Source organism: Populus euphratica, unplaced genomic scaffold (assembly GCF_000495115.2).
Source record: "Populus euphratica unplaced genomic scaffold, PopEup_1.0 scaffold30.1, whole genome shotgun sequence".
In the NCBI taxonomy this organism is placed as follows: domain Eukaryota; kingdom Viridiplantae; phylum Streptophyta; class Magnoliopsida; order Malpighiales; family Salicaceae; genus Populus; species Populus euphratica.
The window spans coordinates 1,143,610-1,213,077 of NW_011499869.1; the positions used below are offsets into that span (position 1 = coordinate 1,143,610).

The 69,468-nt window shown below is 34.0% G+C and overlaps 9 protein-coding genes and 1 long non-coding RNA gene across 16 annotated transcripts in view; 7 read left to right on the top strand and 3 right to left on the bottom strand.

Moving 5' to 3' along the window:
- The window catches only part of PLP9 (PATATIN-like protein 9), a 1,708-nt gene extending 275 nt beyond the window's left edge, over positions 1–1,433 (top strand). Inside the window, exons 1-2 of the mRNA XM_011027864.1 lie at positions 1–948; positions 1,046–1,433. The exon at positions 1–948 is cut by the window's left edge and continues 275 nt beyond it. Of these exons, the coding sequence (XP_011026166.1) occupies positions 19–948; positions 1,046–1,261 (1,146 nt within the window). The 5' untranslated portion in view covers positions 1–18 and the 3' untranslated portion in view covers positions 1,262–1,433. The remainder of the gene's footprint in view (positions 949–1,045) is intronic.
- A 14,015-nt stretch (positions 1,434–15,448) lies between these two features.
- LOC105126855 (ARM REPEAT PROTEIN INTERACTING WITH ABF2-like) lies at positions 15,449–22,152 on the top strand. The gene is made up of 19 exons (XM_011027867.1): positions 15,449–15,857; positions 15,987–16,144; positions 16,708–16,880; positions 16,978–17,098; positions 17,182–17,256; positions 17,350–17,444; positions 17,557–17,632; positions 17,745–17,852; positions 18,371–18,499; positions 18,611–18,679; positions 18,850–18,909; positions 19,050–19,173; positions 19,281–19,420; positions 19,966–20,029; positions 20,157–20,236; positions 20,602–20,666; positions 20,747–20,864; positions 20,957–21,081; positions 21,435–22,152. Exons 1-19 carry the CDS (start codon positions 15,608–15,610, stop codon positions 21,517–21,519), a joined length of 2,115 nt encoding a protein of 704 aa, XP_011026169.1. The 5' UTR covers positions 15,449–15,607; the 3' UTR covers positions 21,520–22,152.
- Positions 22,153–22,399: 247 nt separating this feature from the next.
- On the top strand, positions 22,400–25,631 carry LOC105126857 (uncharacterized). Of its 2 annotated transcripts, XR_842504.1 has the most exons (4): positions 22,400–22,818; positions 22,886–23,027; positions 23,144–23,251; positions 24,547–25,631. It is a non-coding gene; the product is annotated as an uncharacterized LOC105126857 (long non-coding RNA). The 2 variants fall into 2 exon arrangements; XR_842503.1 differs by having other exon boundaries at positions 22,401–23,027.
- A 110-nt stretch (positions 25,632–25,741) lies between these two features.
- On the bottom strand, positions 25,742–28,371 carry LOC105126856 (cyclin-P3-1). Of its 2 annotated transcripts, none has more exons than XM_011027870.1 (3): positions 27,969–28,371; positions 26,637–27,039; positions 25,742–26,351 (listed from the first exon to the last, which is right to left on the bottom strand). In XM_011027870.1, the coding sequence occupies exons 2-3, from the start codon at positions 27,035–27,037 to the stop codon at positions 26,093–26,095; spliced, it is 660 nt and encodes a 219-aa protein (XP_011026172.1). In that variant the 5' UTR covers positions 27,038–27,039; positions 27,969–28,371; the 3' UTR covers positions 25,742–26,092. The 2 variants fall into 2 exon arrangements, with proteins under 2 accessions (XP_011026172.1, XP_011026170.1); XM_011027868.1 differs by having other exon boundaries at positions 25,764–26,351; positions 26,637–27,049; positions 27,969–28,366.
- A 5,043-nt stretch (positions 28,372–33,414) lies between these two features.
- Positions 33,415–36,312, top strand: LOC105126858 (RAN GTPase-activating protein 1). Of its 3 annotated transcripts, none has more exons than XM_011027872.1 (3): positions 33,415–33,543; positions 33,917–35,571; positions 35,946–36,312. In XM_011027872.1, the coding sequence occupies exon 2, from the start codon at positions 33,930–33,932 to the stop codon at positions 35,559–35,561; it is 1,632 nt and encodes a 543-aa protein (XP_011026174.1). In that variant the 5' UTR covers positions 33,415–33,543; positions 33,917–33,929; the 3' UTR covers positions 35,562–35,571; positions 35,946–36,312. The 3 variants fall into 3 exon arrangements, with proteins under 3 accessions (XP_011026174.1, XP_011026175.1, XP_011026173.1); XM_011027873.1 differs by having other exon boundaries at positions 35,956–36,312; XM_011027871.1 differs by lacking the exon at positions 35,946–36,312 and having other exon boundaries at positions 33,917–35,860.
- Positions 36,313–36,641: 329 nt separating this feature from the next.
- LOC105126859 (chloroplast stem-loop binding protein of 41 kDa a, chloroplastic) lies at positions 36,642–39,466 on the bottom strand. Its single transcript, XM_011027874.1, has 6 exons — positions 39,013–39,466; positions 38,788–38,909; positions 38,078–38,180; positions 37,858–37,996; positions 37,324–37,601; positions 36,642–36,980 (listed from the first exon to the last, which is right to left on the bottom strand). The coding sequence occupies exons 1-6, from the start codon at positions 39,400–39,402 to the stop codon at positions 36,798–36,800; spliced, it is 1,215 nt and encodes a 404-aa protein (XP_011026176.1). The 5' UTR covers positions 39,403–39,466; the 3' UTR covers positions 36,642–36,797.
- A 979-nt stretch (positions 39,467–40,445) lies between these two features.
- LOC105126861 (uncharacterized) lies at positions 40,446–42,370 on the top strand. The gene is made up of 6 exons (XM_011027878.1): positions 40,446–40,600; positions 40,693–40,860; positions 40,951–41,073; positions 41,246–41,473; positions 41,566–41,730; positions 41,827–42,370. The coding sequence occupies exons 1-6, from the start codon at positions 40,553–40,555 to the stop codon at positions 42,127–42,129; spliced, it is 1,035 nt and encodes a 344-aa protein (XP_011026180.1). The 5' UTR covers positions 40,446–40,552; the 3' UTR covers positions 42,130–42,370.
- On the bottom strand, positions 42,371–45,673 carry LOC105126860 (uncharacterized). Of its 3 annotated transcripts, XR_842505.1 has the most exons (6): positions 45,538–45,673; positions 44,420–44,833; positions 44,237–44,320; positions 44,055–44,126; positions 42,553–43,027; positions 42,371–42,447 (listed from the first exon to the last, which is right to left on the bottom strand). XR_842505.1 is itself a non-coding variant. In XM_011027877.1 (5 exons), exons 1-5 carry the CDS (start codon positions 45,586–45,588, stop codon positions 42,845–42,847), a joined length of 735 nt encoding a protein of 244 aa, XP_011026179.1. In that variant the 5' UTR covers positions 45,589–45,673; the 3' UTR covers positions 42,438–42,844. The 3 variants fall into 3 exon arrangements, 2 of the variants coding, with proteins under 2 accessions (XP_011026179.1, XP_011026177.1); XM_011027877.1 differs by having other exon boundaries at positions 42,438–43,027; positions 44,420–44,764; XM_011027875.1 differs by having other exon boundaries at positions 42,438–43,027.
- A 2,168-nt stretch (positions 45,674–47,841) lies between these two features.
- Positions 47,842–54,502, top strand: LOC105126973 (uncharacterized). The gene is given in 13 exon segments (XM_011028033.1): positions 47,842–48,577; positions 48,815–49,282; positions 49,285–49,370; positions 49,485–49,559; positions 50,262–50,376; positions 50,864–51,003; positions 51,443–51,826; positions 51,828–52,091; positions 52,212–52,379; positions 52,716–52,943; positions 53,625–53,740; positions 54,076–54,316; positions 54,318–54,502. Coding segments are annotated over 13 exon segments (3,060 nt in total). The 3' UTR covers positions 54,357–54,502.
- Positions 54,503–65,118: 10,616 nt separating this feature from the next.
- LOC105126862 (protein FANTASTIC FOUR 2) lies at positions 65,119–66,502 on the top strand. Its single transcript, XM_011027879.1, has one exon. The coding sequence runs from the start codon at positions 65,402–65,404 to the stop codon at positions 66,299–66,301; it is 900 nt and encodes a 299-aa protein (XP_011026181.1). The 5' UTR covers positions 65,119–65,401; the 3' UTR covers positions 66,302–66,502.
- The last annotated feature ends 2,966 nt before the right edge of the window (positions 66,503–69,468 follow it).

The following is a 69,468-nucleotide window of genomic DNA, read 5'->3' on the forward strand; positions in this document are numbered from 1 at the left end:
CGAGAGAGTGCTATTGAAATGGACCTTAGTAAGGCAACGTTAGAGATCTTCTCAAAACTGGAGCAGAAATGGCTCTCGCACTGTGAAACCACCAAGAAAACACGAGTGCTGAGCATTGACGGTGGAGGCACGAATGGCATTGTGGCTAGTTCTGCTCTGATCCACCTTGAGCACCAGATCCGCTTCAAAACCGGAGATCCTCAAGCTCGAATCGCCGATTTCTTTGATATCATTGCTGGCACGGGAATCGGAGCTCTCCTCGCTGCCATGCTATCCGCCGACGATGGTTCCGGCCGCCCACTCTTTACTGCCAGAGACGCCGTCTCATTTGTTGCTGAGAAAAACTCCGGCCTCTTCAAGGTGAAGTGCAGTGGCTTCCTCAGCCGCCGCAGGAGGTGCTCTGCTAGGAGCATGGAGAAAGTATTGAAAGAAGCGTTGAGGAGAGATGACGGTGTGGTTTTGACCTTGAAGGACACGTGCAAGCCCCTCCTTGTTCCCTGCTTTGACCTTAAGAGCTCTGCCCCTTTTGTTTTCTCCCGAGCCGACGCGACCGAATCACCCAGTTTTAACTTCGAGCTCTGGAAAGTATGCCTTGCCACTTCAGCAACTCCAAGCCTCTTCAAGCCGTTTAATTTAACGTCAGTTGACGGCAAAACTTCGTGCTCCGCTATTGACGGAGGTCTAGTGATGAACAATCCAACAGCAGCGGCAGTTACGCACGTGCTCCACAACAAGCGTGATTTCCCTTCTGTTAATGGCGTAGAAGATCTGTTGGTTCTGTCGTTGGGAAACGGAAGTGGATCGCTGAGTGGGAGGAAGCTCCGTCGTAACGGAGAATGTTCCACATCGTCTGTTGTTGACATTGTGCTTGACGGAGTTTCAGAGACTGTTGACCAAATGTTGGGTAACGCATTCTGGTGGAACCGCACCGATTACGTCAGAATTCAGGTATTTGCTTCTTTTGTTTCAATTTCAAGTTCTAGTGATTTCCAGTTTTTATTATGATTCATGCACGATCTTTGTTAACGGCGTTAGATGTGTGCAGGCAAACGGATTGGCCAGCGCGGGGCCGACGGTGGAGGAGGAGGTGCTTAAGGAGAGAGGACTTGAAACGTTACCGTTTGGGGGGAAGCGGTTACTAACGGAGACCAATGCTGAAAGAATTGAGAGCTTTGTGCAACGACTTGTTGCTTCCGGGAAGAGTAGCTTGCCTCCTAGCCCTAGCAAGAATTCCGCTGTTCCTCTTGCTGACGGCAGTTAGATAGTTTTTAAACTCCTCGTGTTTTTGTTTTTTTTAACCATGTTAACCATTAACCAGTCTTGGTTCACTCGACTAGTTAGTTAAATGTCTCTTCTGCCCAATTTAAGATCAGACAATCTTGTTTGATTTCTGTCTCTTTCTGGTAGTTCGAATCAACTGGGAGTTCCTTTGACTAAGGACAAATTAATTAATTGATTTATTACAGAAGATAAATACCATAATTATGAACCACCGCGTCGAAATGAAATTGCAATTGACCTTCCCTTTTATGTTTCAATTGCCAGCGAAAACTTTTGTGGTGAGGCCTCGTAAAATTTGGAGATATTGATGGCTCTAGAGTTTGTTGGCCTGCTTTATTTTTCTTTCTAAATTAGATTTTTTATTTTAATTTTAATATTAGTAATCATTGAAATATATTTAAAAAAATCACACAAAAATAAAATAATCTCCCTCGTAAACACACCCGTAAACAAAAACATAAAAGAGAAAGAAAATATGGATTGTCATGTGTCAGTGAACAGCTAGAAAAAAAAACCAAGTGGTCCGAACAATTTTTTACTTTGTTTTGCTAAGAATCTACAGTCAAGAAAACAATTTCGAAATTGTCGGTAGAGGTTTCTCTTTTTTCAAGTGTAAATCATTTTACTTTTCGTTTTTCAGACAACCGGGAGCGTTTATGCAAGTTATCGAGCAGCCAATAACTTGGGTAATTGTTAGAAATATTTTTCGAGCATTCGTTCAGCACTGAGAAAATTTGGGCTGTCCCAGCAACCCTAGATATATTTCTTACTATTGAATCAAATTCCATTGTTACATGTTGGAAAGACACCATATATTGTCAGAGCAAATGTAACTTTGCAAATCCCAATCCCAATCACCGAAAGCAAGTAATTTTTTTAAGAAAAGAACAGGATTTTTCTAGTTTGTTCATCGCTTTGCAGTCTTGTCTATAGTGTATATTCCGCTGCTCTTTGTTTGTTTTACCCTCTGTCATCCAATTTCGGTAGGTAAGGTGGTGGGTGAGAAGTAAAGAACATTGCTCTTTCGCCAGTGCTGGGCACGAGACAGACACTACTCGCTATTTGCTTGGTTTGATTAAAAAAAACCCAAGCATGCACTATTTTTACTCTCTGAATCTTTTTTTGTCCTTCTCGTCATAGCCTTGTATACATATATGATACTGCACTGCATGCAGTTAATATTAATATATGGGATGGTTGGTAGAAATTAGAATAGTACTTAATTTCCCCACCACGTCATATGTGAATACGGCATGATAATGCCATTAGACAAGACAATGTTCAGGTCTAATTAATAAAGTGTTGTTTTCAGTTGCTGGAAAGGGTCCAGAACTTAACCAACCTGTGATGCGGATTCGATCCTGGCACGAGTTGCTAGCTAGCATCCTATGGTAGCGCCAATTACCTTGGCTTTCATGGAAAGGGAGAGTGACAAGGTTAGAAGGTTGAACCATTTTAAGCAATTATCTTACTCAATTTGCTTTCATAAGGTAGAACTAACCGGTTGGTAATAAATTCTTCACAGCCATGGCTTTTCTTTCGAAAACTATAAAGGTGCAGGAAAGGTGTTTGATGTGGTTGCCCTCTAGTGCTGAGGATTTTCACTCTCTGAAAAATGAAAACCCCCTTCCATACCGCCTGTAGTCGTGTATAGTGTGCAAGGTGTGCTTGAACTGTTGAGTGGGTCTCAAAATTCTAGTAGCTAGAGAAAAATGTTTAAGGGCATTAAATTAACAAAAAAAGTAAATAAATTTCACCCGTGCCATGCATATAAAACCTAATTCAATAAATCAAGTTATTAACTCTACAGACCTTAAACCTTAAACCTAATTTAGATTGGGATTTATTTTGAATTAAGTGTTTTTAACTAAAACAATGCTATTTTATTTCTCAAGAAAGTTAAATGAATAAAATGATGTTGTTTTATATATATAGATATAAAAATAGCTTCACCCGATAACCCACAACCTAAATAATGTATCAAGTCAAATTTGGAGTTCGAAGCATGTGTTTCTATTTATGCTTTTAGCGTGTTTGGAGTATAATTACTGTTATTTTTTAAAGTATTTTTCATTTAAAAAAATATATTAATAATTTTTTTATTTTTAAAAAATTATTTTTGAGATTAATACATTAAAATAATTTAAAAATATAAAAAATATATTATTTTAAAATAAAAAAATATTTTTAAAACACTGATGTTGTAGCAGTATTTGAACTTTGAAGGCATCGCAAATTAAATTATTGAGTAGAACAAAAGGTACGTCATAAACCGGGCACTCCCATTTTGTTTCGGAAACTTTTAGCTGTTGTGATTCAAGGACACCCCCAGATTGGCCATGAAAACTAGTAACATTTATGGAAATTTTAATTAACCCATCGAAGCCGATCATTTCCTTGGAATGCACATTTATTTTTTAAGACGAAATTATGGCTGCGAACGAGTCGAGTTTACTCTACTTAAATTCCGATATATATCTGCGCATTTCATCTTATATCAAGAAGACTAAATATTATTTTAATATATATTGTAAAAAATAATTATTATCACACTCATAAATTATAAATTCTATGAAAACTTAGTAACTAAATGCAATTATTATCTTGGGAAGTTAATTAGTCACTGAGATGATAACTTTTCTCCCTATATAGTCTTCCTAGACTTCAATTCCAGTGCCAATGATACTAACTTTTAAATCAAGCAACGAGAGAAAATTTAACACCATTTCTTGAGAGTAATTTTATCGTTATGAGATGATTAAAGTCTAATTGGAAGCCAGGAAACAGAAGATCTTACCACCATCCGCTCGGCAGAAAACATGTATCACATTCACTTCGTAGAACCACGTAGAGTACTAGCAATTGATATATGAAAAACACACCATCCATAATTTAGAAACATGATGCTCAAAGGGCTCAGTGATGAAAGAAATCAAGACATAATTAAGCTCCGCTCACTGCGAGCCATACTCACGAAGTCGTTTAACTCTACATGCTATGGTGAATCTCATCTACGATTTATGAGAGTCGGTTCATGATAACCTAAATCTATACAATAATTTTCGAGTAATTTACCTTAATTGTAATTTAATATTTTTTTAAGTAATTGTAATTTTAAAAAGCATTTGAAGACAAAAGTTATTGCGCACCTGAACAGTATCTAAGTACAAAACTTGTAGGAACCGAGGATTAATGAAAAAGATGAGAGAGAGAAGAAGAAATAACTGAGGAGCATTGAAAGTGAGGCGCCCCTGGTGATCGGCGAACGGTTCTATCATTGAAAACGACCTCGTAATCTCAGTATTTTTTCACTTCGACCCACAAGTTATCTAGGGAGCAGTGACGGTGGTGCAAATGAATGTTCAGGCAGGCATGGAGCCGCTGGTCAATTAGAATTAAGCAATTAAAACTCGAAAGAATCGTCACTATTCCAGCAACCAGGCATGAGACTCCTTTGATTAAACTTTTAGTAGATATCATTCTTTAATGAAGTAACATCCCAGTCGGTGCCTATATCATTCTTTCCTGGAGTATCATTCTTCGATTAAACTTTTACTAGCTTTTCATCGAACCTCTCGATAGAAAAAACAGATCATAGTATTTGCTGTGCTTGTCTTGTGTTGCTCTCCATGGTCTGTAAAGCATGGGGGGTCGGATCGGAAGTGAGCGTTGGAGAATATAAAATGGCAGACCATGACATTGTGCCAGTCCCAAAAACAAAGTCACGAAGTCAAGGGATACTCGTGGTTTAGCTGCGATGTCCACGTCTGAAATGGACGGTTCTCTTCGTGTTCTCCAGGTCAAGAGCGAAGAGACTCCGAGAGGGTGTCCAAATCAAGCCGGTGTTTCGGATGCTTCACGTCCTAATTAACTGCGATTGGCAAGAAGTAAGAATAAAATAAAAGGAGAGACGCTTGCAAGGGTGATTCAATCACAAGGAAAGGCTTCGGCTGGTATCTATATTTGTTCGTTTTCTAGCTAGCTAGCACTAACGATGTTTTGATACGGAACCAGCTTTGATACTAAGTTTCCATATCATTCGAATTGAAACGTGACATCTCACTTGACCTAACCCAACTACCATGGTCTCTTGCTTGCCGATGCATAATCTAGTCCAGGCAAGACAGGAATATATTGCCTTTAAATCTGAACCAACTAAATCTAACCCACTCGCCAATTAATCTGCACATAAATGCAGTTATAAATTAGGTAGTTGGATGGAACAACAAGAATTCATTCTTAGCACCGTGGCTCTTGGGTGGAAGGCCTCGTAGGACCTGAATTTTCTGGTGCTGTGTACGAAGTAGGATGCTACTTTTATTTACCGTTGAATAGGGGTTATTTTTAAATGTACTTTTTATATAAGAATATATTAATGTAGTATTTTTTATTTCTTGAGACAATATAAAAATATTAAAAAATAAATAAAAACATCGTTTCTGCAGAAAAAAACAAACGGCCCTCTCACCTCGGATACGAGGATTGTCCTCTCTGCCGATTTACCATTTACAAGGAAAGAGGGCTCCGTGTAGGTACGTACTGAATGAAACGCGAACGTGGTAAAGGTTGTAGCAGTTGGCTCCTTTCTTCTTGGGCTTCGAGCAAATACAGACAAGCAAAGGACGGGAGGACAGCCTGTGATGAATCATTAAACTTTTTTTTTTTCCCGTCAGTAATCAGCTCTTCCCTTGCATTTTAAATTTTGGGTGCATGCAGTGTTCCAAAAATATCATACGGATATAGGTTGTTTTACATGTGTGTTAAGGACAGTACTGGTAAGAAAATGTTTGGTAAGGTTGTATAAATTATATCTTGAAAAAATTTAATTTTTTTTTGTTAAAAATTAATTATTTTATATATTTTGAATTGTTATAATACATTTATTTTAAAAATAATTTTAAAAAATAAAAAATATTATTTTAATATAAAAAATACTTTAAAAAATAACTATAATTACACTCCTAAATAAACCCTAAATCTAATTAGTCTAGCTTATATCTTAATTTTGGATGATTTTAATTAACCTCAGTTTTATGAGTTTTCTCTACTCTTTTTTCATTAAAATTATATGAAATAATATAGTTTTCATAAATTCACCCCCTGAAATTTAAGATGACTCCCCATCATGTATCCAATGCATGTAAAAGTTGCTTTTTTAGAATGTTTTGGAACCAGCATCGTAAACTACTGTTTATGTCGCACACTGTTAAGAACCCAGCACAAACTTTTTCAAATTATATGCTGTGTTGTGTTATGAAATTAAATATAATAAATTATTTAATAAAATCACTTAACTTAAAGTTAATTTTAAACATATAAATTTAATTATATAGTTTTTTTTTATAACTTGATCATTTTCTTTAAGAAATTATATGAATTGCTTGAGAATGAATCGTTTTTCAAAAACACATAAATATCCTGAAAATAAATAACAATAAAAACAATACGTGTGTTTTTTTTAATAGATCAAGCCACTAAATGATTTAATTAAGATTCGTACAAGCTGGAGCTGATCTTCTTAGAATAAAACAAGGAAACTTTACCATAATCATGTTATAATTTAGTTTTTTTTTAACTTGACCTTTAATTAAGGTTCGTACAAGCTGGGAGCTGATCGCCAGTGTCTAGCCATGATAACCACCAGGGGGCCAGCATCTTCCTTCAACTCTAGTGAAACGTCCACCACTAAAAGCAAAGAAAACACCAATTCCTTGTCGGTTTCCTCCTGAATTGCTAGAAAAAGCTGAAAAGACACTGGCACTTCTCTAGCTGCATTTCAAACCTAGCAAGAAAATCAACTCCAGCAAAATCTCCATGCAACACCACGACAAACACTAGAACTAGCTACCCTCTGAAGACGAAACTCAAGATATGATCTCAGCAAAAGGGTAAGATCTTTTCTGGATTGATATTGATTTTGGCTAGTCTTTTATATCAACGACAGAGATTTCACATACATGCTGATGGCCGGAAATTATTTTTCTTTCCGTATATTTTTTTTGTTTGTTATTTTATTGTTTTGATGGGTTGACAATAAAAATAAATTTTTAAAATAATAAAAATATTATTTTATATATTTTTTTAAAAATCAAAATATAAAGTAATCAGAAATTATACGAACAAATTGAGACTATAAAGGGGGGGTTTGTTGAAAATCTCTCTTTCATTTTTATAGGATGTCCTTTCCATTTAATTATTCTTCAAATAATTCAAAGTACCGAGTAACATATAGACATTTATTGCGCGGTTAATTGGTTTATAATTATCATCACAAGGACTTCTTACAGGTGTGCACATTTAATATGTATGTGTGAGTGTATTAAGTTTTGTCGTAGTAAATATATACTTACCGGGACACGTATATTTAAATGCTGATTTCACGGTCATTACTTCCATGCTCTGCTTTTATGTCTCGTCTTCGAGTGGTGTGCCAAGTGAGTAATTCTTTCCGTCGGTAGCATAGGGGGATTCATTTGCGTGTATTTAATGATGTTTTTAAGATTATTTTTTATTTAAAAATATTTTTTATTTTTAATATTAACATATCAAAAGAATAATTTTTTATTATTTTTTTCGAGCCAAGCACTTTTAAAAGGCATGCAAACACAATCTCAAGCAAAAAAAAAAAAAAAAACACCAAAGTTGCATTGAAATCACATGGATCATGTATAGCATGGAACTTATCCATTGCCTCGCCGTACGCTGCAATACGGGTCAAAGCAAAAAATATAGATGGGTAATGGTCACAAGTTTTTTTTTTTAAATAAATTTTAATTATAAATTGAACTATGTTTTTATTTAATATTAAAATTGAAAGACATTTAATCCACCTAGGTTTACCTGCAAAAAATATAGGTATAGGTTTGAAAATAAAATAAAAAACTTAATCCCTAATTGAATTGATATTGGATGAAAAATTGATAAAAATTAACATTTAAATTAAAAAATATTAAGTGGACTCAAGTTAACTTAATAAGCCCGTTATACTAGCCATGGATACTATCAAATTTAATAAATTTTTTATTAAAGATATTATTTTTTATTTAATTATATAACAATAATTCATGATAATTTTTTATATGAAATATTTTCAAAAAAAAATACATGTCTATTTTCTTTATCTGTATTGAAATTTGGCGATCCTTTTTCTTCCCTCTCATGAAAGCCATCAAAAAATAAAAATAAAAAATTATTGTATCAAGATAAAATTTTTAAAAACTAAAGGGAGCACCACTTTATAAACCGAAAAAGAGGAAAGATCAAAATAAAGTTTTCAAATTTTTTTTAAAGCCTAGCCTATTTTACCTGTTATTTTGCTTTCATTCTCTAACTTTTAATTCCAAGATGATACGCAATTGAATACTAATTTAAATTTAAAATAGCTCAATTTTAAATAAAAAAATTTAACTAAATTTTTTAACAAAAATCATTATTTTAATCACTGATTTATAGATTAGTGAACAATAAAAACACCACAGTAGTTTCCCAAGCTAATTAATTTCTTATAATTCTTAATATCAAAATCTGCCTCAATGGATTATAAACCAACCATGCCAGCACAAGATTGAAAAATCTTTCTTATAGTAAGAAATAATTTAGAAGTGTAGTTGAAATTATTTTTTTAAATATTTTTATTTGAAAATATGTTAAAATAATATTTTTTTATTTTTAAAAAATTATTTTTAATATCAGTATATTAAAATGATCTAAAAAAAACTTGAAGTAAAGAAAAAATAAAATAAAAATTTAATTTTTTTAAAAATATATTTAAAATACAAAAACACACAATATTAGCAGAACTCTACAGTGACATGATTGACGTCTCTCCCCTTTACTCTTGACAATGGTTACATGACCTAATTTATGATCTACGAGGCTGACTCAAAAACACGTACCATCAAAGATTTCATCTAATTCAAATTAATTTTTTTTTTAAATATTGCTTTAAAAAAAAAAAAAATTAATCTTGATATTCCAACCCGACAATAAAAACCCTCTTATAAATTATGAAATCGAACTGCAAGAAGGGAAAAACTATCTAACCTAACATGCTCTGTGCAGTCTGGGCACGTCATCTAGCTAAATTCGACGTGCTCCGCGAAACAAAGAATAAAAAACAGGTGAACCCAGTGAGATTTTAGAGCTTGGTTTGAATTTTCCGGCTCAGATTTTCTTTAGCCAGAAATGTCAAGCTTCATATAACTTGACAGCATATCTTATGAAATTACATCCATTCTATATTGCATCGTAAATGAGTACGTTCGGGAGACTCAATTGAGAATTTTACAATTTCTCAAGGACTTCATTATATATCTGTACGTACTTTGAAGGTTAATTTGAGGTTTGCCTGGTTCCGACGACAGCTAGCTAGATAGTCAACGGCTCTGCGATTTGTCTTGGGAGATCTCTCAATTTCTTCCATAAGAACTTGGACTGGCCTTCTGTTCTCTTTCACCCATGCACTAGCTGGCCGAGCCAATTTCGAGATGGAGATACACTTGACTGCTGACTCCTCAGGGTCAGCACCTTTACTAGATCTCCACTGTAAGCAACCAAACACAACAATTTTGCAAACGATTTGCATTTCTTGACTAGATCCCACCGCCCATTTCGCCATGTCTCCTGATCTCATACACACGTGTGGTTCTCTCCCTTCTTGGGTGTGATCCATGTCCACTGTATTTATTGTATTGCATGGACTGTGATGAGATCTTGTCTCCTTTTCATTTTCTTGATTATTTCATTACTCTCATTTCCTTTTGTCTTCTTCTTCCCGCAAACTAGAAGGATGATTGTGGACCTGTCTCCGAATCCTTCTCTTTACATTTGCTTCATTAATCCCCTCGCCGACAAGTTCAGTTGACTTCATCAGTCCCATCCTCCACAAGTTCATGAACCACATTAATTGAAGAACGTAACTAACGTCCGCGGTAGGATCAGCAAGCATGCAACACATTATAAGATATACATGAAAAACATATCAGCGAAATTAATTATGTGTATATGATGCATTAGAGTCAACCGAGACTGATAGTTACAAGAAATCTGACGAGGATACGCGAGATTTCTCCTCAGCAAACTATATGAATGGCCTAGCGGTGCTATTATAGACAAGTAGAACAAAGCGATGTCCAAACAAAAGTTTGGTCACGTCAATCCAGCATAAAAACTAAAAGATACTATAACATTTTATCTAATCATTAAATTGAGCTTTAATTTAAAAAAAGAATCTCGAGGATAAGTTCTTCAGTGGACCATCTTTAATGGCCTAGCTGCTTCACGGATTTTTCCAATTTAGTCTCAGAATATCTTGTTTTGCCAATTTTCCTTGATTCTCTTGTGTTGTTTTAGATTTTATGTTATTGTTCGTTTTGTTTTAGAATTATGATATCATTACCTAGTGTAGGTTATTTTTTTATAGCCTACAAAAACACTATAAACCTCTCTAGATGCATGCATCATTGAGTTTTATTTCATATATAATAATAAATCATGAGTTTTAGGGTAGGGATGAGCAAAAAAATAAAAAAACAAATAAACAAAAATAAATTAACAAAAAAATTAAAATTATACAAAAAAATTGATTAGAGTATTTAGAAAAATATCCAGTTTGGTTTGGTTTCCAATTTTGTATTGCTTGAACCGAGTAAACCGAACCAAATCGGTTCAATTCAAAAATAAAAAAGGGTTAGAAAACTTTTTAATCTCTAGTTTCTACAATAAAGCATCGGGACTCGATAATTAACCCTAGCAGAACAACCTTATCCTTGTTTTCACTTCTCACGGCCGCCCCCTCCCTGAGGCCTTAGTTCTCATTCATACAGTCGTTCACCCACCTCCTCCCTCAGGGCTCAGTCCTTGTTTGCATAGTTTCCCCTTCCCTCAAGTCTCAATAGTCAATCCCTGACCCCACCCTTTGACATATATTTTGTGATTTTGTTGTTGCCTCAATTATTGTTCAACTTTTTATTGATTTTATTTCATCATTGGATTTAGGGTATAGAAAAGTGGGTGTTGGACTTGTTATTATTTTGTTTTATAACAATTCATTAGTGATTTAGTATTGGAGTTTTTTTTTTTGAAAAGAAAAGGCATTATAATTCGATAGATCTAAGACCCTTTTTCTATTTGTGTATGTTTTTGCATGTTAATGTGCTTTTTTAGTTTTTCTAGCAGTTGGGATTGAAAAAAAAACTGAACTGAAAAGGCATATAGATTATTTTGGTTTTGAACATAAAAATTAAATTGAAATAAATCAAAACCGGTTATTTTAAATTGGTTTTGATTTTTTGATTTGGTTATTTTTTATAAATAAAAATCAAATCTAATAAAAAATAATCACTTTTAGTTTAGGACAAGGTGTACTTCTTTTTCACTCGTTAAATATGTTTACCATCTGTGTTTTTGCCTACATCAATATCTATATATGTTGACTACCCAATTTACATGAATGATGTGACTGTGAAAATTATTTGTAATTATAATGCAATTATACTACATTCCTCGTGCTACCAGGATAGTTAATGATCCGTGGACAATGAAGAGTTACAGTGCATATTTTAACGATGCCATGCATGGTAATTTATCTTTGATCGTAAACAGGGAAGGCAAACCATCTTAATTCGCTAAGATGAAGGGCAATGTCTGGTTGCCTTGGAAAGAAAGGAGTTTTTCAGGAATCTAACACATTACGAGAAAGGGTAATGTTGGGAAAACTATGAACAATCGGACACCAATTTACCCGGATCAATTCAGCGGAATACAATTCACAAGTCCCAATTCTTTCTCTCTTTGTACAGCAAAACAAAATCAAACAAAATAATTCAAATAATCATAAAATCAACACTAAAATTTTTAACGTGGAAAACCCAATGTGGAAAAAACCACGGAACCGTAGTCCACCTAAAATCTTCCACTATCAACAAATAATAGGTTCACAATCATTCTTCCTCGGATTCAACTAAGGGATACAATATATATATCATCAAGAATAACTTATTCTCAGATTACAACAAGATTAAAGGAGAATTATTTGAGAAAAACTCACAATACTGACAGCCCCGTTTTCTGTCACAACGGTCACCTTCCACACCACCAATTTTCGATCCGACCGTCAGAATGAAAATCAACGTGTCTAGAAGCTGCTGTCAAAATCTCAGCCCGATCCAACGGTGAACAAGCTGAAAATCGAAGGAAGAACGAAAGCTGCTCTGCTACCTCTTCTTCTCTTTTTCTCTCTTGATTTTCTTCTTCTCTTTTCTATTTTCCAATCCACCGCTATAGTACTCGAACCACTTAATTTTAAACACCAAGAGACAGCCATGTCATGAAAATTAATGTAGTGGTCTCACCATTACATGGTGTGGGACCACACACAACAGGTACTGTGTTTTAGTTTTGAATGGCTGCCAGATCTAATTCACTCGGATCTAACAATGTCTTTTTTATCTTTTGTATGACAATTAAAATATATAATTACTAATTATTCGTTGTTTGTTTAGCTATAACATTCGTTGCCATACATTGAGTTTGACATAAACATCACATTCAAGCTATTTAAAATATTTTTTATACATTTAATATTTTTTTAAAATAATATTAACACTCGGGGTCACATATTAATATTGTAGTTATTGATTCTGGATACCATGTTTGGATCCTCTGGTAACCTTGCCATCCAAACTTCAAAGCTCATTGCGTGCTACCCATTTGGCACGCACGCGGCTGGTCAACCATATGTCGGCAAAACATGCAAATCTTTGATGATGTGAGAATCATGTTCATACATGTATGGATCCGATTGGATAAAATTTGCGCATAACAACGAGGTTCTTTTTCATTGATTAAATATTCTTGTTAGATTATAAAATGAGGTTCTTTTTCATCAACTTGGCACCACCAGCCAGTTGGAACTTCACTGTTTATATCTACAGTGTTATATTTTAATTTATTTTAAATTCAGTTTATTTTTTAAACATATTTTTTCATGTCCCTTAACCGATAAAATCTTTATCGACTATATCATCATTTTATATAATTTAATTTTAAATTTATGTCAAATAAAAAGTTCAGTTATTAATTTTTATGTTAATTCCATTATTAAATTTTATTTATTAACTGGGTAAGTTATCCAATTTGATTGAGTTAGGATATCTTCCATACAATTTATTTTTACCCTAGTTTAAGAAAAATTAAAAATTAAAAAATTATTATTTTATTAATTTTATCCCGAAACTTTTTTTATTAGTCAATATAGCTGGTTTTTTAGAAACTATGTTAACCGGCTGATGTGGAAGAAACTTTAATTTTAAATTCGAACAAAATAAAAAATTAGATGCATATAATATTTGAAATAGTTGTCTACCGTATGAATATTTTTTATAACATATATTTTTTTATCCTACCCGTAATCTAGCGCCTAAATCTAAACTACGCAAATTAATACCGCTTGCTCTTTTCTCCGAGCTATCCCTGCCAGCATCCGTCTACTGCCACTAAGCTAGTTAGCTATCTTTTTCACTCACAGGATCTGATTAAGTATTAATTTATCATGTACGCGCGACGAAATTAGTCTGACTGTCAAGGGCAGTGTAGATTTTCTTTGATTTTGATCAGTGTATATTTAACTTTGTTTACCAGGAAACATACCGGAGACTTTCCCGATGCATGCCTAGGATAATAGCAACACGTAATGCAACAGTACAGTTTAACGTGGCTACTTTCATGGACACACACGCTAGCTTATATGTTGAAAAATCAAGGAAGGAAGGAAGGAAGGAGTGAAGGAGCTCGAGCTCGTGAATTTTGGCATGGCTGTGTGCGATAAGATCACACGCTCCTTTTTATTTATTGAGAGACAGAAAGCTGGCCACTGCAAGATTTGATTGACTTTTTGGTCATTTAATTGTGGTAGAGGGTGGGACGAGGGCAAGACTACGGGGGCAAGCAGTGAAAAGGGGCTGCAAATGCGCCAGTAAAGGAATCTGAGGCCATGTCTACAGGAAACGCCACGGGAACCTTCCTTGACCCATGTTTTTTTGTGTCGTTTAAGCTTTATAGCGTGATTAGGGTGTGATTGTAATTATATTTTAAAATATTTTTTATTTAGAAATATATTAAAAAATATATATTTTTTAAAAATTATTTTTAACATCAAAGTATTAAAATAATATAAAAATATAAAAATATTAATTTAAAATAAAAAATTTTCAAAACCATTTTTGAAATATAAAATAGGATCTCGCATGCCACAATATCTATATTTAAGAGGAAAGATAAGCAGCGGTTAATCTGAGAAATAATTTAATTCATCAAATAATAGTCATGAATTTGAGATTTTCATGGTTATTGAAAATTTATATAGTAAATATTATGACCAATAAAATTAATTAAAAATATATAAATTAATGCTAATAATAATAATAATAATAATAAGCAGCGGTGTGGGAGGTAGTTTACCAGTACAGCTAGCATAACGTGATCCCTGTAGCATAACACAATCTTTTTAATCCTTCCCTGATGTGATCTGTGATTTTTATGGGCTGTTTTACGTGGGACACCACTTTTTTGGATTTGTGGGCCTGGGCTGGGTTTTGTTGAATACTGCCTTTTCTTCTCGGTCTGGACTGCTGATAAAAATAAAAGATTTTTTTTTTAAAAAAAGAGAGGATTTCACTCGTTATAAAAATAAAAGAGTTTTTTATTTTTAAATCCACCTTCATATTTATTTAATAATTAAAAGGCTCTATGTTTTTAATTTTCAGACAATGATTAGAAAATGTGAATGCCACTATCAATTACACGCATTACCTTTTAAGTTTCCCGTTAAAAAACAAGAACCTTTAACCTTTTTTTATCAAATAAAAAATATATAAATTCAAAAAAATAATTATCTATATAACTTTCAGACAGAAAAACAAAAACTGACAGAAGAGCGGCATTTTCTTCTCTTTTCAACGTAATTGTTTTAATGGATCGAAAAGTTTATGGAATAGAAGTTAGGTCCACCAATCCAGAGCCCACTTACCGGCCACCTTGCTATAGCACAACGGCGCGCGAAATAAATATTTCAATTCTAAAAAGTCAAAGGGCGGGAACCGCAATTCAACCCTTGTCCATTTTCAACAATCTAAATCTTTGGCGGGCCTTCTCCGGATTACACTTCAGCAAATAAAATAAAATAAAATAAACAAACGGGATTATTTTTTAACCGATCCCCAGCCCCTTTTTTCATCTCTTCAACGAAATCACAGAACCCAAACTCGCATTGCCTTTCTATAACCCCCAAACCGCCCTCTCCTCCCCCAGTCACCGTCCAATTTTCTTTATGGATCGCCGGACGATCTCCACGAGAAAAGGCTCGAAGCGAAAGTTGGAGCAAGATTTCGAACTCGAAAATCAAGATCGCCACAAGATTCCGGCCACCGACACTGCCGCCGGCCACGAGAGTCACCAGAAACTAACGCGTCATATTCAAACGCAGGTTGATATCCTCAATTCTTCCTTCTCTTCTCTTGAAGCAGATCGCGCCGCGGCCAGGCGCGCCACTAGCGTCCTCTCTCAATTTGCCAAAACAGGTACTTCCTGTCCTTTCTCTCTCAGCTTTTCGATATTTTTTTATAAAAATAATTGTTTAATCTAGTGAATTACTATTTCTTTTTTCCTTTGTAATTTGAAACTTTCTTTCTTTCTTTGCCGTTTTTAAGAGGAACTCGTGGATACGATGGTGGATTGTGGCGCGGTGCCCGCGTTGGTGATGCACCTTCAAGCGCCACCGCCTACGAGAGGGGAAAATGGTCCAAAACTGTACGAGCATGAAGTCGAGAAAGGAAGTGCTCTGGCTCTTGGACTTCTTGCTGTAAAAGTAAGCAAATGTCAATTGTTAATTTGATTTATCATCCTAATCTAGCAATTTATTTTACTGTTAAACGTTTTCTTATTCTTGGTTTTGGATTGTTTAATGCCTCATGATCATATCAAGGATCTCCGAGCTTGCTGTTTAGCATTGATGCATTAATCAATACATGAAATATGACAGTATAATTTATTGTGCATGCTCTGCGCTCTTTTGTTGATTTGTTATAGTTTTTGTACTTCCGGGCAGAAAACTTGCAAATACGTTTTGAGTGTTAAAATTTGAAGTTTGGGTGCGTGTTTTCTTTGTTCTTTTCGTTGCTTTACATGTATATCATCAACTTTTTTCCATGACTGTATTTGTCTTGACAGGTCTGCGCTTATAATTAGGCCAACACCTCTTGTATATAGCAATTATAGCTAATCATATTTTCTTTTTTGTTTTTAATTTATATCAACTTTATTCTGCTAGACCATGATTACATATACAAGTCTTCTACAAGCTGTATGGAAATGTTATCCTTTCTTTACCTTGATCCTGATTTTATAATTTTCCTACGTGCTGTTCATTAGCCGGAGCATCAACAACTAATAGTAGATGCTGGAGCTCTGACCCATCTCGTGAAATTGTTGAAGAGACATAAGAGTGTTGATAACTCCCGAACAGTCAACGGTGTTGTTAGGAAAGCAGCTGATGCAATCACTAACCTTGCTCATGAGAATAGTGGCATCAAAACACGTGTCAGGTTTGCTTATGCACATCTTTTTCCTTTTTTTGTTTTTTTTTCCAAGTCTGGTTTCAGTTATCACCCACATCCATGACATCTTTGATTATGTGTTTAGGATTGAAGGTGCCATCCCCTATCTTGTTGAATTGCTTGAACATGCTGATGCTAAGGTACAGAGAGCAGCTGCAGGTGCCTTGCGGACCCTTGCATTTAAAAATGACGAGAACAAAAATCAGGTAGAGGGAATTATTGCATTCTCCATCCATATGGTATTATTTTGTTATAAGTTCAATAGCTGACATGAAGAGTGGATTTACAGATTGTAGAATGTAATGCTCTACCCACTCTTGTAATAATGCTTGGATCCGAGAATACTGCTATACATTATGAAGCGGTTAATTCTCAACTCAACTTCTTTAGTTGAATTTGCTTTCTGTGGACTGTATAGTTCTTTGTACTAGCTGACTGTGCAAGAGTTTGCTGTCAGGTTGGTGTGATTGGAAATTTGGTTCACTCGTCCCCACACATAAAGAAAGCAGTTCTTCTTGCTGGAGCTTTACAACCTGTAATTGGATTGCTAAGGTATTGCTGGCTTTCACATTGTTGCCTGTTCTTGATCAGTCACCCTTTTCACATTACAATTGTCTTCTGCAAGATGCTCATGGATATCCTTCTCAATTTATATATTGTACAGCTCTCCTTGTTCAGAAAGCCAAAGAGAAGCAGCTTTGTTATTGGGTCAATTTGCAGCAGCTGATTCAGATTGCAAGGTAGGCTGAATACCATTCATATTTTAAGGCCAAAAGCTTTTGCTCTTGTGTGTGTATTTGTGTGTTTGATACATATTCCTTTTAAGCATTAACTAGAAAAAGGTTTGTGCAGGTGCACATTGCTCAGAGAGGAGCTGTCAAGCCATTAATTGATATGCTTGAGTCCTCAGATATGCAGCTCAAAGAAATGGCAGCCTTTGCACTTGGGAGGTTGGCTCAGGTTATTATTTCTTTGATTCTATTGTGAAGCTATGCTTTATTTAAAGCATGCATACATGTATATCTTGGTGTCTGTTGAGCATGGTGTGTGTGCATGTCTGCATGTGTGTTTGTATTGACTGCAGAAAAAAACAGCTCTGAGCATCAAACTGGTGAATGCACTCATTTGTTCTGCTTTTAATTTCTGAAGAAAGGGATATCTGGACTTTTTTGACAATTCTATTCTTTTTGATTGCTTAAATCTATCTTGGCTTTGTGCAAACTACTCTGCACAAATAGGCATTTTGTTTTATAATCTGATCTTCAATGCATCTCTGTAGTCCCTAGGTGAAAGCAGGAAGTCTGGAAGTAAAAGTCTTAGCACCCTAATGAACTATAAGACAAACTTTTGCCTACATGGAATGATAACTAGTTGTATATGGTTAAGTATTGTACACTATGCACTATGGTTTGCAAGGTTATTTGCCTTTTGGGGCTTCTAAAAACATCTTCTCTATTACCTTCCCCCCTTAATCTCAGGAAACACACAACCAAGCTGGAATTGCACATAATGGTGGTATCGTTCCATTACTTAGGCTTCTTGATTCCAAAAGTGGACCTCTTCAACACAATGCTGCTTTTACCCTATATGGTCTTGTGGATAATGAGGTATGATAAGTTTGTTTCTTCATGGTTTAAAGAATATTCCTCAGCACTGTTAGTCCCTACTTCCTCAACCAACGCTGGAATCTACTGAAAATTACTTGGATTCTTCTGTAGGATAATGTTGCAGATCTTATCAAGGTTGGGGGTTTTCAGAAACTCCAATATGGAGAATTCATTGTCCAAGTATGTTTCATAGAGTTACATCTGATCTGCTTAGGTTAATTTTTTTTTGTGCTCAGATGGAATAACTTCTCACACTGATGGAGTTGGTAGATTATCACTATCTTCCCAGTCTTGTGCATTTCATTGCAGTATTCCTGTCCAGCTCATTGTTATAATGTGATACTTTTCAGCAAACAAAGGATTGTGTTGCGAAAACAATACGAAGGCTAGAGGAGAAGATTCATGGACGGGTAAGTTTTCATGCATATAATTGATATTTTGGGTCTTGAATTTTAAATTTGTCTATCTCGCCAGATATGTCAACTCAGAAACAAGCTCTGAATGCAATTTGTTATCAACAGTATACTGATTATTATGGTTTTCTGAACAGGTATTGAACCATCTCTTATATTTGATGCGGGTTGCTGAAAGGAATATTCAGAGACGAGTTGCTCTGGCTCTTGCTCATCTTTGTGCTCCTGATGACAGAAAAGTAGTTTTTCTTGAAAAAAATGGTAAAACTTCTTGATCTGCCAAAAATTGGGGTCTTTCTATGTGTAATGGTTATATTCATACAGTGCTGAGTTTCTTAATGGTTTGTTTCTAAATATGTGTCATACAGGTTTAGACTTGTTGTTGGGGCTTTTGGAGTCTGGAAGCGTGAAGCTGCAATGTGATGGCTCGGTAGCATTATACAGGCTGGCTACCCAAGCCAGCTCAGTATCTCTTGTGGATTCAGCTCCTCTATCTCCAACCCCGCAGGTGGAACTCCTTTTCATGCTGATTCCTTTCCACATGTATAATCTTAGTTTTTTGTCCTTCCCTAATTTTTTTTTAAGGAATAAGGCCATACAGGGCACGGATGTGTTTGAACTTTGAATTGGACAATTATTTTTAATCAAACGTTAGTGTCTAGAAAATGAACTCTGTGATTGTTGCTTGTTCAGTGTTTACTTTAGGATGTGACTCATGGTCTGCCATGTTTGAAATGTTTAACCAGCAGAATGTTCATTTCCAACAACAGATTGTGGTCGACCTTTCATTATTTTTCATTTTATAGATTGTTGTTTTGACTTGCAATGTCATTTCCTATTCTCTTCTCCTTGAGATGTCTTCTTCCACTTTATGTTACTCTTTTGATCCAATGATTTCAGAAACATTTTTTTAATCTTTGTGAGCAATTGTTGATTTTTTATCATTTAGTTTAAGAGTTATTAGCTCTGCTCTTTTAGTACATTGTTAAGCCCATATTTTGAGGTAATAAACAACAACAGAAAAATAATTTTTTACTTGTTATTTTTGCTTAGGTTTATTTGGGTGAGCAATACGTCAACAATCCTACATTGTCTGATGTTACATTCTTAGTCGAAGGTATGAAATTTTTTTCATGTGCAGTCTGTTTATGTGTGATAAGATGTCCTTTTATGTCATGATAAATCATGGTAGTATGTTTATGGATTTCTGCTAGCATTAATGAATGTAATTTTGCTGTTGTTAGGAAAGCGGTTCTATGCTCACCGAATTTGTCTCCTTGCTTCTTCGGATGCTTTCCGTGCGATGTTTGATGGGGGCTACAGGGTGAGTATCAGCTTATTTAAGAATTTTATCAGCTTATTTAAGAACTTTCTTTTGGCTTTTAATTACACAATAGCTTTGTTCCTCAATCATTTCGCCTTGTCCACCTAGGCATGCACTATTCACAGTAATTCAACGGTCAATATTATCTCTGAGAGTTCATAATTCATCTGGTTTCCTTACACAAGCATTCATTATTATTGAGGAGCTGCTCAATTTGTTAGGGACAGTCGTTAGGCTGATTAAACTGACCTATGCAATGTTTTCCACTTTTGCAATAAGTTATTATGAGCCGGCTGTAAAGAATTTTGTCGGAGAAGATGGTAATGGATGTTTGATTTACTTATATAAGGACACAACAATTGCAGGAAAGGAATGCAAAAGACGTGGAGATTCCGAATATTAGATGGGATGTTTTTGAATTAATGATGAGGTGAGTCCTGCACTTCCCTTTTTAAATTTTGAAGGAAGCGCTTGTTGGAATTCTGATAGCTTGGTTGTGCACACTTTTAGGTTCATATATACAGGATCAGTGGAAATCAATATAGATCTTGCTCAGGATCTCCTTAGAGCTGCTGACCAATATCTTTTGGATGGTCTCAAGCGTCTGTGTGAATGTAACATTGCACAGGTTAACTGATAAATTATGTCAATGTTTGCTTTGAATAAAAATTATTATCACATGAAAAGTGGTCTGACGAATTCTTATTGTCATCACACAAGGATATTTCTGTGGATAATGTCTCTCTCATGTACGAGTTGTCCGAGGGCTTCAATGCTATGTCATTAAGGGAATCATGCATTCTATTCATATTGGAGCAATTTGACAAATTATGTACCAAGCCATGGTATGTAGTCTTCTCAATGCATTTATCTACTCCATAAAATTCATTAGAAGATTCTATCATTTGGGAATTGGGACTTTGCATGGTGTCAAAGTCTGAGCCAGAAGTTGTGGTTGTTTTTATTGGCTGGGCAAGCAAATGGCAACAACTATTGTTAAAGCATATCCAAGAACAAAGGCTCTGTTTTCTGTTTACACTGCTTTAAAATGCATATTTTGATATTTGAAAGTATCTTTTGAGCATACATTTCAGTTTTCCCTTGATAATAATGCCATCATTTTCAAAAGGTTACGAGCCAATAATTCTCATTTAAATTGGGTTTTGAAGATTGCAAGTTTGATCTTGAAAATACGCAGGTCATCTCATTTGATCCAGCGTATTATGCCTGATATACGCCATTACTTTGAGAAAGCGCTTAGCAAGCCTACCAAACTAACTTGAGGCAACTGTAAATTGATTTGGCCCGGGTTTGATATTTCAACTAACCATTAAGATGGAAGGCAGAGCGTTCAGAAATCTTCAAGTTGTCGAGCTAATATGGGGGTATCCAGCTACAGTCTTCTTTGCACAAGCAGTTGGTGAAGTCCCCTGTTTATGCAAATGCCACTTTTGTTCTATATTTTTCTTCATTCATTCATCCATCTTGAAGCAATCGATGGTTTGGGTGCCCAATCATGCTGCAACACGTACATCATTTGTCGGACTAATTCAGTAGTGAAGCAGGATGCTTATGGATTACCCGATATGTGTTCATGGGAGCATGCATTTGCAATTATTTTCCTTGAAAGGAATCGTTTTTCACTCCTTACTGTTGAGAATTGAGATGGAGGAGTCATTTTCTTACTGAACTGCTGGGAATCGAAACGGCTACTTATTTGTACGGATTTTCCACCACTGTTACAAAAAAGACCAGGAAATTTTAGTTTGTAGGATGGTCTGATGGATCACCATTGTGTGTTTGTGCAGGAGAGATGGATGGTCGTGATTGATTTACTTATCACGTATACACCATTTGTCAAGGAAGTGATATGATTAAAGGAATTTAATCAAGACAATATTAGATTATAACTCCCTAATTAAATCCGAAGTAGAATTTATTGTTCCCTTTTTCAATAAAGCATTCCCATTTTAATAGTTTTTTTTTTGTGGGTTTTTTTAGACCATACAAGCTAATTTTGGTTTTAAATTAGGTTTTATAATTTTTATGGTTTGTTTTTTATAAAATTATCTATTGTTTAAAATAATTCAAATAATTTTAAAAATATAATTTACTTAATAGGCTGAATCATATTGCATTAATCTTTATATATTTTATTTTTTTTATTCTAGAAATTGAATATTTTCTTTATATTAAAAGAATTGATCTCATCCGCATGCTAGTGTCATCTTAAATTAATTACTCTCTCGAAGAAGAAAGGTTGTGGGCCTTCGAGCTGCCCTTGCACAGCTACCCCATGCTCATCACGGCCCGTTTCGTATTTTAGATTAAGAACCTGGACCTGTCATGAAAAGAAAAGGCCCAATCAATATTTCATCCCAGTAAAAGAAAAGAAAAGAAAAACCAAGGGGGAAGCCACCAAAAGGGAGGCTTGGGTGTAGAGGTCCTGGGAGTCTGGGACTGTGGTTACCAATCCAGCAGTGAGGTGTAAGAAACCATTGCTTCACTTTTATCATCATCTCCTCCAACTGCGGCAACACTTGCAACTTCAGTTTCTCTCTTCTCCGCCTCCTACCATCCAGGCAACTATTTCTTAAATTCTCCTCTTTTCTTCTTGCTTGCTTGCTTTAATTATACCAAAATTTGCAGATTGTCGGTGGAAAAAAAGACTCCAAGTTGGCAACGAAGTGGAAATTGCAATTTTAATGGTGTATATGTCGGAGGAGAGGCTGATTGGATTGATTTTGAAACTGATCTTTACCATTGGACCGAAGCACTGCGTCCTGTTCAGGTTCTCTCTTTACGACGAAGGTTTCCATTTCTTTCTTTTTTAAAACAAATTATTGTTTATATTAGTAACAAGTAGTAAGTAAATGAATGTTGTAAGTAAATGGGAGTGGTGTCCAGGTCATATTGCAAGAACGGAAAAAGAACTCAGAGGGCAACTCAAGATTATGGATGTTGTCATTGAAGTTCGAGATGCCAGAATTCCCTTTGTCCACCAGCCATCCACAGGTTAGGTTAACTGCGTATACAAGTTAATGCTGTAATACAAAACAAAGTTTAAAGTCATTTCTCTTTCTTTTCTATGTTTTTCTTCAAATATGCTGTGTTTGCTGGGTCCAATCCAAGGTGATTCAAATTATGTATTTGGCTTATGGGTTTCTGATGCGTGCTACAATATTTACTTGTGTATTTTATACTTGTCGGAAGTTATTCGAGTAGTATGATTATCGACACCTTTTATGGTAGTAGAATTTATTATCACTGGAGATAGTTTTATTCAATGCCCTCTGTTGCTTTTGATGCTTAAGACTCCCTTCAATGCTCCGATAAGAAACTGCTTTGGGACAGTATAATAGTTCGTGGCTCTTTTTTTTTTTTCCCTTTTATTTTGTCTTTCTTCTTTGTGTACGTGAGTAGATGGACTTGTGGCTTGAAAGTAGGAAAAGGCTGGTTTTGAATAGAAGATATGATATCCAAGGCAGACCGGAATGCTTGGGCTACTTATTTTGCAAAGTCAGGGATTTAACAATTTCACACTTTCTCTTTAAATTACTTGTATTTATATTTATATTTTATTTAACTTGGGTTTATTCTGCTAGGTGTTTTTTTGAAAGTCTATTTTTTTATACTGATTCATGTCTCCAGTGATGGGTCAATCAAATTAATTCAAGTTGATTTAATTTTTTTTTTAATTTTAATTTTTTTTAATTTTATTATTTTGTATTGAATTATTTGACCTTAAATTTTTTTTATTTTTTTACTTCTCTTTGTGTTTCATTTATTTTGAAAGCATGTTGGTCAAGTTAATCCGAGTGAGCTTGTATTTTCATCCATAATGTTTTTTTTATTGAACTTGGGCTTTTTTGGTTAGGCTCTTATTTTGAAGTTTATTTTTTTATTTCAATCTCATGTAGCGTATGGTAAGTTAGTCGAGATAACTTAAGTTGATTTAAAAAAATTTTTCTTGATTTTTCTTTTTAAATTTCATCATTTTGTATTAAATTATTTGTCTTTAAGTGTTTTTTTACTTTTTTTGCTATTTGATTATTTTGAAAGTAAATTATTAAAGTTAACTTGGGTTAGATTAAGATTTTTTAATGTTTTTTTATTGAATTTTTTTACTTGGTCATTTATATGCGTAGTTACTGAAAACAAGTCCGCAGAGCAATTGCACTTTGGATCGTAAATAATATTGAAATAAAGCAACGCATTTTTTGATTTGCCAGTTGCCAAGGCAAGAAATTGGACATTCCATTACATAAACACCCCAAATTGATTTTGTGACTGTTGATTTTTTAATGCAGATTTTTTGAAAAGCCTCCAGTTCACTTGTTCAATGGGGGACAGCCATTAAGCAGCTTTTCGCATCTTGCATGATTTTCGAAAAGGGAAGTTCGGTTGGGTAGCCCTGGAGAGGCCTCCCAGGTGATGGTAATGGTTAGGCTTGGTAGCTTTGTTTTTAATATCAACTGATACTTTCAGCCTATGGCCAATGCCTGGAGAGTGCCGAAAAGTGGCATGAACAGAAGTCGGATATTGATCTTGACTGTAAAATGTAAACCCCTTCGGCGGAAATCAAATAGCACAGCTCAGAATATTTGGCAAAGATAAAAACTGGAGGTGTCTAGAAAAGGAAAAATATCCTGCCTTTGATGTAATCTACTGGGTTATGTCTATTCTTAGAAATTGGCGTCTGCAAGAGAACTTGCTACGTAAACCCTTTTGCAACAGTTGAGCATCAAAATTAGAAACAGCAGGGCCTGTAAATCACAACCTGATTAAAAGGCTTACCAAGTAGCTCCCAAAACGCAGCAGTAGTTTGTAATAATTTCTAGTTTTTGGATTTCCAATCTAAAAAGGTCATTTGCTCGAGCTTGACCACATGCCAGTTAATGCAATTGCATCTCTGTTTACATTTCTACGTGTTTTTCATTAACTGATTTGCATTCTCCGGTTGAAAAGTTGAGAGGCTGCTCCGGGAGCCTTGATGGTGGGCTGATGACACGGTGCTCACCATTTTCCGAGGCAGGCTAGCTGACATGCTGCTGCTTCAGGGTCTGCAGCTTGGTGCTCCAGGTAAATAAAGAAAAATCCCCCAAGCATAGTTGGGGGCCTCGAGCTTCATGATACAGGTGATGTTTTGATCTTCACGTTGCGAATCACAATTATTTTTCTGATAAAGCTGGCAAAAAGAAATTGCTATGCTCAAAGCTAACCCCAAACCTAATGTTAACAAACCATCCAACCTCATCAAGATAAAAAATCACAGGATTCAGCAACTATTCATCTCATTCTAGCTTTCCTATATAGTAAAATAAAATCCAGCATTCTAAATAAGCAAAGGAAAGAAACATTACAAACCAAACATGCGGACATGAAATTGCTCTCTTAAAAAACAAAAGAAGAAGCATACATAGAAATGGCACCAGTGATGATTGCTTCCAATGCAATGTTGCATTTAGTTATACCGGGAGCCAATTCAACCACAAAGGAGAAACGTTTTCGTCAGGTCTGGCAGTAATTAATTGAAACACAGCAACTCATACAATCAATCTTTAAATCGCTTAACCTGTACATTAAAAATTCTGCAGGCAAGGTGCCTGCAAACTCTCGAGGAACAATAACAATGGGAACCAAAGGCCATCAAAAAGAAATCATAAAGCCCAACGTAGAAAACATGGGACAACTTTCACGAGGTAATGACGATACGAAGATGAGCAAGCAAGAATGCTATCTCTCCAATAATCAATCAAAGCACCTACATCTAAATTCAATTTCCAGAATTTCTGACTTGACCGTGTTCAAACAAACGTGGGATTACAAATGATACATTGGCATGGTTTGGTTACTTCATCTTGCAATCGTGGAAGCACAGGTGGTTGAATCATCTTTGCTTGACCAACTTTCTTTGATTCTACATGCTTGGATTGGCCGTTCAATCTGAAGCCCATCAGAAGATTCTTTGTCCAACCGATAACAATATTTTCCAAATGTATTGACATTTACTTGAAGTCTGAAATCTATACCAAACAAAAACTTCATTTCCAACCTGTTCAATTCTTCTTTGCTTACCCCTCCAACTCTGGCATAGTACGCATTGTTAAAGAATCTGCAAAAGCACAAGGAACATCAGGTTTAAGAGTCCAGAGCGATAAAATATGCAAAAAAGAAAACCAATTCACATATAATGATGTTTGCCAGATGAACTAACAGATTTAATACCAGGTTACCTTAGAGATGTAAGCATATATAATCAATTTCGTGCAGAAATGTCATGCGTGCAATATCTGACTCAAAGTAATACTTGTGTGCTTATTTTAACTCAGCAGGATCAATACATACTGTTGGAATTTTAGCTAACAGAAATAAACTACTTTAGGGAATTGGAACTTACGCATCATCTACGAACTTTGCTGCTATCATTACACTTGTAATCAGGAGCCGGTGAACATTACGGGAGGTTAAATGAATATCTGTTTGCTGGAGAAATCTATCCACGTACACGTGTGCAACAACAAAGCAGGAAGGGCTGCAGGCAGAGTACTTGAAGATGCGATCAACATATTGCTGAATGCTTACAGGAGGTGGTCTTAAACCATGAAATATTGTAACAACATCTTTGATCTGTGCTTTCTCCATTAGAATTTCGTTTTTCTGAACAGACCTCTCTAGAAGTGAAGAAAGAAGCACTAAAACCCTAGGAACTTTGAAAACTCCTTTTCTGGATTCCTTAAGGCCCAAAGTTTGGTATATTTCCGAGTCTGCACTTCCAGTATCAGGTGAAAGAGCTTCCATATCTGAAATCAGCTGCATTGAATTAAAACCCATAAGTTCGCTATCACTAGAAGTACCAAATGCATCAAACTTAACAAATTTTCTTTTTCAGGATAATTTCTATAGCTTTTCTAAGAGCCTAATATGTCATTTTATCTTCTAAGGAAGCCGATATGGAATGATAGAAACAAAGGGAAAGAACAATAAGATGAAGGAACTGATAAGATCTCTTTCATTCTGTCATGCAGAGTAAGGGCATCAGCTCAACTTTAAATTTTTCAGGAATTAGTAGTAGAAAAACAAAATTAAACTCTAGCATCCTATGCGCTCATTTTTCTCTCGATTCTTCTCTCCACAACCAAACAACATAAGATGCTGATCATTCATTAGCGTCTCTCCTTCGTACTACTTTTCGATCAGAGGGAGGGAACATAAATGCAGGTCCAGAAATCTACACACTACAAGACAAACATTTTTAGACAGCAAAATCAACTGCCAGAATAAACATTAGCGGAATTCAAAAGCTCATCCAGTCAATTTCAATCCAATTTCCACTTATTATGGACTGCAATTGCTGGTAAAAACACATAGCAAACTGATTAGCTAGCATTAAAAAAAAATCCCAATTTTTACACACTGACTTGTGACCATAATTAATGGTCGGATTAAAGCCAGATAAATACTCACTTCATTAACCAAGTCCAGATCTCAAGGACCCACTTTGTTTTTTTCCCAGATATGGAATATTAACACTACTTTTGGTGGTAAAGTAAAAAACTTTGAACCTAATACCTTGATTTAAGTAGTTAATCAGAATGAAACGTTACAGTTGACAGATAAACTTGAGCACTGTTAGCCGGATCAAATAAAGCACAGAGAAGACAAAATTCAAGTATTTATCAAGTACCCAGTTCAGTAAAAAAAAAAAAATTACAAGAAACTGAAAGCTTACAGAATTCTTGAGGAGATGTTTCTCTTTGACGAAGTAGATACACTGAACACAGAAGAGAGAGAGAGAGAGTGCTGTGAATCTTGATTCATCAAATTTGACAATTGACTCTCTTTCTCTCTGCCATATCTCTCTCCCTTGAACTGAAAAGAGAAAAACAGAGAGAGAGAGAGAGAGATTGGTTTTTCTTTTTTAAGATGTTAAGTGTTCTTTACAAGTACGGCTCCCTCTTTTCTCTCTCGTCACATGGAAGAGGGGAAGTAGCTCTCACTCTGTGCAAAAACTTTAAATGGACGATAGTGTCGGTAGGGTGGTGCTATCTACCAATGATTTGCTGTAATATTGAATGGAAGTGAGTCGCCATTGTTAAGATGGGTAAAGGCTTGCCAGATAAAAGCTCTTCTTGGATTCTTTGCCCCTCTGATCTGGTTTGGGGCGGGGACCCACTTTAATAAGCCTTTTCTTTTCTCATCTTTTTTCTAAAAAAAGTAATTGTTGGTATTTTTCCTGAAACATTAATGTTTTTCAAGAATGATTCTTTTATATTCTAATTATTTTATGCTGATAAAAAAATGTTGGGAATTTGAAGAAGTGTCAGTTTGTTTTTGCTTGGAAAAAAATATTGAATTAATAGTTTTTTAGTTTTTTTTTACAATTTTAATAGGCTAAGGTTAAAAATAATAAAAATTATTTTAATATATTTTTAAATAAAAATATTATGAAACATGATATTAAACATGGACTAAAAGAAAAATTATAGTTAAAATTTAAAATATTTGAAATTGAAAAATTATCCCGTGATGATGATTTTAATTCTAGATTCGAGGAAGATAGTTCAATTTCCATGTATTTTAATATTATAACATTGTAATTAATGGATTTACTTTCAATCTCCTCGTTATATGTTCGAATATGAAGGGATACACTATAAAAAATCAAACAATTATTACCATATAAAAATAATAATAAAATATTATTTTAGTATATTTTAAAATAAAAAATATTTTTAAAAATAATTATTTTTATTCATGCTTTAAAAACAGCATACAATCATCACGAGGGTGATATTTGTCAACTCCGCGTCTTTTCTGCCGAATACTGTCTAGTTCTTTCTCTCTCCCCTCCCCGTTTCTTTTTTTAATTTTCAAAAAACGGGAGCTTGTTTGTTTATTAAATCACGGCGCAAGATAAGCCACCGCCACTTCCTCCCTTACCGCGATAATCATTGGGAGTCAGAACTTGACCTTCTTATCCATCAATTATTTAGTTTTAATAATGGTGGGAATCCTCTAATCCCACTATTAATTAACCCCTCTTCGTGGTGGTGTACATTATTTAAATTATTTTTAATTAAAAATATATTAAAATAATATTTTTTATTTACATATTAGAACATTTAAATACATTTCATTTTAAGTTAAAAATATCTTAAAAATCTTATTGTAATAAATTCGTACATGGCAGAGAAATTAGAAGATTTGTCACTAAGATGTTCACTTCGAACATCTTCCAAAATCCAGGTAGACAATCCATATGCTTGAAGGTTGCGTGGGAAGTAGAAAAATAGTGGAGACCTAATAGGATTTTTTTTTTTTTTCCTGTGGGTTTGCCCAGGATCTATATTTCTAAGAGAGAAAACTGACAAGATCTATCTAAACGGACGAGGTGTATCCAATTAGACTCATGCCCGGTGTTCGGCATTATTACTACCACGACCACCATTATTCACGGCAGTATACTTGGACCAAAATACCACCGGTGAAAGCAGAGTCACGAGTCAAATTCTTGATCGGTCTCCGCTTTCAGGATCACCTCATTTCTCCATAACAAGACGCAAAATGCTCTTCCACCTGACAGGATCAACGCAAGCTAGAGGGGCCACAAATTCTTCATGAAAAAAAAAACAGAGAGAGAGAGAGAGATCAGGTGTGAATTGGGCTGCAGCTATCCCGCGGCGGCATCATTTCTTGACGTATCAGAGATTTTCTCAGGCTTAAATTTTGATTTTACCAGGTGCCATAAGTCGCCTTGTAAGTATACGCTCGTTCCTTTCATGTGTTGAATTTTAACGCCTTCCTTGTCTTTGTCCTGAACTAGTCTGATTTGAATAATGAGAAGCATGCCATACACCCAGGACGGGGAATATAATTGTTGGAATGTCCAAGTCACCCACCTGGCAAATTCATCCAGCCTCGGTGGTCTCTATATATAATACCACCAGACAACAGTGTTCACAGCTGGCAAAGTGTCGGTTCCGACATTCACATTGATCTTAAACAAACCTTTGAATTATGGAAAATGTATGCACCAGCTACCTCCAAACCAGCAATCCAACATGCTTAAAAATGCACTGGTCCCATGCCCACGCGTCGAACAGTTGAAAGGGTAATTTCTCTGGCACAGGATCCAGATTTTGGTCTCGAAGGGCTAGAGGGTGATCATTTGTCCATGGAGATCCAATGTTTTCTCTTACGAATCACTTAGATTGAGTTTGTTTTGTAGTTCAATTGTGTTTTTTTTTAAAAAAAAAATACGATTTTTTTAAATAAAAAATATTTTAAAATTCAATAGTAATCTCGAACATGCTTGCTCTAGGAATGTGAGGATGAGGTAATTGATTTTACAGAAAATATCACATTTTATCTTTCATCATGGTTGATTAAAAAAACAAAACTAAACGTTATGGATACTTTCAACTATAGACCGCACCTTCATCCACCCATATTCTAGGTATAAAAATCTTCAAATTTAATGTGTCTTGCTCACCCCAACGCAGACGTTGTCTCGTGCCATCTACAATTTATTTGTGTGGTCTACTGCAATGGATTGATTTTTGAAGATAAATTAACCAAGCTTGAATTTATCTTGGATGAAGATGTGCAAACGACGAGCAAGGCGTTGCCCTTTAAAATATGAAGTTGTTCACTTTACAAGAGCCCATTCAACAACGAGTAATCTACTTCATATGAGCCCAAATACTTGGAGGCTGAACATTAGCAGGGCTAACAGCCCGTTAAGAGAAACAGGCTCGACTGCTCAAGCCTGGCAGCTACAGCATGGTGTCCACTAGCCTTGTTTCGTCTTATTAAAAAAAATTAAAATTTTATAAAATACTTTTAAAAAATAAAAACATTTTTATTTTTTTATTTTTACTTTAAATTAATATTTTTTTGTGTTTTTAAATTATTTTGATGAACTAATATTAAAAATAATTTTAAAAAATAAAAATATTATTTTAATAATTTTCTAAATAAAAAACAATTTTAAAAAAATTATAACCACACTTCTGAGGCAAAAACGCTATATTATCAGATTCCAGCAGCTCGGATTGCATCAAGAAACACGAGAATAGTTGTCGTTTTGAGTGAGGGGGTTTCCTCTCCATTCAGATTAACATGAGCATTTTAAACCATGAATTTCAGGCCATCTTATAGAAGGTGTCTTAGATTTTGAACCATTGCAAGTACAAAAATAAAAAAACTAAATGGCCAGACAAAATCACAGTAGCAGCATTATAGTGCATTATATAACTGTCATCATGTATTTTCTTAAGAATCACGAAAAAGGTATCTTTTAAAAAAATTGAATTCTGGAAGAGTTATTTTGAGTTCAAATTAGCATTGAGTTGCTTCTTTTGCGAGGAGAGGATTAGATTGAAATACAAAGAACCAAAATAAAAATAACAGATAAAATAGATAGAGTTTTGAATTTTATTTAAAAAGTTTATTTTAGCCTCTTGTATTTTTTAGTTAATAGGTGGTTAGTCTATCTAGCTACGGGGAATTAAATTTTTCTATAAAATTTTATTTTTTAATTTTTAATTTTTTTGCGAGAGAAGAGAGAGATTTGCTAGATTTTATCATAAAAAATCATTAATGATGATTATTTCAGCTATCAAAATAATTAATATTTAGTATCAATAAATTTCATTTAATGAGAAGATTTTATTGTATGTATTAGTTTTGTTTTTCTTTAATTTGCTCGATGGGACAAACTTCACTGCGTGAAGAATTTTGAGTTTTTTTAGTTTTTTTTAGATCTTATCAGGCCATAAATATATTTATCAAATGTTTCATTGTATTTCATCAAAGTTTTAAGTTAATAAATAGAGATTTTTTTCAAAAATAAACCTCTAATTTTTCAATAACCCTGGTCACCGGATTCTACACAGGACATCTTGTCTGCTTATTGTTAAAAAAAAAAGTGAACAACCCCTTTAATAGATTTAACATAAATATACAGATACGGGTCAAGTAAGCATGTTTAAAGGCCTATGCATCTAAGTTATGTTTGAAGGCCAAGTGCGCATCCGAGATCCTTTCTACTTCTATTTTATACTGTCATTTATAATTTGGTAAAATAAAATAAAATAATGATTTAACCTAATAGAATCAACGAGCTATGCCTGTGTTTAACATGTTAATTTTCATTATCCATTCTATTATTATTTTTATTCAATGCATTTTTGTTTGTCAATTTAAAAAATAAAATTTCATCATTTTTTCATTTTACTTGAAAAAACAGAAAAACACGCAATTTCATTATTTATAGTTAATTATTTACTTTTGCTATTTAGACCTCATGTATTCATCATGTTTTTTAATAAAACAATCCATATAAAAAAACCAATATTTTATTTATTATCATGTAATTAAATAAAATATATTTTAAATTAAAAATTTTACTGTGTGTAACTGGCGTTATAAATTTTATTTGTTTACTCAAGCTCAACTAAGCTCAATTAGTTTTTTTTTTTATAAATTACCTCTGAAAATTTTGCAGACAAACTTAATTAAACCAAATGAATTTAATATATTTTTATCTTAGCATTAAATAAAAATATTATTCAAGGTTAAAATCTATTTATTTTTTTAATGAGATATTTTTACCAACATTTAAATTTTGATTTGCACTTAAAATAAATCTTGCAAGTGCAGCACGGCCAATGCACCAGTAAAAAATCTATGCTCTTCGGTGATAAGACTGCCTCAAAGGATAAAAATGGACACATGTCTTTTACAAGGGAAAAGGGCCGAATGAACAAAACACGGTCAGCCCAGGTGGAAATGCCCATCCAGCCTCTAACTGACAGGTCGTCAAATCAATTGGACAAAAAGAGGACAGTCTCGTCATTTACCACAGAGAAGAGAGAGCAGGAAACCTACAGCTCTTCGCCTTTCCCAGCACTAATTTTAAGCGACGCATGATTTGAGTTCCCTCCAATTCCCGCAAGCTTACCTTTTTTTATTTTATTTTGTTCTCTTTGTCCTCTGCACCCTGCAGCTTGACGATTACGCTTACCTTCAAATTTATTTATTTATTATTTTTTTTAAATTAATTTTTCACATTAAATTATTTAGAAACATTAAAAAAATATTAATTAAAAATAAAATTTTTAATTTTTAATTTTTTTTAAAATACCTTTTTTTTTTAAAAAAAAAAATACAGTTTTGCACCATCACTCCTCGGCCTATCTTAAAAATTACCGATTCCCTTAACCCCCGTTTTTCTATCTCCCAAAAAACAAATAGTTTCTCCGGAAAAACTAGGGTTTGTACTCGTGCTCGCTTCGTCTCAGGTACTCACTCACCATTGCCTCTCCTTCCTCCAAAGAAATCAAGGATAAGCTTCAATTTGGTTTTTTGGATCCGTGGATCTGTGTGGTTTCTCTATTTTAATTTGGATAATATTATAAATTACTTAGTCTTAAATTAATGTTGATTGGATTTTCAAGGTGGCTTTTTGGTTTTGGAACTGTATTTGCTGACAAATTAATTACTGTGTATTTTATTTATTTATTAAAGTTACTGTAGTCTTATAACTCACAAGGAGGAACATTCTTCGAAATTGCTAGAGAAGAATGCCCCCCTGTATTGCTTATCAAGGACTGTTATTTAGATTAGGGCATGGATTTATAGATGATAGTAGCTATGGTGTGTGTATGTTTCCAGGTTACTTTTCGACATGGATTCTGCAACACAGACTTTGCAGCACCGCATATCTGTCAAATTGTGGCCCCCTGGTCAGAGTACAAGGCTAATGCTTGTAGAACGGATGACAAAGAATTTCATTACCCCATCCTTTATCTCCAGAAAGTATGGGTTGTTGAGCAAAGAGGAGGCTGAGGAGGATGCCAAGAAAATTGAAGAGGTGGCTTTTGCAGCTGCAAACACGCACTATGAGAAACAGCCGGATGGTGATGGAAGTTCTGCTGTGCAGATATATGCTAAAGAGTCTAGTAGGCTTATGTTGGAGGTCCTCAAAAGGGGGCCCAGAATACAGGAGGATGAAGAGGTGGCAGCAACAGCCGATAAAGGTGCGGCTACTCTTGCGAACGTGTTTGATATATCTGGTGGCCGGCGGGCATTTATTAGTGGAGAGGAGGCTGAGGAGGTTTTAAAACCCCTTAAGGTGCCAGGAAACTTGTATACTAGGATATGTTTCAGCAATAGAAGCTTTGGCTTGGAGGCAGCCCATGTCACAGAACCAATCTTGTTGTCCATAAAGGATCAATTGACAGAAGTGGACCTTTCGGACTTTGTTGCAGGAAGATCGGAATCAGAAGCTCTTGAAGTGATGAACATATTTTCTTCAGCCCTAGAAGGCTGTAATCTGAGGTATCTGAACCTTTCAAACAATGCCTTAGGCGAAAAGGGTGTCAGGGCTTTTGGGAAACTTCTCAAGACCCAGAATAATTTGGAGGAGCTTTATTTGATAAATGATGGTATCTCGGAAGAAGCTGCACGAGCTGTTTGTGAGCTGATTCCTTCAACCGAGAAGCTCAAGGTCCTTCATTTTCACAATAACATGACTGGAGATGAAGGTGCAGTTGCTATTGCTGAGATGGTGAAACGTTCCACTGCACTGGAGGATTTTCGATGTTCTTCAACAAGGGTGGGCTTGGAAGGTGGTGTTGCCCTAGCTAAAGCTCTTGGATCATGTAACCATTTAAGGAAGCTTGATCTACGTGATAATATGTTTGGTGTAGAAGCTGGTATTGCTCTGAGCAGGTCTTTACTTGCATTTGCAGATCTTACTGAAGCTTACCTCAGTTATCTTAATTTGGAGGACGAGGGGGCTGAAGCACTTGCTAATGCTTTAAAGGAATGTGCACCTTCATTGGAAGTTCTGGATATGGCTGGGAATGACATTACAGCCAAAGGTGCTTCTTATTTGGCTGCCTGCATTGCGGCAAAACAATTTCTCACTAAATTAAATCTTTCTGAGAATGAACTGAAGGATGAAGGTGCTATTTTGATTGCCAAGGCAATTGAAGGGGGCCATGGCCAGCTCAATGAAGTTGATTTGAGCATTAATGCAATTAGACTAGCTGGGGCAAGGCTCCTGGCACAGGCTGTTGTGGATAAGCCTGGATTTAAATCATTAAATATCAATGGTAATTACATATCTGATGAAGGGATTGATGAGGTGAAGGATATATTTAAGGGTTTGCCTGATGTGCTTGGAAATTTGGATGAGAATGATCCAGATGGAGAAGATCTTGATGAAGATGCAAAAGAGGAGGATGAGGATACTGACAGTGAAGATGAATTGGAATCAAAACTCAAGGGACTAGAAATCAAGCATGAAGAGTAGTTCATCGCAGGTACTTTACTGCCTTGGAGTTCTTATATTTGAAATTCATCCATGGACCATGGATAGTTTTGGATTACAAGCCTTTTCTGTATAAGGTAGTCCACTGCGATAACATAGGGTAATAGATTTATCTATTGTAGACCAGGGCAGAGAAAAGTACTGTTCATTCAGATATCAAACTAGCAAATTTACTAGCTGTAGTTTTAATGTGCCTGGAATTGGATTAGTTTTAGAATTTGCAAAACAATGTTGTATTGTTGCTGGCAATGTTTTATCTTTCATTTTCTAGTTGCTTTATGTACTCGGTGCTTCCCGTCTTTTGATCTAGTTTATGCTTCCTTTCTTGACATTTGAAATACAATCTGCGCATGAAAATATGCATAGAATGTTACAGGTACAATCAAGTTCAAGCTAGACTGTCATTGATGAAGATCCAGGGGCAGACGAGCTTTCTATCCATGATCACACTGTTGAGCTACTATTGCTGTCATCACACATATAGGGATGCCGGATTTTGCTCTGAAAGTTGTGTCACTACCCTTTGCTTAAAACCATGGTTTTAGCTAACAGAGAAATTATCTTGGCAATGCTTGTTATTTCCTTCTCAAAATTCTTTAATGAGGATTTGAGATGATTAATAACCTGGACGGGTCCCTTGTATTTAGCCATGGCAGAACATCAGAATCTCATTAGAAGCAGACCTGTAGTAATCAAAGCCTAATATTTTAGTCGTGATAAATTTTATTTTATATCAAGGCATGAATTTCTGAAGCTTTTATGAAGATATATTGCAAGTATAATTTTGAATGTTTTTTTTTATTATTTTTGGGCAGAGCAACACGAGTTTTCATCTAAACATTTAGCATTTGAATGTTTTTTAAAGTACTTTTATTCTTGAAAATTTATTAAATTGATGTTTTTTTTTTTTTTAATGATTTTGATATAAAGATTTCAAAATTATCAGAGAAAATACTTAAAAAAACATCATTTTTTATTAAACCTTTCATGTTTTTTTATGATGTTTTTTTTTCATGCGAGAGCTACTCGAAAAGCATTCACAATTGCATTATCAAACACACATTAGACCTATAATCAAAGCAGAATTATATTAGCAGATGAATAATTTCTTAATAAATTAAATAATTCTTGACAAAATATAGAACAGAGATGAGAGATAAAATGCAGCTCCTACAGCCATCTACAATGGGTAGGTAGATTTTTTATCGTGATTATTATTCACGCGGCTACTGGAACTTTGAGTGACTCTAGTATTTTGTCATCAATCTCGAATTGCATTGGCTTCTTGTCTCGGCCAATCTTAACATACTCATCAAATCGCTCTTTCAAGTCTTCAGGAAGGTTTGTGGTACCCTGCCATCCCAATATTTCCTTGGCAGCTCGTGGTTCCGCATAGAAGTGCTGCACGATATACATGGGCCAATTATTTAGGCCATCTATTTGCTCAAACAGTTGCAAAGTTCTGGTGTAAAGAACACATTAAGGTATATTATATGGCTTCCAGTATAAATTCTACAGCAACTTGAGTAATATGATACAGCTGAAGCGCATCATTTGGTGTTTTCTACAATCTAATTACTGTTTTTGTTTTGCCATGAAGTATATAAAGGGGCTAGTGCACGCAGGAGGAGATGAAATTGTTAAAACTGTCCAGTAGAATTGTAAGTGATGATTCAAGGTGGACAAATAATGAACTGAAGTAATTAAGCGTGTAATTCATGATGAGATGAAAATAAGCCATTACCATATTTCGGAAAGGAAAAGCTTTCTTTGCATCAATTCCAACAACTTTTGGATCGTAATGCACAATCTCTACCGGTAGACCTGCAGCTTGTGCACAGAGTTTGGCCATTCCATCCAGGGTCACAGCGCGGTCGCTTACACAGTTGAATATCTTGCCAGATGCAGCTTCTGGGTTCTCTACTGCTAGAGTAAGCATGGAGGATAAGTCCCTGGCATGGGCGATATTAGTCAGTTGCATCCCAGAGCCAGGGATTGGCACTGGCCTTTTCCGGACAATTCCTGTTCACAGAAGATCAAAATCAGGTTTTCTCATGGACAGAAGTTAACAGCTGGGAAATTTTCCAATATTTTTTTAATAAAAGTTTTAATGATAGAGAAGTAAAGAATTCGACACCATTGACATAAAACAATCGTTGGCAGCTGTTAAAATGAAACTGAAACGAAATCACATCAAAGATAATCGTAAACTCGTATTGCCTCCACATCGAGGCATTGCACAATACCCCTATCGCCTAGCTGCCTACTTAGTACTTACGATCAAAAAACCACTCCTCACAATCTTTATTGTTTCCAGACCCAATCATGTATTGTGGACGGAATATAGCCCAACTACTGAAAATCTCTGCTATGTATTTCTCCACCCCAACATGTCCAGCATCAGCTTTAACAACATCCTGTAATGACGAAAAACTCAGTCAAGATCAGAAGGTTCCAATCTATTTGAATGCTACTGGAAACATAATACACAAAGTTACCCCTTCAACATGAGGAGGTTCATCGGTTGGTTTGTAGATTCCAGCACTGCTGATGAACATGAACTGCTGCACACCAGCACTCTTGGCCCAGTCTACTACAGGCCTATGCAGGGAGAAAAACAGTTGTGATCAAAAGAGAAGCTGGAACTGTATATACTTGCAGGATACATCTTCCTGGAATTATGATTGTTAAACAATCAGCACAAACACCACAAAGTTACTAATCCCTTAAAATTCAACAACCATTATAAGCCCGTAGGTATTAGATGCTAGTTTTTGCTTATTCAAATTGTGAACTGTTTTCTCATCTTCAGAATCCCACAGTCAGTTCCTTATCTTCAATTTTGCCAATCTCATAGCTATAAAATATACAGAAGTATTCGCTGACCATGTCAATTCCCAGTACCCTCAAATATAAAATCCTGCAATCAACTCAGAAATTAGTAATTAGTAAACATGCTAAATGCTTAAATTCATGAACTTCGAGCCAAATCCATTGAATAATTTGCAAATGGGCCATTCCCTAACTGAAATATTCCACCATTTCATCCTTCAGCATATTGCTTACAGTCCCAAATCAGAAATTACTAAAACCACCGAATTATGGAGTTGAACATAGTGGATCACATTGCAAATTAACAACATGACATGCCTCGCCTACATGTTTAAATACTAGTTACTCGCTAGCAACGAGAAATATAGTAACAAACCTCACAGCATCCAGGTCCTTGCCATTGTTATCCAGCACCACATCAAATGCTGCTCCTTCCACAACCTTCCCTACCTCCGCTGGGTTTCCCCATACTGTCTTCCCTCCAGCACTCACAATTTCCTTCAAAAGCAAAAACCAAGCCCCAACAGCCAAAGTTAAGAAGAGAATTTCCCAGATAATTATAAGCCACGCGTATCTGTATATTCTGATTTTTAGAACTTACTGAGAACCTACTGAACGGAGGCTTCTTCATTTTGTCAGAGCTCTCTTCACCAACAGTCAAGATAGTGACTTCATGGCCAGAACCCAAGAGCTCTTTAGCAAAATAGAACCCAATAACTGCATGACCACCACTGTTCGTATTAACTATAAGGACCTTCTTTTTCTCTGCAGCACTAGCCTTGACTGTGAAAGAAGAGGTAAAGAGGCGTCTTGAACATATGGGTTGTGCAGCAAAAGAAGGAGATATTGAGAGAGAAGAAGAGAGTGGGGATAATTGCGACAAAGAAGAAAGAGAGAGGCGTGATGAGCATAAGAGGGAAGGATGAGAAAGCCTCAAAGCTGGACTGGAGAAGGTGAAAGAGGAGGATGATGGAGGAGCAAGAGTAGCCATAGACTGTTGCCTTTTTTATTGTATGAGAATTGAGAACCAGCAGTTCTTTGGACTTTGGAGATAAAGGTAACGGCCGGACTTTTCATTTATTTTATGCAGTTAATTTCCCAGGTAATTTCAATGTTACAATTGAGATGATTGGTTGTAGTTAATGAGAAAATTTACAGAGCGAACCATGAATGTGATGAGTTCACCGTTTATTTGTTAATGCTATCCATGTATTTTTTAATAAAAAACACCATGACGGCTCATACCATAATTGTTGTGTTATCCATGATTTTAATAAAAAATATCGGAGATGGTTTGTCATTAGCATGGCTTGGATAGAAAAATATTTTTACATAAAAAAATTTAGTACTAAAATGAATTTTTAAGTTAGAATTCTAATCATTTGAATATATATATATATATATTAGAAAATTTTATCTTTTTTTATGATATAAAAAATATCCAATTATTAAAAAAAACTCTAATATAAATTCTACATATTATATTTATTTTTTATTAATATTAATATTGATGTTATTTTATAAATACCTCAATTAATTTTACCGGTCCTAAAACTAAAAAGATTTAAATTCTTAATAATTAAAAAGTAAATTTAAGATTTAAATTTATTTTTATCTTGTTTGAATGTTGCCCGTCAATGCCTCCTCATGTTTCTTATATTTATCTTCATGTCTATTTTTCTCATCCTAAAACAAATGGATATATTCTCATAATCTAAAAGGCATTAATTCAAAGTAATAAAAAGATATTTATATTTGTCTTTAATTTCTGTAACTTAATAATCACTACAAGTAAGATAAGTTAAAGTGTGTCATGTTCCAAGGAAACGTTGGCAGGAGCTGCTACTTTACTTTATTTACCCCATCTCACCGGATCTTAAATCGCAGATCGCAACCGTTGGATCAGAAAATGAGAGCCCACCTGGCGCGTTGAAAAAACACAACTGCTTTAAATGATCTCAAAGGAGTGGACCAGGTCCGTACACTTTTTAGATAGTCCAACAAGACAAAGACAAGATCATTAAAAAAAATACTTCAGATTGATTTTCGAACGTTAGCCTAAGATCGGTGCCCTATCCTTTAAATGCCCATCATCACCACTATTAGTCTCTCCTCCTAAGAAACTAGCCGTTAACCCTCTCATGGCTGCTTCAGTGGATTCCCCATCCCCAGCTGCCCACCTCAACAAGGTATCCCCCCCTCCTTCCTTTTCTCTTTGATTCTCTTCTTTTAAGCCGATTTCTTACACACTAATTTTGTTTACATTGGTTGCTGATTAAAGGAGTCTACTAGCTTGATGGTTTCGTCTCCTCTGTTTAGCCCGGATTCAGACAAGCGTTTTTGGAGCGCTCTGCGCAGCCGTATGGGCACGCTTCTTGAGAATCGGCAACGCCATGTCTCAATTGGTCAAGATCAGCTCAATCTTGATCCTTCTTTTGGCAAACATGTGGTCTGTTTTAACTTTTAAGTTTCATCTTTCTTTCCATTGATTCTTGTTTCGATTTCTTTGTATCCTTAATCCAGACGGTTTTTTTTACAGAGAGTTGGTGAATCAGATCGAGCTAAGAGAATGAAGGAGGATTCGTTGCTTCTCCTAAGAGGGTTTGACTCCATTTCTCAAAACCTTTCTCAGCTCTCTGATAACCTGGACAATGCTCTTCAGGTAGATGGCAACTCTTTTTAGAGTTTTTAAACTTGTTTACTGTACCTGTCAAACTTGGTTTTGTCTCCATAAGAAATATATTTTACCTGCTTATCCTGGAGCTGTTCTTTTCGATCAGAGAAATTCTGGTTCTGATGTCAATCTGTTACTTCACTGTTTTCTCTGTTTTCAGGGAGCTAGACATCTAGCCGAACCGCCCACATTGAGAGAAATATTCCACAGTGTACTCGAGGACTCCGAGATCAAACGAGAAGATGAAGAAAAGCTACAAAATGAAGAAGGAAAGAAAGTATTGAAGAGGAAGTTTGACCCAGATGACAGATCAGAAGATCAAGAAAATGATCTTCACAAGGGAAACGGGCAATGCCTTGAGAATAAAAGGCTGAAGAGAGCCAAAAATGTTGGTTTCTCCTTTCTGTTTAGTGCTGTGTTTGATCTGTTGCATGCTATCAAGTTCTGTGCTAATTGCTATTGCCCTTTGGTGTTCTGCAGCTGGCAGTTTCCATGGCAACAAAAGCAGCTGCACTTGCTAGGGAACTGAAGTCCATAAGATCCGATTTATGTTTTATGCAAGAGCGATGCGCTCTGCTTGAAGAGGAAAACAGGAGGATTCGAGATGGATTCTGTGAAGGGACTAGACCAGAAGAAGATGATCTGGTAAGCCCTTGATGTACACCTCAAATTGACTAGGTTATGGTAGAATAATTGTGGTTGCAATTTTGATCAACACGATATGCCTATACATCGACGCAGATGAGGCTTCAAATGGAAGCACTACTTGCAGAAAAATCCAGATTAGCAAATGAAAATGCTAATCTTAAACGGGAAAATCAATGCCTTCACCAGCTTGTAGAGTACCACCAAATCACGACACAAGATCTCTCTGCATCCTATGAGCAAGTTATACGTGGAATGTGCTTGGACTTTTCTTCTCCATCATCCTCTATCATGGAAGACAATGAAGATGACTGTGAAATTGCAAAAACACCTCAGAAGAATGTTTTTGGATTTGCCACTTCATTCGATGAATCCAGTTACGAAGGAGGGGATGAGTAAATAAATAAGGAGAATAATGAGAGGCAGCCACCGGTTGTCAGTAATTTGATCAGGGTTCTTATTTTAGTTCCACTTGAACTGTAAATTTTTGTCAGTGTTTTTCTCTGTTAAAAACCTTACACCAGATGAAGCCCCATGGGTTGCTTGATATGTGGATCCTCGGTGCCTTCCCCATGTACGATGTAATTTTGTTCCCACTATTATCATAATGAGAATAAATGGGGCTGTAAGGAGGGATTCACTACGCGTATATTTTGTTTATCCATCTCCTTCACTAACAGCGGAACCTCAAAAGTGAGCAATAGAGTGTATATAATACTAAATACTATAATTTATCAGAACTGTTCAATTCCTTTGAGTGCCCGATGTTGCCATTCCTTTGAGGGATAAAGTGAGCAATAGAGTGTATATAATACTAAATACTATAATGAACTTATCAGAACTGTTCAATTCCTTTGAGTGCCCGATGTTGCCATTCCTTGTGAGCAATATAATGAACTTATCAGAGCTGTTCAGTTTCTTTCATGGCTAATCAAACAGAGAGTTGCTGAAAAGTGAAGGATAAAAACACCTGCTGCGGATAAACGGGCGCGCGCAAATAATACACCGACTTGGAACCTCAAAAGTATTGCTTTGATAAAAAAAAAAAGAAGTGATCGTGGGCTCCTGATATTCTGTCCAAGAGCCCACTAGTTCCATCGAAGCAAAACAAGGACTACGTGAGATTGTCAGAGTGTCCGTTCCCTCTTGTTTGCTTGTCAAGTCTCTTTCTCTTAGTAGCAGTAACAGTTTCAGGTGCAGTAAAATTGCCATCAGTTGCTTCAGATGATAGTTGTGAGAGCAAGATCTCATTGAACTTCTCCAGCATATCACAAACCATAGGGTTCCCCTTCTCATACTACAGAAAACAAAATCATGTCAAAATGTGTGATCGTGACAAAAACAACTGCGTTATTTCCCCCCTTTCCATCCGTAAAGCATTTCTGGTTATGAAAAGGACGCAAAACAAGCACATCACAACTCAAGAAGAAATAAATAAGAAGGTAAACGCATGACCTATTCAAACGCATCAAATTTGCCAGCTGGACAGGTCATATACAACTTATATGAACTTAGCAGGGGAAAAGAAAAACTCACTGCTTTCAGGAAGCCAGATGGATTTTGAAGAGTGTGATTTGTTTCAGAGAATTTTTTACAATTTCAATCCTCAGCGCTAACACCACTTCCATCTCAAAAAAGAAAAAGAAAATAGATAAAGAAAACAGAACTGGCCTAAACCCATGGATTGGTGTCACATGCATCTGCTATTCGTGTATTCAAGAACTCAAGCAAAGAAGGATGGAGGGGGGAGCAGAGAGAGACTAGTATGATGCCTGTAAACTAATGTATTTCTGTCTCACAAAAAAAAATGTGTAAAGAAAATAGAAGTAGCCCAGAATTGATCTTGCATGCTTCTGGTATACATGCATTAAAGAACTCAAGCAAAAGAGGGTTGTCATGTTGTCTAGGCAATCAGTGAAGTGATATGGACATCATGAAGAGATATAGAATAAACAATGAAAACTTTAAAATATTTATTTTTAAAACACTAGTAAAAGAATGTATAGAACCTCCACTTTGCTACATACATTTTGACTGGAAAGAAATGATCCCAAGATGTGCCCCAAGCCTTTACACAGATAACTATTACCAAAAACTTAGGAAATTCCAACATACATGAAACCACCCGTACTAACTCACTCAGCAGTGTCAACAAAAGCTCATCAGCAGATAATGAAACTTTGTCACTACAATGAAAAACATTCAATTTATTCCTCAATGTATGGGACATTATAATGCTTCTAGAGAATGGTTACCTCTCAATATTCACATCTACTAATAAACAAGTCCAGTTAAAACATAGACAAATAAAGGGAAAAACATACTGCTTCTATTTTGCCAAGAGCATTTTGTAACTTCAAAGTAAGCTGATAATTTTCCTCCATTAAGGCTTCAACCTACAAAGCAAATAACCAAAAAATGAAATCCAAGAATTAAACTAAAAATAATTAAGGATGATAACATAACAAAAGAAAGGATTCTCAACATGCCACAGGAGTAAGATCACCTTCTTTTCGGAATCAATATACAAGCTTTTATATGTGATATCACCCCCACCGCTACAGTTCCCACTAAAAGAGTTCTTGGTTGCCTGATCCATAGTCAACTACTGTTACATATGGATTAAATAAAAATGGCAAAGATATAAAGAACAAGAAAGCTAATTACATCCCAGGTAATAACTTAATACCTCAAACTTCACATCTGTGGTATTACGTTGCACCTCTAGCATTTTCAGAATATAGTCTACTTTTCCTTCCAAGTTTTTGCCCATCAAAGTAGGCTCCGGCAATTCTGCATCCACAGGGTCCTCTTCTTCTTCGCTTCCACTGAGAGTTATCTCTTCAATGACACGCTCAATATCTTGGCTCTGAGTATCCACAGCTGAAGTTTGAAGACGCTCAGATCGCCTAACCTTGGCAGGGGTTTTCCTTGCTTTCTTTTTTGAAGATGATTTAGCAAAGTCTGCTTGCATTTGAAGGTTCAGTTCCACTCCCTCCAAGGAAGAATTTGCAGGCGGTTTCGAGCTTTCAGGCTGCAAGAAGGAATTGCTATTATTGTGCTCCAAGTGCACCTCTGTAACAGTAGGAACCGTACTCTCAGCCTTCCATCAAAATCAAACAAATCAGTTCAAAACTGAATCAAATCAAACAACTAAACATTTCAAGGAACTGTAAGAATGGCAATACAATAAACGCTAAATGGTGATTTTTCCAAAAAAACAACACTATAAGGGTGGACACTTCAAGCCTTGCACATCGATAACGAGGCTAGAATTTGAAATTTCCTCTATGCCACATATACGACATTTGTAATTCAAAACCACAAACATTAACAAAGGAAAATCATAGAATAAAACAAGCGCAAAGCTAAACTATAAAAACCGCCTTTTGGAATAGCGACTTTGTAACCCCGAACCATGATTACATAGGATGATTATCAAGCAATCGCAAGATGCTAAAAAGAAGAGAAGACGAAGGGTCATTGCATATTAACAAACTTTGTCGTTTCCAAGCTACTTCTCAATATCCAATTTAAAAGATGAAAACTTTAACCAAAAACATTGACTACATAGAAAAATGAGTAAAATAAACCGGGACATACAAAATACGAACTGAAAACAGGAAGATAAAAACAATTTATAAAAGAGAAAAACTAGTCTTTTGGAAAAAAAAAAAAAAACAAGTGAAAGACAGGACGAAGAGACCGGAAAACAATATAAAGAAAAGACATAGAATCACTTGGTCTACGGGCATTTGTTAAAAGGGGGGAAAGGGCAAGCATGTTGTTGATGGTGGTTAAACTTACGACATTAACCCTTTCTTTGAGCTTGACAAGAGCATTGGGTTTCCTTCCCATGGTGTTTCACTCACGGGCAAAATGCTTTGGAGACAGTAGAGAAGAGGCGTCAGATGAGGTGACTGAAAGAAGGTCATGCGTTACTGTTGCCCTTACCTATTTAGTTCCTGCGCCCTTATTTATTAATTAGCTCTTTCTTTTTTTTGTTTTTATTAACATGGGTGGCCGGCCAGCTGACGCGCACCACGACTAATCCCACAGTTCACTGGACATCCTGCAAGCCTCAGTAAACAGTTTAGGCACCGCGGGGACGACAGGCGTACCACACAGCAAGGAGCTAGCAGAACCAGAAAGGACACCACTCGCCAGCCCCACTCCCACGGAAACTCGAACTGAGGTTCGAAAGAAGGCGAGCAGCGCTGACGCCACTGAGCTACAAGCGGCTTGGTATTAATTAGTTATTTTCATTGTGTGTGTATAAACACCTTTAAGCATCCATTACAATTTAAAAAACAAACAATTTAAATTACAGGTAATTTATTTTTTTATCACGGTTAAAATAATTTTTTAAAAATAATTTTTTAATATATTTATAAATAAAAATTACTTTAAAAAAATTCATTACTTTACTTTTAAATATCTTTTTAATCGGTCAAAATAACTATAATATCTTCACATATATATTTAATACAAAAAGAAATAAAATAAGAAAGATCTCTCTCAAAAACAAATTTTTTAATCTTTTTGAACACCATTTCCCCTCTATTTAAAAATTTCTCTTTCACATCTTTCCCACATCAAAACTAAAATCTTTAAAACTACTCTTCTAATACCAAAATCAAACCTGTTTATATTAGCAACAAATATACATTTAGAAATCCATTCGAGGAAAAAAGAATTTGAGTAGAGAAATAAAGAAATAGAGATCTGAGAGAGAATCAACCCTTACAATTTTCATGAGACTCATTGGAATCAAATATCAACTACATAACCTAGGAGATGACGACCCATTTTGAATTTTCCATGTGCTACAGCAAGGAGGAACAAGAGCTCGAGCATATATCATATTATGGAATAAACATGGTCTTGTGTTTTTATCGAGTCTCAGTGTTATTCTGTCTATTCGGAACAGCAGGAACAAATTAACACTTTCAGGGGCCTTCGAGTTGCTCTTGATTGTCGGAATGGTAAAACAAGAAGAAGACTTTGCTGCATCTGGTCAGGGTTGGAGATTCATAAACTGGCAATTGAATCCCCACATCAATCTCTTACATGGAGAGTCCAGCCAATTTCAGCGCAGTGTTATTCATGGATATCTTACTAAAAACTTGGAAAAATTGCAGAGATTAGAGCGGCCTCTGTACCAAGGATAACAGAATGCATCAACGAAGCTTTGCTTCGACGGCTTTTCCCCCTTGGCTCGGGTATGTTCCGGCCGAAGCACTTTGAGTTCGGTATCTAGCAAGGTCCCACCTTCTCCAAGCTTGTTCTTTTTTTTTTTTTTTTCCCATAATAATTGCTCGAAACAAAATCCAAGGTTGTTATCTCTTAATTTCTTAACAGGATAAAAAATCTTCTAAGTATCAAATTAATATTATGTTAAAAATAATGTATAAATTTTTTTAATAACACATTATATTTTCAATCATATATATATATATATATATATATATATATATATATATATATATTCTCATTAATGCTATCAAGATAGTACCGAGACAATATTATATAATATTATACTTTATTTCTCCTTCTAAAAAATACTCATAGATTATAAATATAAATAGACTATAAATTTTTGAAATAAAAAGTTTAAAATCTCTATTTTTTATTATATATTTATTTTCAAAATATTTTTTAAAATTATTGTATTTTCATCAATCAACTTGATTAAAAAAAATAAAATAAACACCCAGATTAAGAGATTAACCAATTATTAAAGATATAAATCTTATTTTTCAAGGTACTTAGATTTTTTTTAACATTATTGAATGTAACTAATAAAAAATTTAAATTTATATCATTGAAAAATACATATTTAAATTTATTTAATTTTTTATATTATTCTTATCATCTTCATCCTAGTCTCTGAAAAAAAATAAGTAGATAATTATTTTAAAAAAACTAGTTTTAATATTTTTTTAATATAATGAATTAAAGAAATTAATTTAAAATATTAAATTTTATTAAAATCTCTTGGTTAAATTCTACCCAAACTAAAGCTTCAAATTAAGTATACAAACAAAATGCAACCGTAAATATTTTTTATAGTGACTATTAAAATTGTTGAAAGTTAGAAGTTAGAACATAATGGAAGAGCAAATTGAAACCCCTTATATAATTAGAGGACTTGTACGTAACTTTTCTCAAACAAAACAGCATGACAGGTTTGATCGAGGTTGTCGAAGCTTTGTCTTCAAACTTTCCTTCGCAAACAAAACAGATACGATTGCACAAATTCATAGCAAGAGACAAGCTTCCTCCGCCTCCCCCTCCCACTTCCCGTCTTACACTCTTTCTCTCCCATTTCACTTCCATGACACGTCTCCTCTCCCTCCACACCCCAAAACCCTCATTCTTTCTCATCCGTTTCCCTCCTCCCCTTCCCCCCTCTTTCGCTCGCTTCAAATCTCCCCATCACCGAACCCACCATTTCCCTATCCTCTCCAACAAAAACAGTTCACCAATCAAAACTTTCCATATCAACAACAACCACCACCACCACCAAGAACCCTTTTCCCTGGCGGTTACAAACGCCCCGAAATTAAAGTCGCCAACATTGTCCCCCAGCTGGACTCCGAGGACGTCATTCGTAGCGGAAGTGAAGCGTCGGATTTGATTGATAAGGCTGTGTCTAAGTCGGTAGGGATTGTGGTCCTCAATGGTGGCAGTGATGGTGATGGTCGTGGTGGCAGAGGGAAGAGCCTTTACGAGGCAGCCTTTTTGGTGAAGTCAGTGGTGAGAGATCGTGCTTATTTGTTGATTGGAGAACGTGTTGATATAGCTGCTGCTGTTAATGCTCGTGGTGTTGTGCTGTCTGATCAAGGTCGGTCTCGCTTCATTTATCCATTTTAAGTTTAGTTTCCACGATTCCTTTCTTTTCAATGCCTCTCCAAATTAATTTTATGATTATTGTGCGTACTTTCTTTATTTGCATATGGTTTGAGTTAGTATTTGAAGTGGATTTTGTAGAGAATTGTGTTCATTCTGGTTTAATACATGTAATGGATGCTTGGAATAATTCTTGTATGGAAGGGTAATGTGTTTCTTTGTTGTTTTACAGGGCTTCCTGCCTTTGTGGTAAGAAATATGCTGATGGGTTCTAAATCTGAATCAGTTGTTCTGCCTTTAGTAGCCAGGATTGTGCAAACACCAAATGCTGCATTGAATGCGTCAAATTCTGAAGGTGCTGATTTTCTTATACATGTTCTCGGCCTAGAGAAAGATTTTGATGTAGAAATGAGCTCTGGATTTGGGAATGTGAATATACCAATCTTTTCCCTTTATGCTTCTCGTGGGGAGGCCAAAGTGTCCATGGGAGCATCAAAATTTGTCAATTTTGGTGCTAGTGGTTTAGTTTTGTCATTGGAAGATTTGAAGTTATTTAGTGATGATGATTTGAGTCAAATGTTTGACACTGCGAGTGCAACAGATAAAAAATCTCAGGATGAGTTCAAAAGCTTCAGCAAGCTCAAATAATTGGATATGGAAAATGATATTCATGAGAAAAAAACAGTGGCAGGCTTTGTTAAATGGAGGATAGAGAAAAACAGCTCATAGAAAAAGAGAGATCAATATTGCTCGAAGCTATTGATGTTATGCAGAAAGCTACTCCTCTGGTGATCTTTTATTTAAAAATTTAGCATTTGGATGCTCATGTGATAATCTACATACTTGTCAATTCTTTTTCTTGCTTTTTAAGCCTGAATGAGCGTATTGGACTTGAACGACAGATGGGGGAGCTTTCACTTCTCATTGATGTGGTATCTCGGATTGATGAGCCATTTTTACTGGCTATAGTGGTAATTGTGTGCTGAACTTCAACAAATTCTGGTGCCAGGGATATACATTGGTACTAGCTCTACATTTTTTTTTTATAAATCTTTACTATTTACTTGAAAAGATCTATAATTAAAATGGTCGTCAGTATTTTTCTTGTAGTTTTGTTCAACTTCTTAATGAAGAAAAACAATTGTGTCAAGTTTATGTCTTGACTTTCATTTGCTTGTTGCATGAGATCAGAGCATTGTTTTATGTCTCAGGGTTTCCATTTTTGTTCAAATAACTCCATGAACAAGCTGACTAAACTGTTACATTTTGGCCTTTGGGTGTTACCTTTGTTGTTTTTCCATACCTTGTTCAATCAAATCACGGGTCAATATGCCTTTTATACTTTCTAAGGATCCATTTCTTGTTCTTATCACTCCTCAACCCTACCCTCTATCTAGGTTGGACCTAGCATTCGTAAGTGAAAATGTTGCACTAAAACCCTTCTAGAGAAAGGCATTGACATTAACATTTTTCACTTTTAGCTTTCCTTGATTTTTCTCTTCATATGCTTTTCTTAAAAACTTTTTCTGTAATAAACGTAGATAAGTTTGTTATCATGAAAAAAAAAATACTAAGATTCATATAGAGATTGGTTGGTTTTTGGTGTCGTTATCTTTATGAACATGCTGCCAAAGGTTTTTGTTCTCCCATGACGGTTTGCCTTTATTGATACCATCCAGGGTGAGTTCAACTCTGGGAAATCAATTGTTATTAATACACTTCTTGGAAAAAGATACCTTAATGAGGTTGTTGTTCCTACAACAAATGAGATAACTTTCTTATGCTACTCCAAGAGTAATTCTGAATAGCAACAACGCCATGAAAGGCATCGAGATGGTCACTATATATGCTACCTACCAGTTCCAATTCTTAAAGAAGGAAGTCTTTTCACTTTTCATCTCACTTGAACTCCTGAATTCAGTTCTGAGATGTTCTATATAAATTCCTACTTGGGTCATCTTGTTTATGTCAAAATGCAAGGTTCCAAGGTATTTTATGCATAGGGATCCATAGGCAGAACTACCTCTTTTCTTTGCAAAAGCATGAAATTTGTGTGTTTATGATCAGTTTAGTTAACATTCAGCTGCAACCATCCTTTTTATGTGAACTTTTTGGATGTGCATAACCTTACAAGAAGTGTCTATAGCAATTTCTGCCATGTGCAAATGTAAATTTTCTTTTTACTTCTACAACATGATATTTTGTTTCCTGCGGAATTGCATTTCATACTAGTTGCTGCTTTGGATGCTATAGCTAATGCATTTTATTTTTTAATTCTTTCTTAAACAGATGAATATTGCTGATACACCAGGGACTAATGTCATTCTCCACAGGCAACAGTGTCTTGCTGAAGAATTTGTGCCCCATGCAGATTTGCTTCTTTTTGTTATTTCTGCTGACAAGCCATTAACTGAAAGTGAGGTATGTGTGATTGTGAATGTGACATAGCAATATATGATGTTTTATAGTTCCGAAACACAGTGGATTTGAATGCCCTGACCCATGTGTTACATTTTTACTCATTATCCAGGAAAATGTTAGTAAGAAATGAGTTACTGAAAAACTGCATTTGAACTCCTCAATGCCATCCAAATAAGATTGAACTACATCAAGGTTCTGTTGAAGGTACCTTCAATTAGTTTTGAAGTGAATTTTGCTGAGAAAATTCCTAGTATAAAGGTGACCTGGAGCAATATAAATCCAAACAATTGCTTCATCTTTGGCACATGCATATTAATATAAGATGTGGTATTAATATCAGCATCATATCAAATTTGTTTTCTCAGTGGTTAAAATATCTCTACCAGTGATTTGTTGCTTCCAAAAGTAATTTTGGTCTCCCTCCTGATATTATTTCCAGGTTGCTTTTCTTCGTTATATTCAACAGTGGAAGAAGAAAGTTATTTTCATGTTAAATAAATCTGACCTCTATCAGAATTCCAGTGAGGTTAATTATATACTTTTTTCCATATTATTTTTCAATATTTCTTGTTATCCACACCACTCAAGCTACTTACAGGAGTCTACTTTTGTTTATGTGATTTTATGTAGCTCGAGGGAAGCTATATTGTTCATTAAGGAGAATACAAGGAAATTGCTGAACACTGATGACATGATATTATATCCTATATCTGCTCGGTCTGCTCTTGAAGCAAAACTGTCAGCTTCTTCTCATACTGGAAAAGAATACTCTGAATTATTGGTTTCTGAATCTCATTTGAAATTCACTAGATTCTATGAACTTGAACAGTTATTATATAGTTGAACAGTTCTTATATAGTTTCTTAGATGCCTCAACAACAACAGTAATGGAAAGAACAAGGCTTAAACTTGAAACCCCAATTGTGATTGCTGAACGTTTACTTTCTGCTTGTGAAACTCTTGTGAACCAAGATTGCCAATATGCCAAGCAGGACCTAACCTCTGCTACAGAAATAATTGATTGTGTGAAAAAGTGTGCTACAGAGTTGGAAAATGAGAGCATCTCATGGAGGAGAAAAACTATGCTGGTAAGTTTTCCAGAAAAGATGTTAATACTCAGACTCACACTATTGAATTAGATGTAAATTTGTGGTAATTTTTCATGAAATTATACCATCTATGTGCTGAACTGATGGATGAAATCGAAGATTGACGTGACAAAATCTCATGTTTTGGAGCTCTAAGATTCAACCCTACAATTATCAAATCTTGATCTTGTTGCTTCATCTGTATTCAGAGGAGAAAAGTCTACCACAATGCTGACCACCTCAAAGATTCAAAATGATATAATTGGTCCTGCACTAACAGATGCACAAGTGAGTTATTGTTTCTTACCTTTTCGAGGACCTGTGTTGATGATGCTTTATATTTGTTACTATGCTGTATTTTAACATGTATTATCTTTCATCAATCATTTTTTTCCTCTTTATTTATTTGGAAAGCTTAAAATAATTGCTATAGCCATCTGGGGCATTTGGCTGATTCTTAGTCTTAAGGTGGCCTGCTTCTCTTAGTGGTTCATTTTAAGATCCACTAAAACCTTTCTTTCCTTCAATATTTAATTGGCATCTTTTGTAACTGCATATCCTTCAGAATTCTTTGGCTTTAATTGCTCATTCACTGTTTCTTGTTTTTGTTATTTTGGCTTACAGAAATTGCTTGGAGAATACGTGATATGGTTAAAATCAAACAGTGCTCGTGGAGGGAAACTATACAAAGAATCATTTGAAAAATGATGGACTTCAGTTGACTATCCAACCTCCCAGATACATTTAGAAACCCATTATTTGGCGAAACAAGTTGAACTCAGCATGAGAGTGACACAGGACTTCAGTGCTAGGGTCACTTCAAAGCTATTTGAAAAACAAATACACGAAGTGGTTAGTTCTAATTTTTTGTGGTCATGCGCCAAAATTTCTTAAGTTGCTTTTAGACAATTTTATAACCTTGTTGAGCAGAAGCTGCATCATTAAATAATTAAACAGTCTGGTATAGTCTGTGTCAAGACATATATATTTTATTTAAACACAAACAATTTTCATGCTAACAAACTATGATACCTTTTGTGTCATGAGAGATTGATAACACTTGATTTTCTCCATTCTCTATTGCATGAGTGCAGAATCTGGTGTGCATTGGTGCATTCTGGGATTTTTAGGAAGGTGGAGCCTTGCACAAAATAACAAATTTGTCTGCTAGCAATTTACGAACAACACATTATAGCCTGGATAATTTCTGGTGGCAGTAGTGGAACCTTGGATGAGATAACAAAATTATCTGGGAGCAATTTTCGAATGACACCTTGTAGCCCAATTAATTTCTGGTAGCATTATGTGTTTGCATTATAATCTAAAAGCCCAACTCATGTAATTGGAAAAGAAAAAATAAGGGCTTAGGTTCTTTTATGAACTGAAGTATCGGCTCTTTTATGATATTTCAATGGGATTCCTTGTAACTTTTATCTTAGATGCAGTGAGAACTTCCATCGAAGAAGTTCCATTTTCATTTTAGTCAATTTGTTGGTCTTTGTGCCTGAGATCAAATGTTCTCTTTGATCTTAGTTCCTTAGGACTTTTGGCAGACTAGGAGCTGCTAATTTATCTGCTTCACTTCTGACATCAGTACTGCCTACGATTTTAGAAGATCTTCTTGTTCTTGGCCTTTGCACTGCTGGAGGGTAATGTTATTTCTTTCCTTTTTCTTGTCCACATTGCTAAAGTGTACTTGCAAATATTTTATGTTCGTGCCTTATTTGCATGATTGATATCATCAAATTCTTTGAAGACATCGTTCAAACTTATATTTTCTGGCTTATTCCCCTAAATTTGAACTTGAATGGCTGGTTGTTCATATTTTCACTCTGCATTTGTGTCACGAGTCCTTGTATTCTGGATCCATATCAAGTTATCAGCAAGCAGTTCTTGTTATTATGTCTTTTCCTCTGATGATATCTTTGAATCCAAACATGCAATAAGGTATTCAATATCTAATTGAACCTTTGCTTTATAATAGGTTTGTAGCAATTTCGACTTTTCCAGCCCGTCGGCAAGCAATGGTAGACCAGGTAAATAGGATTGCAGGTTGCCTTGCAGGTGAAGTTGAAGAGGCCATGCAGAAGGATCTCATGGAAACTGTTGGAAATTTGGAAATCTTTGTAAAAACTATTGGCAAGCCTTATCAAGATGCAGCACAAAAAAGACTGGGCAAACTTTTAGATCTTCAAGAACCATCAAATGTTGATAAAAAAACATTGAACACTACGCATTGAAATACGAAATGTTCATGTATCATGACAAAATGGATTTAAGTTTAAACTTCATCACCTGCCAGTTTCCCTCAGCTTTTTTTTTTTTTTGGAAGCAAGTGCAAAGCTATTATAGTACGAATAAAAACACTGTTTAGCAAATCTATGCTAATGGTGACTTCAGTTTATTGATTATCAATTGAATAAAAGTTGTGGAACGCCCTGCTTGCTTGGGTTGAGAAATCTCAGCATCAGCTTCTCACCACAACAATATCTAAATGCCGACCATCCATAAAGTTTGTCGTCGGATTCTTGTAGTGATCTTTTTTATTAACAAATGCAGCAACCAGTGATTTCGTGACATCTCTGCAAGCTTTGCGTGGTTCTTTTTGAAAATCATCAAGGGACAGTAGCACGATCACTAGAAGGACGAAAAGGCAGCTGCTACTATAATGGTCAAAAGGTATGAGAGAGTGCGCACCCTTTTTTAATTACGCCATGAATTTTGATTCCTCATCGTCTTTCTTTGTAAAGATCTTATTGAAGCAGCGATTGACAAATAGCCATGCATATTTAACAAAGTTAAATAAACAATCAGGGGATTAGGGCTTTCGTGCATCTGGGGCCAAGGCGATAGACAGACATCATGACTTTTAGACGCCCTTTTGCCTTTAGGGTCTATCCTTTACTTCGGCCAATCTAAAACAAAAGCATACCAAGATTGATAGCGAAAGCAAATTTGATGGCTGGGGCTGAGAGAGAGTGTGTAAACGGCACATATTCTTTGGTCTCCCACACTGCTAGGCCTAGCACATGGACACCTTTTCTTGGATTCAGAGAACGATAAAGGCTTTGTTCAGGACCGCCAATGAATATATACTACTAAGATTCCCTCGTTCATGCTAATAGGTTTGGTATCTAGCCTTGCTCAGTTGGAAACTGCTTTTAATTGCTCGATTCAAAGAGCTGGTTTACTAAAAATAAAGAAGAAAAAAGCATGCGTGGTTCATTATCTCAACAGTGTATAGTGGATGATTTAACAAGAATATCACAGAATAATCTTCATATTTATACTAACACTGAAGGATTAAACCTGGCTATCCCATCGCCTCAGCTTTATTAAGTTCTTTATTATAGTCTTCATGATGACATTTGATCATTTTGTTTGATGAGGGTGAAAAAAAACTAGCATTATGTGATCATTTCTACGTGTCCATTACATATGTCTCTTTGTAACAAAGCACATTAATCAAAACTCGTGGAGTCGGTCATTATCACTTTTCTTAACATGGAAAAAGGAGAAGCCAAGTTTACACGCTGCAACAATCGGAGGTTCTGGCTTTTCATGGGAAAGTATATATACAAGGACCAAACACAAAAGATTGGAGCTCTCGCAAACAACCCCTTTTTTAGAATGAGTTTATGTAAACTATACGTGTCCTTGCTGCACGCTTAGGATTTGATTTTTGTTGTCTCTCTGATCGAAGATGGATTTTGATCATAATCCCATTGACTGTCATATCCATTTGCCTTGAGCCTACGTTACTGGGGAGGTTAGACACAATCTATCTTATCTCTTCGGTCTGCATTTCCTGTCTCTCGCTAATGAAAAAGGCATGCTCGGGTTTACGATCTCACTGAGCCGCGTTTCATGTTAGACTCATATTTAGTGGCAAGCAAGGGGGCTAGTGCTGTCTTAATTATGGTTTTGAATTCTGAAGCATATTCGTTAAAATGTCTAGCTTTATTATCATTGTCCACCCATTCTACTTGTGGTAATGGGTATTCTAGCATTATTGGATCATTTCCCATGTTCTATAATCCATCCAACCTTTGAAGAAAAAGGTATTCTAGAGAATTCAAGAAATGCTTTCAAAGGAAAGATTAGTTTATTTGATTTGGTATTTGGCAGGACTTTATTAGTTGATACTTATCATTAATGTTACTCGTGCGAAGATAATTGTAATTATAGTTATCAAATTTGGTCCAACCAAACATATTTATTTAAAAAATTATTGATTTAAAATTTAATTCAGATTGTGTTTGTAATTAGACCAGTTAAATGTTAACTTGGTCAAACCTAAACTAACATATAAAAACCTAGTTGAGCTTATCGATTTCGTTAAGATTTTTTTAGGTAAAAAAGTTTTTTTTGAAAAAATCAAATTATTTAGAATAAAATTTAAACATTAAATCTTTTATACTAACTAAAAAGCTTTCACTAACTCATCAGATCCAACATATGACATATAATAGGGGTGAATTTAGGAGTTTTTTAAAATTATGAATAACTTTTTCAATTTTTAGTTTTTTTAAATCAAACACAAGTTTAATCCATGCCCAACCTTTTTAAGCTAATCTCAATAAAAGCATACAATCACAATTCAAACATAAATAAAAGTAAAGATATATAGGAAAAGAGATGCACATAAAATTTTATAATGGCTTAAAACTAAGTGCTCATTTCATTCTCTAAAGAGGAAGCTTGGGTTTCTACTTGCTAGAAAAATTTATGTAAAATATACCACTAAGTATATTTGAAATCAAAATAAAATTGGAGTTCACTCACTTTTAAAGTTAAAACTTTATTAGAATTTAATTTACAATATAAGCTCTCTAATATAAAATATTAATATGATTTAAATAATAATATGATTTAAATAAATTATAAATATAAGAGAAATTAATCTCAGAGAATTATTGATTAAGATGTTTTGGAGAAGTCTATAACTTTTTAAAAGTTGTATCCCATGTTAAAAATAATAAAAAAAAAAAAGCTTTCCTAATTGTTTATTTAGTGAGAATGAGAGAAGTTAACATTGGACCTAAAAGATACTCAAGCTTTTAGAGGGTGGAGGACTTAAATATAGTAAGCTTGAGGCTTAAATCACATGCGCGTGTATGCACAACTCGATTTGTGCTCGGAATTCAAGTTGGGCTTATGTTTACTATATAATAATTTTTTGGACTACAAAATATTATTTTTTGTCAACTTAATTTTAGACTTGGATTTGGTTTATAACATGCGCGTGTATGCACAACTCGACTTGTGCTCGGAATTCAAGTTGGGCTTATGTTTACTATATAATAATTTTTTGGACTACAAAATATTATTTTTTATCAACTTAATTTTAGACTTGAATTTGGTTTATGAAGAATGGACTCATGCTCGGAATTCAAGTTGGTTCTATGTTTACTGTAAAATAACTTTTGGACTATAAAATATTATCTTTTGTCAACCTAATTTTGGATTTGAACTTGGTTCATGAAGAATGACTTTCTCTAATATATAGATTAAATCTGGCCATTTTCTTTAGTTTTTTCAATAACTAATTATTCATAATATAGATAGTTTTTAGATAATTTTTGCAACTCTTTAAAAACTAAATTGTCAGTTTTAATTTTGGTTTTATGGTGAATAATCAAAACTAATTATAAATGAAATTTATTATAATATTATTCAAAATTAACTCTTATTAGTTTTGGTTATAAAATTCACTATTAAAAAAAAGAATATTAGAAGAGTTTTCTGCATGAATTTTTAGATTTTACATACTTTTCTTCACCTTAATTTTGAGTGTTTTCTTCTCTATTTTAAGCTTTAATTTCCTCCCAAGTCTAGAGTTTAAGTTCAATATTATTTGAGTTACATTATTTTTTATTTATAGACTTTGTTTAGAAGTGCATCTAAACAAGATGTCGTTGTTAGAATCTTAAGAAATTTATTGCAAATATCTTTTGCATTAAGTGAGAAATAATGAAATCATAAGAACAAATAATTTATTACTGATAACAACATAGCCTGATCTACTTTAAAATGCTTCAATAACTACTCTTTTTTTATTTTGTTTAATATAATACATTAAAATGCATGCTAAGATTGTATTTCAATATCTTATGCTATATTGGATATATACATAGTATGTATACTAGGATCTTTATATGTTTTGTATTGTTTGCAAGTATGTTATGACATATATTACATGCTTACAATTTTAAAACATATGAGCTCTAGATTTTCCCTGAACATCTAAATTAGTTAAAATGTTATTGTTATGATAAATTATACCTGCTCTCAAATCTAGTTTAATATTTTTTTTATTTACACCATTATTACTTACAATCTTCTTTATGGGTGAGGCTTTATCTTTTATAACTGAATTTTTTTAAAGACTCGTGATTCTAACATGTACTCGTAAACTTTATATAAAACTCTCATTAAATCCTAAGTGATTTTAAATGTCATTTAACACTTAGATAATTATTTTTTTATTACAAACTCAAATGTTCACTAATCACCCAAAAGAAGATATAATATAAAAGCTCAAGTCTTTAAAGATTATCTAGTTCTCAAGAAATTGAAAGAATGCAATCAATATCTTTTTTTTTCTAACTTAAAGTAGGTTAAAATGATGTTTAAAGATTGAAAGTTTAGCATTGTATCATTGGATGAGCACAAAGGAGTTATCTTTTCATAGATAAAGGCTAAAAAAAGGTTAAAAACTTGTTGTCAAGGGTAAGAAACAATGAAGCTTGAATTTGGACAACAATAACCATTTGGTACACTATATGATCTCTTCGGATGAGAAAAATTTCATATAAAGGGTTGTCACATGTCTAATTAAACGTGTCCAGTTGAAAAATAGATAAATTTTGTTTAATGTGTAGTTTATTCTTAAAAAAATATTAATAAGGGTTATAATTTAAATAAATGATACCCAAGTGTCAAAACAAAGAGAAATCGGGTGGCGGTTTCAAAAAAAGGGTTGAAAAGTCTACTTTGGTCCTTGCTTTTTAAATGATAACATTTTAGTCTCTCAATATTTTAAAAATTCAATTGTGGGAGAATACCCAAATCAACTAAGTTATGGGTCAAATTATCAGGTCGGGTCATGTTTTAAATAGGTCATTATCAGGTTATTTCAATCTCATTACAAAAACCATATGTTTTGAGGGTTAACCCGAGCTTGCTCGCCTTTATTACCTGATGTTTATCATGCAAACTTGGGTTTGCTCGAGTCTAGTCTTTTTATCTGTATTTTATCTAGTTACATATTTCCTCATATTTTTTTTTAGTTTGTGGTTGTTATTTTTTTATAATAAAAAAACCATTTACTATCATTGTCAATTTTTTTCATCTCAGTAAAATAAAACTGACTTATTCAACCCGTACAAAACCATAATTTGGTGCTTATTTTTTTTATCCTTCTATCATTTTTTTTCTATTTTCAATTTAACTCTTCGGTCAAAGAAATATTCTCGACCTCTAATTTATTTCTTATTTCAACTTTCACCCGTACTTTTTTAATTAATTTTTTTAATTTTAGATCATTTTGTATAATTATTTTTTTCCTCCAAGATTTGTTGAGGATTGGACTTCACAATTTTTTTTTATGTATGATGTTTTTATTCTAATGACTCGAGTTATGAGTTTTAAAAATTATTTATCACATATTGTTCAAGTCAAATCTTGAGATCAACTTATAATAAAGTCCGAGTCACAAGTTAGGTTTATTGATTTAAATTAACTCGGATCAACTATTTTTATAAAATATAAGAACGACATTGCTTTCTTTAAAAAAATAAAAAAGATAAATGGGTTTTATTTTTCTTGATTAATTGAGATTTTAACTTCAGTTCTTAGGTTTTGTTTTTTTTTTGTTTTTTAATTAAAAACACACATATTAAGTTGAAAAGAAAAATTAATTCAGACATGTGACGTAGCATGGATCCGGTTTAAATTAAAGCAAAATGACAAGATGAGATTAGTGGGAGATTATCTGCTTTAAAGAAAATCTTTATGCTTATAAAAAAAAAAACTTGAATTGTTTAGAAGTAAACATGCATGTCCGTACAGTCTTAGCATCTGATTAGACAGGCAAAGAATTGGCCAATGCAGAGAAAGGTACATTTGCACGTTAATTTGTTTAATATGATATGACAGAGTAGTAAGGTTTTGCATTTTAAGCAAAAGCATCATGATTACTTGTAATTATTGAAATAAAAGTTGGGAGACCGCTTGACTTCCAAGACATTTAAAGGTAGGATTAGTTTAGTGTTTAATTTCCGCCAATGGGTTCTCCTCGGTCGGTCGGTCGTAATATAATATTCCGGTTATCATGTAGCCGAAAAGGATCCTTGTCTTCTTCAATTAGCTCTCTCTGGTTTTGTTTTTCTTTTCTTTTAAATTCTATTTTCATGGTGGATGTTTGCATAAACATCCCTTGTTCTATTGGAAAAGTGAACCCTACTCCTTACCTTTTATAGAATGGACGGTTGTTTTATTTCGATGCAGTGGATAAATAGAGATGGGCTAGTTAATCATTGATTTTTTGCATGACAGGTGAAGTTTTGCATTTCAAAATGAAGACTTAAAAGTTAAGAAATTAAATAAAATAGTGGATTCAATAGTCTTTAGCTTATGATTAAACTTGAAGATTCGTATATGAAAAAAACCATGAAATTTAATTTTTAATTAATTAAATATTAAATGATAAAATTAAAAAAATAATTTTAATTATATAAGAGAATTAAACAAATAGTAATTAAAAGAATGAAAATCAAAACTACAATATAAAATAAAATTTAAAAGAATAAAAATCAAAACTACAATATAAAATAAAATCTATATTAATTGAAGGGTGAAATCAAAACGAAAAATCAATTTAGCTAAAGAATCTAAAAAAATTAAAAGAACAAGAATCAAAATTAACATAAAAAACAAAGAAAAAATTGAATGAAGAGTGAAATTGAGAAAAATAATAACTTTTATAAAAGAGTCAAGAAAAAAAATAAGGACTAAATTAAAAAACATAACATCATCAATTTGGATTGAAAGATGAAATTAAAAATCAACAAATTTTTTATAAAAAGGCCAAAAAAAAACAAAATCAAAATAAGGAGGACCAAATTGAAAAATATAATATTTGATAAAATATGATTGAAGAATGAAATTGAAAGCAAATAAAACTTATACAAAAAAGCCAAAAACAAAAATTAACAATACAAAAATAAGGATCATAATTGAAATATCAATAATAAAGATAGTCAAATTGTAATTTGTAAGGTAATAGAGAGAGAAAAAAAAAAAAGCACGCCGGTGATAAATTGGACCACCAAAACTAATATGCACCATTCTACATAGAAAAGGAAATGAAGAAAAGCATAATTGTCTAAAATGATCAATCTTTGTTATTGTTAATAATCAATCATTTATTCTTAAAGCTTTATTGTTACTTACTTGATGCAAGCAATATGACTTTCTTCAATAAATCTTTCAAGATTTCAACAAAGATTCAACAAACCAATGAAATGTTGTCCAATAATCCTTCTATAAGGATTGAACCTAAGTTCTAGATTAAAAGAAATTTTAAAAAAAATAATGAAGTTTAAAACCATAACATAATGCTAGAAAATAAGATGAAGAGTGTTAAATTCTATCAAAAAAAATATAGATTTAACCAAGCTAAAACACTTTATAGAGAATTTTAGGAACCAAAGACTAACGAACTTCTCCCACTAATAGTTTTGATTACCCACAATAAACAATAATTAAACATGAATGTTTTTTTTATTTAAATCATGTGACGTTTGAGCTAAAAAATATGCTTATGTAAGCTTGAAAGAGTTAAGAAAAAACTGATCATATTTCTCATTTCATGGACCAGAAAAAATATAAATAATTCTTCATGTATCAAGCTTAAGTTTAAATTTTAGTTGGGAAAAAATAATATTTTACAACTGAAAGGATTATTTTACAATGAACCTGAGTCTAGACACTAATAAGTATGCGTATGGATTTAAGTTCAAATTCACTTTACTTATGACCTCTCTCTACTAAAATTGAATGCCAATTGAGCCAAATTTAAATTCTCCAACATCTCACCTTATACATGTTAAGAAAATTGTTTCTTTACTACGTGGGATAGAAGCTTTTAAAGAGTTTTGGATTTTATTAAAATATACTAACTAAGAGTTTTTTTAGATTAATTTATCATTCAGTCATAATTTATATAATTATGTTAATGTTTATATTAAAGAGTTTATATTGAAAATTAAATTTTAACAAAATTCTAACCTAAAAAATAAATATAGATCTTTGGCTTCAAATATTCCTGGTAAGCATGTTCTTAAACAAAATTTATAACATAATTATATAAAAACTATGAACCAAGTAAGTATTTTTAATTACCAGAAAAACTGTAAACATATAAAAATATGGTTTCAAGAGAACAATCTCAAACAACATGAAGCTGTTGATATCAAGAAATGTGCGAGCATTGTGTTAACGAGATTTTACAATTTAGATGATCCTTTGTTTTTACATTTTTATGAATAATTTTCTTTTTTACATTACAAGATGGAACATATATATATATATATATATATATATATATATATATATGCGCGCGCGCGCCTTTTTGTTGTGGGAGCGTGGTAGTAGATTTAGAATTCAATATCTGCACACCATAAGTGTTCATCATAGTTTAAATTTTGTATTTTATCAATATAATTTATTGGTTTTTGCATTATTAAAAATAATTAAAAAGTCTTCGGCTAGGAGCGAATCTTCTCGATTTAGTGTTTTTTTCCTCCAAATATATCCTTTCTTTTTCTAATCAAAGTTTTCTATCTTGCTGACTTTTCTTTTCTTTTTCTATCTTCTTAAATAAAAAAAAAGGGATTGATTCAAGGAATAAATTACACAGTTTCTTAAACTGCAAGACCTAATTAATTAATTTTACCCAACTATAAGTACCAACTCATGATTTATTCCACCGAGAATAGCTGAGATGGACCGGTTATCAAAAATGGAAAAAGAAAAATTAAATTTTAATTTTTATACATTTGAGAATAAAAATTTTATCTTTTAAATTTTAATTTTTGGATGGAAGTCCATCGAGTGATTGTTTTGCAAAAACTAAGTAAATCTATTCACTTACTCTCCTAAACCCATCTAAAAAAATACATACTTGTATAAGTATGTGGTTCTCAAACATATTTAAAAATTTAAAAAAACAAATTAAAATTAATTTTTTATAAAAAAATAAAATAACTCAAAAAATAAAAATTAACATTCAAAATAGACTCACATCTTGTCATTAAAAAGTCTCAACAACCAACAATCAAAATATCAACCAAGAATCTTGAAGGAAAAGATTTGAGGAAAGGATCAACTGTGATAGAGATGGCAATTTTGGATTGTATATGAGTAAAGAAATTTGTCATAGTCGCGAAATCAAATAGGTGGTCATATTTATTTTATTTTGGGTATTTTCTTTTAATTAATTTAACATAAATGGATATAAATATTATTCACATGATATATTTCAGATATAAAGAAACACAAAGTCTAAAAAGTATCAATGACAGTCTGCAGTGTAGTCTTATACATATAGGCAACAACAGCTCATGGGTGGCAGGCAGAGAATTATATAATTGTTGAAACCTCCTTCACTTTTACCCTATGATTTTGAAAAAAAATAAATTGATTGAGGGACCTACATAAATAAAATAAAAACTACAGTACCTAAGTTGCGGATGATCAAGAGTTAGTGGCTGTATAGGGACAAATTAGCCCGCCCTTAAATTCAGTGCGTAGCTTTGAATTCTACAGGTACTCCACACACTCGGACTAGGTTTTGACCCTAAGATATCAACTCATTATAAAATAAGAAGGTGTACATGTTTGTTTTTTTTTATTTTAAAAGTTTTTTTTGAAAAAAATGTTTTTTGAAAATTAATTTTTTTATTATTATATAATGTTAATGTATTATGTAAAAATTACTTTTAAAAAATAAATAATTTATTATTTTAATTTATTTAAAAAAATAACAATTATTGTATTTTTAAAGATACAAAAGCACAAAGTAGAACCGGAAAAGGTAAAGGAATCCCTACTTATAAAATACGATAGCGTGCCTAGCATCTTTTGTTTAGTCGCTAATTTGGAAGGAAAGCCTAATGTTTTCTCTCTAATCCAGGCAATTAGCATCTAGAATCCCACTAGTAATTTTTTTTCGAAGTCAAATAGTTTTTAAGGTACATCAGACATATTTTATGTTCTTTCTTTATTTGTTTTTGGGAGAGGAATGGGAATTTTGGAATACTTTAAATTTTGGTACTGTGATGAGTGTATTTTTAAAAAATATTTTTTATTTAAAAATATATTAAAATATTTTTTTTTTAATTTTTGATATTAATATATTAAAATCATTAAAAACACTAAAAAAAAATATCAATTTAATAAATTTTTGAAGATTTTTTTAAACACATTATAAAAGAGAAGCTATTATATTATCAAACACTTCATTACTTACTATTGACAGAAATGCCTCTATAAAAACACTATTGTCAATTCTATTGATAAATTTATTTCTTTAACATGAAGAATTCGATATCAAAGACCTTAGGTTATAGACAAACCGAAAATAGTCACCGAATTAACCGATTTACATGACTATTGATTGAAAACTCGAGAACTCAAAAAAAAATTATTACACAGGTAAGGTTTATTATTAACATACTCACATAAATTATATAAGAAATGTCATAAAAATAATTATGGGACCCATTATTTTATAAATTTGGATCAATAGTGAGTTGATCATATGTAATATTTTTTTCATTAACTCGATGATTTATAAAAAAAATAAAAGAATATTATTTTTGTAATATTAAAAAAGGAATTTAAACGATAGTTAGTCAAGTTATTTCCATTTTTTAACTAATGTGGGATGTCTCTTTTTAAAATAAAAAACAAAAGAAAAGAAAAGATCTCTGGTGGTGCTGCCCTTTCCACTTCCTTCTATAAATTTATGCCTTCCCCCTTTCATTTCACTTATCCGATTACTCCCAAGTCCTAGTTGCTTCTTTCTCTCTTGCTGCACAAGTCCCTAAGATAAACTGCAATCCTACCAAAACCGAACAACAGGTTCTGTTTGAAAACATCTCTTTCATCTCAATCTCACTGCCTTGATCCCATAACCTCCAAACTCCTACAATTTCAGTAAAAAAGAAGCCTCCCCTGTTCCTCCCCTGTTTAGGCTCGTTGATTCCCTCTGTTTTCGACCTTCCACATTTCAGTTGTGAAAAATGTCCTCCTCAAGTTATTGTCCAGGCCTCCAATCATGCCTAGAACCGATCTACCTCGTCGAACCTCGTGTTTTGAGGCTCAAATTGGCTCCATCCAAATCCAACATTTCTCTTCCTTCAATAATTTGCAAGCCCTTTGTCACTAACTCAGACCGTGACTTGGAAAGCAACAAAAATGCTGACACGGGTGGCTGGAGTTTCCTCCAGTCTATTGCTAACAATACCTCTCAAAACACCACAGAAGAGAATGACAAAGTCTATGTCCCTCCAAATTTTAAGAGCTCTTCTTCTATGCTCAGCGAAAAGAGCTTAGAAATGTGCACCGAGGGCCTGGGGAGTGAAACTGGTAGCGAGGGGAGCGAAAGCAGGGATGGGATGGCTTTCCTGTCCTTAGAAAACGTGGATCATGAGACTAGGGCAGCGCCAAAATTGCGCGAAACAAGAACAACTAGTCGAAATGTTAGCTTCCCACCTCCTTTGAGCTCGATTAGTGGCTCCAACAATGTTCGAGTGAGGCCTCACCGAGAAGGTGGACGGCTAGTCCTGGAAGCAGTAACTGTCTCTTCTTGCCACGTTCATTTACATGCAGAGAGAACCGATGGCCGGCTTCGGCTACATTTGATGAAGGACAGCTCTCCTAATAACTTCGACAATGAAGTGCAAGAAGCAGGAGCAGAATATGGTGAGGAAGTTGTTGTTCAAGATGACGGTGGTGATGATCAAAGTGGAGATGATGAAGCCGGTGGTGGTGATATTTGCGGAGAGGAGTTGGAGGGTATTAATGGAAATGCTGGGGGTGAAATGGGGATGGGGAAATTGGCTAGACCAGGCAGGTGCAAGGAAAGTGGGAGTAGCACCGAAGGCTTACTCAATTGGGAGGCATTTTGGGTGGCCACTTAGATCTCTCTTGGTTTCCCGAATGATTTGTTCACTACATATTCTACTAGCTACTACTGTTACCACCACCGTTACCGCTGCTAGCATTTAATTAACCTTCATCAGCGATTAATTACAAAGTTTTGGTATTGAACCCTTGGATCTTGTAAAACATGTTTATGGCAGTTAATATCGTTAATTATATTGGAATTAATCTTGATCCTCTGCAGTCCCCTCTCGTCACCAAGTCTCTTTCTTTACCAATGTGCTGGATGTTTCTTGGCATTACATGCCATTTCTTTCCCAAATTAGAAGAGAAGTTCAGCATGGAGCACTTGGCTAATTTATCTACTACCATAACCTGAAAAGCATAATTTTAATATATATATATTTAAATATAAAGTCATTATCATTTTCATTTCATGAAATTGATTCTAATAAATTTACTTGAAAAATTTATATTTAAAAATAAAATTATTTCAATTAAAAATATAAAAACATCTCTAATGCGAGAATCATATAAAAAACATACACAATAATCACTAAAATAAATTATCTTTAACTGTTTTTTTTTTTAACCTTCAAGAGAATAGCTAAAAGGATGCTAAAATCCATTATACTAAATTGAAGACCCATTCTTGAATGTTTTTTATTTTAGGAAAGCTATAGAGAGGAGAGAAAAACTTAACTATTTTTTTCCTTTAAACTTCCTCTCTTTCCTCATTGAATATTGTAAAATACAAAATAGCTTGTTAAAAAATAAAGAGCTAAATCATACTATTCAAGATGTCATAATGCTAATAAGGCCTTTTCAAATGGCTTTCACCATAGGAGATGCCCTAGTTATAACGATAAATTGGTTTTAATTATTGTAAAATAGATGTTCAATCTAATGTTGATGGTGGCATTTTGGTAATTCGGATGCTCCAACGGTAAACAGATTGCAAGTTGAGGTGTACGGCTAGAGTACGAATGCCTGGTATCTATCAAGAAGACTAGAGGTCCCGATAAAGAGAGAGCAACAGGCACCTGACGTCAACACATTCATGATCATCCATGTGCTCTTATTTGCTTTTCTCCAGGTGATAACATGCATGCCTTGGTGAATGTATCACCAATTTACACACTGGCTTCGTAACTTTCCTCATATTTACAGGAGTACTTTAAGATATCAGACATGCAAACAAGGACAGAATAGTCAAATTCTTAAAAGAACAGTTTAACTGGTCATGTTCTAAATTTATTTTTTAAAATTTATTAATTTAAGTTTTATAAATTTTTATTGAAAATTTATATAATTATTAATTTTATGATATATAAAATTAGTTAAGATGTATATAAATTAATTAGATATTTATACTAATAATAAAAAAATAGAATTGATGGTGGATTACTAGGGTAGGCAAAGAAGAATTGAAAGTTCTAAATGGCTGGCTGCATGGGCCAGCGGGAAAGGGTAGCATGCCCTAAAAGAGGAGGGCAGTGCTGTCCATTGTCCAATCGTGGAGTTAGGGTATCCATTCGTTAAGGTTTTTTTCATGGTGCTGCTGTGGTTAGTTCAGGGAATGGAGAATTGTCAATAAAAGAAGCACCTCCATCATAACATCATGTGCTTCAGGAACATTCTGATCTTTTGTTTAGGCACATATTCCCTCACCATCCCATGCCATGCACAAAATAGTAACAAAGATGTCCAAGGCAATGAGCATGTCTCCACTTTTTTTCGTGATCACATGAAGTATATATCCCAAAAGATGCTTGCATATAAAAATCAAATACAATTTAATTGCTCCCACCCACCAATAATTTATACGCAGCTACACTTTATAGCTAGCATCTTCACAAGTTCCCACTTTAAAATTTACTTGATAACATATTTGTGACCATTTACAATCTTTTTGAGCGTTGAAAATTGATTTTTAAATGAAATTTATTTTTTATAAATAATACAAAAGTAAATAAGATGTCAAACCATTTTATTATTTGTTGCAATAAAGAGTGGACATTACTATTTAAAAAAAACAGCTTTCTTAAAATGACCATTACTCTGATCTCTCTCTTTTATCACTCTTCTTTCTCCTATATATATATAAAAAAAAAAACATACGTATCACTACCAAAACCATCTTTTATTCTCATCTCATCTCATTTTACATCACTGTCCTCAATTTTAGGGCTTGCATAGCCTTGAAAAAATAGATCCTTGGAATTGGGTATTTGGGTTTGATTTTGGTTTTGAGGGCTGTTTGTGATGATGGTGATGGAAAAAAAATTAGAGAAAAGGGGAAGTGATGGTTGAAAGAGGTATTCAGCTCTTCGTTGTTTAAAAGAAATAAAGAATGTAAAGATTTAAAAAAAAACAAAAACAAAAGTAAGATAGAGAATAATAAAAATTGAATATTGTCATTGAACATATCACATATTAAATGAATATAAAAATATAAAGTAATACAAGGTTTAAATTTATACTTTGAATTTGAAAGAAAAAAGGCCAAGAATGAAGATAAACCATCCGAAACACAATGATTGAAATTAAAAAAAAAAGACAAACATGTAATTGAAATTAAAAAAGAAAAAGAAAAAGACAAACATACAATTATGTTGAGAAATAAAGAAAAAAAAGAAGAGAAAGAAAAAAAACATCAATTGATGATAAATCATCCATCAACCAACATCACACACCACATTATAAGAATGGGATGCAATGGTGCTTCTATGAACACCGTGAAAGACCAAGTTTAGGAAACAGGTAGCGTTCCATGCATCATCTTTTTATATATGTATATATCTTTCAACCATATTAACAAATGCTTATTTTTTATATTTTGTTGAAGTGTTTAGTTTTGTGTAATATTTTTATAGTTTGAATAGTGTTTAGTTTTGTGTAATATTTTTATATTTTGAATTTATTTAGTCAATTTTATTTATATTTATCATTTAAATTATGAGTTTTTTAAAACTGATTTATCTTTTATTTAATTAAATAAGTTAGTTTAGTAAATACAATTGGGTGGATGTCTTATTTGTGCAGTTTATTTCTTGATTAGTATCAATAACTTTTTTTATTTATATAAATAATTATTAATTTATTTAGTTAAATGATTTCATAGTTTTTCAATTTATACTTTATATATATATATATATATATATAGATAACACATTTAAACAACGTACTTACCTTGTATTTTTTT

What these genes read in the sequence shown, in the direction of transcription:
- LOC105126855 (XM_011027867.1), top strand. Translation starts at nt 15,608, where the DNA reads ATGGATCGCCGGACGATCTCCACGAGAAAAGGCTCGAAGCGAAAGTTG. An exon ending in CTGCTATACATTATGAAGCG is followed by an intron (nt 17,257 to 17,349) that starts GTTAATTCTCAA and finishes GTTTGCTGTCAG; the next exon opens with GTTGGTGTGATTGGAAATTT. An exon ending in AAATTATGTACCAAGCCATG is followed by an intron (nt 21,082 to 21,434) that starts GTATGTAGTCTT and finishes GAAAATACGCAG; the next exon opens with GTCATCTCATTTGATCCAGC.
- LOC105126856 (XM_011027870.1), bottom strand. Translation starts at nt 27,037, where the DNA reads ATGGAAGCTCTTTCACCTGATACTGGAAGTGCAGACTCGGAAATATAC. An exon ending in GCAAAGTTCGTAGATGATGC is followed by an intron (nt 26,352 to 26,636) that starts GTAAGTTCCAAT and finishes GTGCTTTTGCAG; the next exon opens with ATTCTTTAACAATGCGTACT.
- LOC105126858 (XM_011027872.1), top strand. Translation starts at nt 33,930, where the DNA reads ATGGATTCTGCAACACAGACTTTGCAGCACCGCATATCTGTCAAATTG.
- LOC105126859 (XM_011027874.1), bottom strand. Translation starts at nt 39,402, where the DNA reads ATGGCTACTCTTGCTCCTCCATCATCCTCCTCTTTCACCTTCTCCAGT. An exon ending in AACCTCCTCATGTTGAAGGG is followed by an intron (nt 37,997 to 38,077) that starts GTAACTTTGTGT and finishes TCGTCATTACAG; the next exon opens with GATGTTGTTAAAGCTGATGC. An exon ending in CTTTTCCTTTCCGAAATATG is followed by an intron (nt 36,981 to 37,323) that starts GTAATGGCTTAT and finishes TATATCGTGCAG; the next exon opens with CACTTCTATGCGGAACCACG.
- LOC105126861 (XM_011027878.1), top strand. Translation starts at nt 40,553, where the DNA reads ATGGCTGCTTCAGTGGATTCCCCATCCCCAGCTGCCCACCTCAACAAG. An exon ending in CTTCTTTTGGCAAACATGTG is followed by an intron (nt 40,861 to 40,950) that starts GTCTGTTTTAAC and finishes TTTTTTTTACAG; the next exon opens with AGAGTTGGTGAATCAGATCG. An exon ending in ACCTGGACAATGCTCTTCAG is followed by an intron (nt 41,074 to 41,245) that starts GTAGATGGCAAC and finishes CTCTGTTTTCAG; the next exon opens with GGAGCTAGACATCTAGCCGA.
- LOC105126860 (XM_011027875.1), bottom strand. Translation starts at nt 45,588, where the DNA reads ATGGGAAGGAAACCCAATGCTCTTGTCAAGCTCAAAGAAAGGGTTAAT. An exon ending in ATATTGATTCCGAAAAGAAG is followed by an intron (nt 44,127 to 44,236) that starts GTGATCTTACTC and finishes TTTGCTTTGTAG; the next exon opens with GTTGAAGCCTTAATGGAGGA. An exon ending in CTCTTGGCAAAATAGAAGCA is followed by an intron (nt 43,028 to 44,054) that starts GTATGTTTTTCC and finishes TGTTTTCTGTAG; the next exon opens with TATGAGAAGGGGAACCCTAT.
- LOC105126862 (XM_011027879.1), top strand. Translation starts at nt 65,402, where the DNA reads ATGTCCTCCTCAAGTTATTGTCCAGGCCTCCAATCATGCCTAGAACCG.